This window comes from Muscardinus avellanarius (assembly GCF_963383645.1).
Source record: "Muscardinus avellanarius genome assembly, chromosome: 14".
NCBI classification, from domain to species: Eukaryota; Metazoa; Chordata; class Mammalia; order Rodentia; family Gliridae; genus Muscardinus; species Muscardinus avellanarius.
In genome coordinates, this window is record NC_137800.1 from 36423827 (window position 1) to 36491477 (window position 67651).

At 39.1% G+C, this 67651-nt stretch overlaps 1 protein-coding gene across 4 annotated transcripts; it reads right to left on the reverse strand.

Moving 5' to 3' along the window:
- Positions 1-6799: 6799 nt before the first annotated feature.
- PDLIM3 (PDZ and LIM domain 3) lies at positions 6800-42787 on the reverse strand (the record flags this gene model as incomplete). Of its 4 annotated transcripts, XM_080710130.1 has the most annotated exons (8): positions 6800-7104; positions 8773-8884; positions 11214-11344; positions 12894-13157; positions 18415-18482; positions 29699-29783; positions 32036-32187; positions 42695-42787. In XM_080710130.1, the coding sequence occupies 8 exons, from the start codon at positions 42785-42787 to the stop codon at positions 6915-6917; spliced, it is 1095 nt and encodes a 364-aa protein (XP_080566256.1). In that variant the 3' UTR covers positions 6800-6914. The 4 variants fall into 4 exon arrangements, with proteins under 4 accessions (XP_080566256.1, XP_080566258.1, XP_080566257.1 ...); XM_080710132.1 differs by lacking the exon at positions 12894-13157; XM_080710131.1 differs by lacking the exons at positions 12894-13157; positions 18415-18482 and adding an exon at positions 18844-19031.
- Between the last annotated feature and the right edge of the window lie 24864 nt (positions 42788-67651).

The window sequence follows — 67651 nt, forward strand, 5'->3', positions numbered from 1 at the left end:
TTTCACATTAGACTGGCGCTTCATCTCAAGTTGATTTTTGTAGCGTATTTGCTATCTATTTTTAAAAAATATTTGATTGGCTCCTCCATTAATTGTAAAAAACATAATTTCCCACACCAGTTACATTTTTAAAAATAAAAATTAAAAATGTGTTTTCTTTATGTGTGCATTCAATAACCACCATCTCGACTCTAAAGTTACTTACTGACAAGTTTGAGAAAAAAATAATTCAGTATTTGGCAGAAAGTGATTATTTGCTTACCCAGAATACAAATCAAAGTTAGCTAAGGTTAAAAGGGAATAGTACAGCTGGGCGTGGTGGCGCACGCTTGTAATCCCCGCGCTCGGGAGGTGGAGACAGGAGGATTGCGCAGGTTCGAAGCCAGCCTCACTGGCTTATGAGACTCTGTTTCCAAATAAAAATATATTAAAAAAATAGGTCTGGGAGTGTAACCCGGAAGTAGAAGGGTTTCTAGGAACCCCAGTACCACCACAAGAAAAAAAAAAATAAGGAATAGTACAATGAGTTTTCTTTTGGATTTCCAAAATAGGAAAACTTCATTCTTCTGGGTGACCAGGGAGAAACCTGGCCTCCTTATACTCTTCTAGGCTATTTCACTGTCTTCTATGGCACTCAGATTCTCAATACTTTGGCAACAAAAGGTCAACGGTGTCCAGAAAAGCCCAGCATACCAATCGACTCGCCCAGCCAGATCTACTTGTTGCCTTTGCTGCTTCTGTGATGACACTGAGTTGTTTGTGTACCATTTGAAATTGGTAAATAATATTAGGACAACACACTTGCTCTGGGGGATGTTAAATTTCCTTTCTTCTTAATGTAATTATTCCACCAATAGTTAATTTTGGTGCAATAATCTTGCTTATACTTTATGGTGTTGAGAATTGTGGGCTTTTATGAAAAAAGTTGTATCCTTGATTTATGTAGAAGAACATTGCAATATGGGAAGGCTGTAAGGAACTTTTTGAAAACTCTTTACGCACTGGCTAGTACTAGACTTTCTGATTCTAAAACTTTGATTTTTGCACAGATCAGCTATTTTAAAATTTCCCCCATAACAAATCAGAGCTCTATGAAGTAGGTCAGTCAGTATTTTATCTAATTTTTTCAAACATATAGAGAAATATAAATATATTTAATAATAAAACTGAAGCTTCCTTTCTTGATATGGTATCACATTTCACCTGTACTACCTTCTCCACATTGTGAGACTTTTTTTGGTTTCATTTGACCTCGTATCAAATTGACAGTAGAGATTATCTTTTCTAGTCACATATGTTGAGCACTCTATCAATTGCCCTGAAAAAGATCTTTGACCTTTTTTTTTTATTTTTGTAAAGTTCATTGCTAAAGGATGGAATTAAAATCTGTCCTATGACTTTTAAAAGTCTGTGAGTCACAATATTTCAAAATCTTCAAATTCTCCTCTTAGAGTCCTCACCTGTTGACTAACAGCTGCAGATTCAAGAACCTGGAACAAATTCGTGAGCACTCAAAAAACAAGCTAGTCAAATCTATCTTTAGTTGCTTATTACCAGACCAAAATACTTCTGGCCTTTTTAGCTCCATAAGGTCTTTATTTTTAAAACTGGAGACCACAAGGCTATCATTAATCACAGATGAAATCTACAGTAGTATGAAAAAGTGACAGAATCACACCTAAGATGTAACAAACTCAGGCATTTGTCCTGAGCGTGCGTTTTGTGACTTAGGAAGTCTTGGGTGGGTTATGGGCCTTCTTTTCTCAGCTCAAGGGCTAGATCCAAATGAATACTCCTTACATCCAGCCCTCATTAATTAATTAACTAATCAATTAAGCTCCATCTATGTGAGAGAATGAATTCTACAACTCACCAAGGATAGCCACCCACTTTGGCTCTTAAACATTTATTGCTATTTGTTTTATTTTTAATGCTAGAGGTGGAACCCACAGGCATTCTACCTGTTTTATTTTGAAACAAAGTCCTTCAGCTAAGTTGCTAAAGGACCTAAGTCCGAAGTTGCATTCTATCTCTGAGCTACAGCCCCAGCCCTATTTAATTTTTATTTTGAGACAGGGTCCTTCAGCTAAGTTGCTGAAAGATCTCACTAAGTTGCTGAGACTGTCCTCAAACCTGTAATCCTCACGTCTCAGCCTCTCAAATACTGGATTACAGGCATGCGCTACCACATCTGGATATTGCTGCTTTAAAGAGGACTTATTTAGAGGCAAGGCGGGGTTATTGAGAGAGCAGAGTTGGTCTGACCCGAGCAAGTTTGTCACACTAAAGAAAGAGACATAGAGAAATATCAAGGTATCTTGACAAGCAGCAGGTGTTAGGGAAAGATTTTTTTTTTTTAAGGTGAGTAGAGTACTTGAGCATGTTTGTAGGCTAAGAATAAGAGTCACTGACAAAGAAACACTGAGTGGAAAAAATTAGGAAGGATTCATAATCTCTTAAATATGAAGGTTTGGGCATTTGGTAGAGGAGAGACAGAGGCAACAGCAAATGCACTTTCTCTGTAAGGAGGCAGTTAAGTCAGATCAGTGTTTTAAGTTCTCAGAGGTGAATAGGTGTTTATCAGTTTGAGTATGTTTAAAGAAGTCTCTTCTAAACCCAGGAATCTTTAATTAAATTTATAGTGCCCAAGTCTCCTTTTCCCTGGTGCTGAACTCTTTTTTTTTTTCTTTTTTCTCTTTTTGGTATTGGAGATTGAACTTAGAAACATTCTATCTCTGAGCTATACCCTCAGCCCTTTTTATTTTTTATTTTGAAGCAGGGTCTCACTGAATTGCTGAGGGCCTCACTAATTTCTGAGGCTGGTTCCTCTTGTCTCAGCCTCCCAAGTACTGGGATTATAGGGTGTGCCATCACACCTAGCTCTTTTCTGTTTTTTAGACATTTATGAAACTTTCTTGCTTCAGGTCATTTTTATACACATTAATAATAATAATATGCTGCATTTGTTATACAAATGACATTAGTGTGTACTTCCAATGAAGCAAATACATTTTAAGTAACAAATCAATATTCCTTGCTTTACTTTTATTGTGAGCCATGACATGAGTCAGGGTTGGTATTTATGTTCATAGGACTGAAAGAAACTTCTAGATTGAACCGAGTGACACCCTCACTACGTGGAGTGGTCGGCCTGGTTAACCCTGACAAAGACAGGGAGCATGTACAGATCACTGAATGCATGACGTGGCTGAGGTCTTGAAGAGCATCCTGTCCCTCTCTCTGGTTCTATAGATCAGGAAGCTGAAGTCCAGTGGATGAGCTGCAATTAAAATTCAAGTGCTTGTACAGAATTGTTTCCATGACAAGTCGTTTTTATTTGCATTTAAAAATTGTTTTTGAAAGATACTGAGGAGTGGTATATCTGGATCCTATGGGGGTTCCATTCCTAGTCTTTTGAGGAACTTTCATACTGATCTCTAAAGTGGTTGTAATAATTTACAATCCCACCAACATTGTATAAGAGTTCCTATTTCCCCACATCCTTGCCAACATTTATTATTGTTTGTATTCTTTTTATTTTGTGGTATTGGGGACTGAACCCCGTGGTGTTCTGCCTCTGAGCTATGCCCTCAGTTCTATTTTATTTTTTTATTTTGAAACAGGGTTTCACTAAGTTACTGAGGGCCTTAAAAAATTGCTGAGGCTGGTCTCAAACCTGTGATCCTCTTGTCTTAGCCTCCTGAGTACTGGGATTATAGGCGTGTACCTTCACACTCAGCTTACTGTTTGTATTTTTGATGACTGCCGTTCTAATGGGAGTTAGATGGAATACCAGGGTAGTTTTGATTTGCATTTTCCTGATTGAAATATTTAAACATTTTTTCATATCCTGGATAAGTTTATGCCCACATAAATTTTTACTACCAATCTCATTAACATGTATAGGGTAGGATGAAGGGAGCAGATATTGGGAAGGAAATACGTCAAGTGTGCATGTTTGCACAGTTTGAATCTCCTATGATGTATATTTACATCGCACCAATAAAAGATACAAAAAAGCTCCTTATTAAAACTAGAATTTAAGCAGCTGTTTATGTACTCTACTACGTGTAAACTGTGTGAAATAGAATTTCAAGGAAAGTGTTATTTAGTGTCTAATATGCAGTGTACATTTACGTACAATATAATGCCTAGTGCGTACTTTGTTTATGGGTCTTTATTCTCATTCAGTTTATTCTCTTTTGAGTATGGTACACATATCACTTGCTATGCTTCCATCTTCTAGTTCAAAGATACTCTTTTTCACCTTTTCTGGATAACATGCACAGACTCATTGGGAAATGCCAGGGAGTATATGAGTGTGTGTGTGTGTGTGTGTGTGTGTGTGTGTGTGTGTGTGTGTGTACAACAAGGGTAATTATTCCTGGGGGCTAGGTGCTTTTTAAACAGCTCACGCTCAGTCCTCCTATGGTAGCCCCACGTTGTCCTCTATTCCAGAAGAACCTGGTGCTGTCAACTCTTTTTTCAGACTCTGGACAGTGAATTGGGTTGGCTTTCAGTTTTCTCCATTACTACTTTGAATTCTAACTTTCTCAGGTTTTCTAAGTCAGTTATTATTAATTTTGTTTCTAGCTCCCATGTCTTTAAGTATTCCAGAACAACATACTTAAAAATAATCTTTGGCTGAGTGTGGTGGCACATGCTTATAATCCCAGTACTTGGGAGGCTGAGACAGGAGGATTGCAGGTTCACAGCCAGCCCCAGCTACTTAAGTGAGGCCCTCTGCAACTTAGTAAAAAACTATTTCAAAATAAAGAACATAAAATAGGGCTGGGGGTATATCTCGGAGGTTGAATGCCTCTGAGTTCAATCCCCAGTATTGCAAACAGAGCAAAACAAAAAAACCACCTTTGGACAAAAGCGTAATGTAAAATACATACCTTTGAGCTCAATAGCATTCAATTAATTAATCTATTTTTGTGGTACTGTGGATTGAACCCAAGATACCTTTGAGCTATATTCCCAGCCCTGTATTTTAAAATTTATTTTATTTATTTATTTTTGCAGGATTGAAGATGGAACCCAGGGTAATTCTATCTCCAAGCTATACCCCCAGCCCTGTTCTTTATTCTTTATTTTGCAACAGGTTCTCACTGAGTTGCAAAGGGCCTCACTAAGTAGCTAAGGCTATCTGCAAACCACAATTCTCCTGTCTCAGCCTTCCATATGCTGGGATTACAAGCATGTGCCACCATGCCCGCTCTTGTTTTATTTTTTAATGTGGGGTTCCCTAAGTTAGTGAGTTCTGTCCTCAAACCTGTGATTCTCCTTTCTCAGTCTCCCAAGCACTGGGGTTACAGGCATGCACCACCATGTCTGGCTTCTCCAAATAAATAACTCTGCAAGTCATTTTCTGCCTTGGTATGGCAGGGCTTGTATCACCAATGTCCATGTGGCTAGGCAGGTGATCTGGCTCCTCTCACTAGGTCAGAACTCTGGATGAGTCAATGTCAGAAATAATTAGTTATGTTTGGGAGAATCTCATAGCAATAACACTGGTGTCCCATTTGAAACACTATACTTGCTCCAGGCCAATAGGCCAAAGCTGCAGTAGGGCAGAGATGCCTGTGTGATGAGGTGGTGAGTCAATCCCCATCTCCCCACCCTGCTAGTTCCCCATCATTTGAACTTTGAGGGAACAGTTTCAGAAGTTCCCGGGTGTCCCCAGTGAGGAACTTGGAGAACAGCTGAGAGATGAAAGTCAAGGGCATTTCTGTGGGGCCACCTTGTAGGGGAGGAAAGGGAACCCCAAGCAGAGGCTCATGGCAGACTACCTGGCCAGAGGCCAGATGGAGTTCATGCCCGGGATGCAAAGGACTCAAAACTGAAAGGCGATGCTGAGTTATGAAGGTGGTGGTACAGGTGGGTTATTGGCTGCTCCTATATAGAGAAAATTAACCCCAGCTGAAACCATGGATCACAGCAATGGATAGAAGCAGGACCCCAGGACACCAGCAGCCTTGCCATCCTTAGGGGTCCTGCAATATTCTCTTCCTAGAGTTGTCTTCTTGGGAAGGAGGAGGCAGTGTTTGTAAAACACTGAGTGCAGAGACACAGCCCTGATGAACTTTGAAAACTTCAAATTGATTGAATGTTTATCTGCAAGAGACATCTCAATGGAAAGAGACGACGTCAAAGCAAAATAAACTTTTAATTGAAAAAGGGACTGAATTGTCTTTAACTAGCAAATTTAAATGCCTCGCCAATAAGCAGAAATTTGAGGCTCGTGAGAGTGAGCAATACAAACTAAAGAAGACATACATTTTTTGAAGTATTTGAACTGTGAGTATATAAGCCAAGCTATGATTGAGGCCTCTCATTGGTACGCCGATTTTAGCTGAATTCACCGCGTGCCACATCGCTAGGCATTTTAAAAACATTTACATATTTATTAGGTTTGTTGCATCCAGTGATATAAACATGAAATTAGAGAAATCCTGGGAATTTCTCCCTGACATGCACTTCAATAATTAAAACAGATACAGACAGTGGCAGATTATGTTAGAATATATGATTGCCATTTGGATTTTACTACAATTACCAAAATCAACTTGTCAAAGAATGACAACTCAACTCCCCCAAATAAATTGATGTTTACTCTCTAGATGGTTATACTATACTATAAATATAAACCGTGGAGCATAGCATACAAAAATTATTGCTTTAAATATCATTATTGCTATCCCAAAGATAGAAAGAGTCGCATAACACAGCTTAAAAAAAATTTTTTTTTTTGGTGTCACAAAGCAGGCATTTGCCTCCCTCTTGTTTGCCTCCGTACACAATACACATCTAAAAGCCTTGGCTTTGGGTTTGGACAGTTCGCCATCCTCCTGCCCAAAGCCATTCGACCTTCCCGGGTAAATGCGCGTGTGTGCGTGTGTGAACAGGGCTTAAGCTTTGGGGTAGAGAGTGACCGTGTCGTAGCCCTCCGGGGGCCTCGTGCGGGCTCTTGCGTGAGTTTCACAGTACAGCTCCCCCTCCACGAAGAAGTAGCCCTTTTGTTTGAGGTTGAGGTGACAGTCTGCGCAGACGAAGCACTCGGGGTGCCTGTACTTGTCCCTCGCCTTCACCACCGCGCCGCTGTGGGGGAAAGAGAGTCTGGTGAAAAACCGAGCAAGAAATAGAAGAAAGAGGGGGGGGAGGGAGAGAGAGAGAGAGAGAGGGAGAGAGAGGTAGAGAGAGAGAGAGAGAGAGAGAGAGAGAGAGAGAGAGAGAGAGAGAGAGAGAGAGAGATATGCTCAAGGCACGTGTGAGCTCTCATACCCAGCAAACAGCGCCTCCCGCTGTCAAAAAGCGCAGGGCTGGCGAATATTTCAGATGATCAAACAAGTGATTTATAGAAAATAAAGGGATACGAACCCATGTTCTCTCTCCACTGTTTATTTGAAAGAGAGAGACTTGACTTACGAGGACAAATCCTGCAAAGCAGTTGGACTTTCCCAACAGGATGTGCCTCTGAGGGCTTTCTATCCTGGTGGTCCAGCCTGTGTTCTGCGGAGCAGAGACAGAATTCCCAGGGAGTGGGTGGATGGAAACAGTTTATTCCAGTTTAGGAGCAGTGATTGCCTTTGGGGACATCATGAACCTTTGTGGATTATTTAATTTTATTTTTATGTCCTCTTTTTTTTTGTGGTACTGGGGGTGGAACCCAGAGGCTTTCTACCTCTGGGCTATATTCCCAGACCTTTTTAATATTTTATTTAGAAACAGGGTCTCACTAAGTTGCTGAAAGCTTCACTAAGTAGCTGAGGCTGGCTTCGAACCCGTGCGATCCTCCTGTCTCAGCCTCCCAAACGCGGGGATTACAAGTGTGTGCCACCACGCCCGGCTTATTTTTATGTCCTCTTTGCTCCCCAAACCCCACCCTGTTTACGGTTCTCCAGATGCATCCTGACCAATGGGGGCAGATGTCCCCACAGTGCCAGATGAAGGCTGGGGAAGAAAGAAGGATGGAGAAGTGGCCACAAGAAATACGTGCAGGGAAGAGATTAAAATGATCTGGTTCATGTGTAGACTTGAAATAGCGAAGTGTGGCTGTTTAATCATGATGCCCCTTGAAATGGACACTGATTATATTGAAAAAGATTATATGTTAATCTTTGTGTAATTGAAGACAGTAAACAAAGATAATGTGTTTTAATTAGTAACCTGATAATCCCTGAATTTGTTTTCCTGGGTTTATACAGGAAAGGAAGTATTAAAATATTATACATTGACAAAGGGAGGGCTTTTTAAAGTGAAATCACAATTCTTGGAAATTATATTTAGATACATATTTGGGACAATTTTGTTTCTCACAAGAACATTTCTTTCTTTTTTTTTGTGGTACTGGGGATTGAATCCAGAGGCTTTTTTGCCTCCATGCTATACCCCCAGCCCTTTTTATTTTTAATTTTTAAACAGGGTCTTGCTAGGTTGTTGAGAGTCTAACTATGTTGCTGAGGCTGTCCTCCAACCTTGGTATTAGCCTCCTGCCTCAGCCTCCCAAGTGCTGGGATTATAGGGATGTGCATCACACCTGGCTCACAAGGCACTTCTGTAAGTAAAGTCGAGATTGCTAATCTCTTTATATGCCAATTTGGGGTGCAGCTAAAGAATACTGTTTATAATGTGCTCGCTATTTCAGGCCCATGAGCAGAAATTTTAAGTTTCTCACAACTGCCTTTTCTATGTAAAGTCTTAGAGTAGGAGAAAAGAGAATGGCCACCTCGCCTGATAGTGAGTTCTGGGCTTAGAGATGGGACGTACACGATGCCATTCCCACACTTATCACAGAGCGGCATCTTCTGCGCACCGCCCGCACCACTGTGGGCTTTCGTGACAGGAGCTCTCACACTTCGAGTTCCAGCAGGACGGTCATCTGAAAAACAAAGTGTTTCCATTTATGGCAAGGAACAGCTGGCTCCAGTTTTTGCTTCTATTTTAAAGTGTGCCCTTTAACCTAAGGAATTCTTAAGTTGCATCTGCACTATTATTTCAAAAGGAGCAGGTCCCATTGAAACAGAAGAGGCTTGGTTCTGAAATAGGAACTTTTAAAATGTAACTTAACTAATTTTTGTTATTGGAGAGAGCTGTCACCAAATGTTCAATGGAGCAGAGGGTATCTGTCTGTTTTTTTCACTGTGGAAAAGATGCATAATATAAAATTTACCATTTTAACCACTTTTAGATATGCAATCCCATGTCATTAAGTGCATTCACGATGTTGTTCAAGCATCAAACATACCCATTTTCCATACATTTTCATCATCCCAGACAGAACCATTATCCATTAAGCAATAACTCCCCAGCTGGGTGTGTTGCGCACGCTTGTAATCCCAGAGCCTGGGAGGCTGAGACAGGAGGATTGCACAGGTTCAAAGCCAGCCTCAGCTACTGAGTGAGGCTCTCAGAAACTTAGTTGTTTCCAAATAAAGTATAAAATAGGTCTGGGAGTATAGCCTGGAGTTAGAAAAGCCCCTGGTTCTACCCCCTAGTAACACACACACACACACACACACACACACACACACACACACACTAAGTAAATAGAGAATAAAAATAGGGCAGGAGGTGTAGCTCGGAGGTAGAATGCTCCTGGGTTCCATCTCCAGAACCCCCCCCCCCACATATATACACACATACATGAAACAAAACAAAACAAAACAAAACCCTCTCCATTTCCCTTCTCATAGCCCCTGGTAACTTATATTCTACTTTCTGTCATTATGAATTTTTCTGTTCTAGCTTTCTCATATAAGTAGAATCACATAATATTTGCCCTTTTCTGTCTGGTTTCTTTCACTGAGCAAAATGTTTTCAAGGCTCATCCATATTGCAGCATGAATCAGAATTTCATTCTTTAAGGCTAAACAATATTTCATTATATGCATATACTACATTTTGCTTATTTGTTCATTTTTCACTGGACATTGGAATTTTTTGTACCTTTTGGTGCTTGTAAATAATGTTAACATTGATGTACATGTATCAGCTTAGGTTTCTGCTTTTGGGGATATACCTAGGAGTGGAATTGCTGGTTAATTTTGTAACTACATGCTTAAATTTTTGAAGAACTACCATTACTTGTTCTATAGTGGCTGCCTCATGTTATATTTTCATCAGCATTGCACAAATATTTCCATTATCTTCATACACTTACCAACACATATTTTCATTTTTTTGGTTAGTACTCACCCTAATGGGACATTTTGTATTTTTGTGTGACTTTTAAAGGACAAACATAGTGTGTGTGAGTGAGTGAGTGAGTGAGTGAGTGTGTGTGTGTGTGTGTGTGTGTGTGTGTGTGTGAGGTATATGTGTGTGTATCTTTTGGGGTAGAATTATATATATATATGATATATGTAGTGTCCACCCAAAAGAATGAATATATATAATGAATATATAAAGAAATGAATATATACCCCCAAATTATATATAATATATAAAAGATAATATTAAAAGGTATAGGCATAAAAGATGTATATGCATAAACGATGTATATATAAAAGATATACATCACATATATATACATATATATAAGATGTATGTGTGTGTGTATATATATATATATATATATATATATATAATCTTTTGACGTGGAAAAGCATGGATACCTAGAAGATAGCAGGAGTGGACTACAGACCCAGTTCTGTGACCTCATACAGCCCACATGCTCTTATATTTCAGTGTCTCATTTGTTAAATAGAGCAAATAATAGCTCCTACCTCACTAAGTTTTATGGAGATTAAATGATAATGTATGCAAAGTACTTTGCATAGAATTCAGAACACAGTGATTGTTCATTATAGTTTTTTTTTTTTTTTTACTTTAGTGTTGATGGTACCCATCAACATTAAAGTAAAAAATTAAAAGTAAAAAAGTAAAAAAGTGTGGGGGTAGACTGAGAAATTTTATAGTATCTATACAAAGCTGAATCTTATGATTCATAAGTTGTGCTGCTCCTTGACTACTAGGGATGGAATTTGTCTTTGGTGCTTTTTATGACTGGTTTTATTTTGTGGCTACTTGGGCATGTCCTGAAAGTTCTTAAACGTGGATCTCCCAAATCCTTTTGAGCAAGATCATTTTGATTATTGATTAAAAACACCTTCAGATTTCCATTCCCTGTGTGTTCTCCTTACTCCTCTTGCCCCATCCTTCCAACGGCCTCTAGCCATAACATCTCAGGATATGTCAGTGCTACTCACCCGGCCCGTCGTTCACTAGTTCCTGGAGCACTCTGAAGGAGCCTGACTGACGGGGCTGAGAGGGTTCATCCCGATTGTCATGCAGCATCCGGTACACATCCGACTGGGGTGGTACTGATGCTGCAGGTTCACTGAAACACAGCATGGCAGGTGAAGCACCAGCAGACAGAATCAGACACCCATAAGCTGTCATCACTATATTTACAACAGCTGCTGAACAGGGCTTTACTTTTGAGTGACTATTATAATTAAAAATATAAAGTGAATTCACATGGGTTGCCTTAAGAATGTCATTTAGCAATAAACCTGGTCATGTTAGCACTTCCCCATTTGGCAAAGTACTTTGGAGGGAAGCTAAAGGTGGCAATTGTTAGGAAATGGCAATTTTAAAAACGATGTGTCTAGCGTATATATAATTATAGATGTACACAAAATTCATCTTTCTCAGAAAAAGTCAACATATGCATGGTAGTACAGAAGTAAATGCAATCTGATTATTTACCATCATAACATTTTAATAATATTCAGATTAATTTCTGATACTAAACTAAGAGTAAATTGCTCAGTTTTGCTTTTAAGGTTAATTTATTTCATTAACTCCTTAAATAACAAAGGTATCATTTAATTTGTAAGTTAATGAAATTCAACTAGTCAGCATTTAGAAACACATAATCTAGAAGCTCTTATCTATCTGTTAAATTGATTATCCCATATTCTTAAAATAGCCACATTAAATTCATTTGCAATAATGATAGCATCTTCATTTTAATATGCTTTCTACAAATAGTTCATGATAGACAATAAAAAGGCCACCAAAATACTACTTTTCAGGCACAAAATACTTCATCACATTATGTGATTTAACTGCATCATCTAGAAAAGACAGTATTCTGCACTATTTTAACCATCTATGTAATATTTGAAAACAATCACTTTATATATATGCAATTCTTTGAAAAATGTCTTTAAGATATATTACTACTAATTTAATGCATTCATCCTGATATATCTTAAGCATTACAACACTCTAGTTTATAAAAAGTGATCCATCAAAAACGAAAGAAACAGAAAGATCTTATCTCATAATAAATCCTTTTAATTGAAAAAACTTGGTGGCAAAAGAACTTGGAACAAATATTCATAATAAGTAACAAATTAGTCAAAATAAAGACCAGTGGGAATCAAATATCTATATTAATAAACAGAGGTATTAACTTATAAAACTTTATACAAGGCAACCACTTTAAATGAAAAACAATTACTTTTTCACACATTGCCATTAGAAGAGAGAACTATCATCTCTTTAAAAATCCTGTGACTCTCCCACCCTCTTTCTAATTGTTGATCCTCAAAGGACAGACATAGGGTAATCTTGGTTTTAAATCAATTTTGAGGAGTGCTAATTCAGACATATTTGTAAAGTGCCTTGCAGCTTTCAAAAGACACAAGATTTGGTCCTTACATAATTTCATTTTATTGCTTTCTGTTACATTAGCAACTTAGATAATTCCTCAAATCAGTTTTCTCAATAGGCCCAGATATTTGCAATAAATCCTCAGTATTTAAAAAAAAATCTTCACAGTTTTTTCTCTATTAAGGCAATGTTAAAAGACACCATTAGCGTTGACATTGACCATGTGTTTAGTTAATATGCTCATGGTTCAAAAAGACTCATATTACCTCATTGAAGGTGTTTCCCCTAGAGCTGTTGAAACCTGACCCTGAAGTGTTTCCATGATATTGTCATCTGAGTACAACTGCATAGGTGTATTAAATTGAGCGTGTACAATCTTCACACCCGGAAGTTCCATTTCCAAAGGAATGTTAGGGGCCATCTTAGCAGCAACTTTCAAGTCACCTGGGCAAATAGTACTAAGAGTACTGACAGAAGAAGGGGTGCTACGTCCACTGCCACCATCAATACCGGAGGGAGTACTGCATCCACTGTGTTAATGACCACGTCACACAGAGACGACAGGGACCAGAACACAGAGAACAAGGACAGACAGGTTAAAAGGAATCAAAGACAGAAAGTGAGAGGTGAATTGTACCAAGCTAGACACTAGCTAAAACTTGTTTTGAAAACAGAAGTTGTTTAAAATTTCACAATTAAAGAAGTTTAATAAAATTAAAAGATGCAGGTGACATGGCATTTGTTGGTTCTTTTCTGCTAGGCACCTTTTTTTTTTAAAAAAAAAATTGAAGACTACATATAGAAAGAATGGTCTATGATGTAAGTAGAAAAGATGCAGTTATACTAAATTTTTTATTTTTATTTTTTATTTTTTGAGGTACTGGGTATGAAACCCAGGGGAATTCTGCCTAAAAACTACACCCCAGCTCTATTTTCCATTCTTTAATTTGAAACAGGGTCTCACTGAGTTGCAAAGGGCCTCACCAAGTAGCTGAGGCTGTCCTTGAACCTCCATCCTCCTGTCTCAACCTCCCAAATGCTGGGATTACAAGCGTGCACCACCATGCCTGGCATAGTTATGCTGAATTAAAAAACAAAACAGGCTAAATAGTTTTATACTTGCTGACATCATAGGCAAATGATGGAGAGAAATTACATTGGCTGGCCATCTGTTTACATTTCAAGTACAATATTTTAACTTAAAATATTACTGAATGATCCAACACAAATAGTAACTGAATATCCAGCATGAAGATCCAATCAAAGATTATGTTTCATAATGAAGCAGAGCTTTAATTGACTGGCAATTGGCAAATCATGTGTTTTAAGGTAAAGGTTATGGGTTAAGGATAGTTTTGATTTGTTATTGTTTCAATGTTTTCTATTTTTATTCTTTAATTTTTAGAAACCATTGTGTAGCTTAATATAGTATTTTGAAACAGCCAAAAAATGCTTGTCACCTTGCAATGAAAAATTAGAGGACAACGAAAGTATTCTCAGACTATTGGGGTGCTACCCTTGGGCTAAGATAAATTTTTTATGCATAGCTATTTCATGAAAATTTTTGAAAGCCCATATATATTCCCATGCATATTTCTCATTCTCTTTAAAAAGCACATTAGAGGTACTTGTTATTAGAATGTTGGAAAGGCCAGTCATGCAAATGTAAGAATTAGAAAGATTTCATATTTGCCATGAAAATAAATAGGAGGCCAGTCACAACTGAACATTTTCTACATGCATTTGAGGTACAGCCTGAGGGATGCATTTTAGGAGAAAATAAGATATTAAAATACACAGTCAGTTAAAGCAAATATTAGTATTACTATAAACCTCTCTGATGCCTGTCAGTTGGTATTGCTATAAACTTAACATGGAAAATTAATTTATATGATATGTTTACCTCAAAGTCACTATTTTCTCAGGTCTCAGATATGGCCCCACTTCTGCATTTACTTGCGAGGGCTACTAAGCTTATCCTCAGTTCCATATATACAGCAAAACCACAAAGATTATTCAATGATGATTTTCTTGCAGTCTGATTAATCCAGACAATCCTCAATAGTAAATGGATTTAATTGTTTGTGTGCTTTACCCACACAGCCAAAGCCAGGCAGCTAAATATGGTCTTCCCTTTTTACTTCCTATCTGCTTAGAACCTGTTTAAAACCCAACTTGTACTCTGGTTAGATCATATACCAAAATGTCAGGTGACACTGCTCACCATTTGTGTAGGCTCAACTCTATCTTGGTTCCTAAAATTGACTGTAGTTGGTACAAGAAGAGAAGTAAATTTTCAGTTGTAGTGTAGTTTAGTCAGGACCACAGTAGCTTGATGTAAATGGAATCCAGTTTTGGAAACAGTACTTTAGGGATTTGAAACCCTAAGTTAAATCTTGAGAGACTTAGGGCTCAAGATAGCAAAACAGGCATGGGTACCGGAAACATTATAATCAGTATGGAACTCAGAGATGTGACTTATTTTGTAATTAGTATTTTTTTTGTTATTAGTGTTCTTCCATGTCAGCATGTTTGTGTGTATAATTTTAGTGATGCAAGGTTTGTGTTTTTTTTTTTTTTTTGTACTGGAGATGGAATCCAGGGGCCATTCTACCTCTGAGCTACACCCCAGACCTATTTTTTATTTTAAAACAGGGTCTTACTGAGTTGCGGAGAGCCTTACTAAGTAGCTGAGGCTGTCCACGAACCAAGTCTCAGCCTCCCAAATGCTGGGATTACAAGGGGGTGCCACCACGCCTGGCTAAGGATGTGCCTTCTATTTCCTGGTTCCTTTATCATTTCATGAAGGGGCCCATGTCTATTACATGGATGAGAAATAAACCCTAAGCTAATAATAATGAATGTTTATAAGCTTGTGGAATAATTTAAAAAGATCTCTTGAACTGATGCTTTAAACAAAATAGTTTTCGTCGTAATTGAGGCTCTCACTGTGGGTTACCTGACCCATTCCCAGAGCTCTCCTGAGGCTGACAAGGACTTGACAAGACCACCCTCAAGGTCAATGATGGACTCAATTATTCCACACTCCGGTCATTTGACAGGCAATAAATTTCTCTGGGGTGTGTAGACTTTCTGGGAGTATTACAGGCTTCTAGGTATACCTTGTCCGAAAGTCATTCCTGAGAATGGTATTTTTACATTTGGAGCTATAAAATACATTGCTTATATTTTTGGTTATAGCTTTGGCTTTAGAATTTACACATAAAATACTGGTGTTTTAAAATGCTTCAATGATATTGAAATAATTAAAGAAGCAGAGCTAGTAGTAAAACCCCAGGGAGATTAGCATACTGCAAATTTAGCATGACCAATTTATTTCTGATTGAACAAATTGTTCCTTAACAGTGCAGTAGTGGCTTGGTTTGTAGCCTCTCATGATTCTACCTTGAAGAAGAATTATCTGGAGAGAACAAAAAGTTTAGAAGCTAGAAAAAAGAGTGAGAGGGCACAAGAAGAGGGATGAAAGTGGCACTTTTTTATGATTCTTGAAGACTGGCTCTCCAGCACTTGAATTTTTCAGCAAATTCTCTCATTCCTGTACCTCTCCTCCTCTCTTCTAAATAGAGCTATATTAAAATAAACTTTAGAACAACAAACAATATGTTTAAACTAAAACAAAAATATAAAAGGAAAGGATTATATATGCCTGGATACCACCAAATTTCTATAAAATTAAATGTGTTATAGATCTTTTGCAAAGGCAGCATATGCGTTACTCTCATGGGTCATTTTATTTAAAGCCTCCTGAAGTCCGGTGGCTGGAGTTAGTGGACTGACAGTCAGGCTCACCACAAAAGAAGGCAAGTCTATTAATCTTATTTTACTTCTTTGAGAAGTTGTACCTATATAAACATTTACATTTATTCAAAAGTAAGGTAGCATTTTGACTTTTAATTCAGTGTTGTTATGTTACTGAAGTGGGATGGTATACAGAAGCTACCAAAAGAAAAACAGGGAAAAGATGCAGAGGGAAATGGAATGGAAAAAAGGGAATAAACAAAGAAAAGTAAAAGAGGAAGGTGCAGACTTGCGAGGACAAGGGAGGGATACCAGCTCCAGATTCTTTTCGCCGCGCACTCAGGGTACTTTTAGAGTTTTATTCCTTGAGTCAATGCACATTTATTGAGAAATTTAAATTTGGTGCCAGCATGATTTCTGAGTGCTGGAATATACTGGGGAGCCAATTAGACAAGGACCCTACAGATACTGAGTTTACATTCTGCAGTGTGGGGGGATATATTTTTTGTCATCACTTTCTTAGCCTCTTTCTCCTGCTCTTTCACTCCCGCGCTCCTCTCTGGGTCTGATATTGTAAACATTTTCTTGCTTATTTTGGAACAATTTTATGACCCTGCCTCTAGATTATTGAAAGGTCTGCACTTAACTGGGCACACCTGTAGTCCCAGTACTTAGGAGGCTGAGACAGGAGGATGCAGGCTCTAGGCCTCAGTAACCTGAGAAGTCCCTCAGTAACTTAGACTCTATCTCAGCATAAAAAGTAAAAATGGCTGGTGTGTAGCTCAGAGGTAGAATGCCCCTGGGTTCAATCCCCAGGAACACGAAAAATAAAATAAAGAAAAAAAAAAGATTTGCACTTGGAAATAATATATTATGAGATGACTGTCCAGTCACAGCAAGAGTCATAAGCTCAGGTTGGAGTGCTTATGACTTTCACACATACGTGAAAATGGACCAGGTAGCACACACTTGAGAGTGAGGGGAATTTTGACGAGCTGGAAAACAGATGTCCCATCTAAAGCCACCTACTATGTGTGTGTGTGTGTGTGTTCAAAATATGCATTTGAAATGAATCTATCTATGAGCCACTAGTTTGGGGCACTTGATGTAAATCATAATCCAATATTCCCAACCTGGTGGGTTCAATCCAGTCTAACCCCAAACTTCCTTCCTCTGATCTATCTTAGTTGAAGTCAGAGTGATACGGTTTGAAGTTTCCTGAAGTCACTTTTTCCCAGTGTGGCAATACAGGTCACTAGTTTCTTTGTCCTTAGATCAATTTTCAATTTCTAGAGAAGATATGTGAAAAGGGTCATCTGGGAAGCATCAGTTTCTCTGCTTAAGAGACAAGAATTACACCAAGTTCAGTATTATTTTGGTTTATGCAGTGTTTTCCATAAAGGTAACCATTACATTCCCCTCCTGGCCAACTCCTCTTTCTACTTATTTCCACCTAGGAGAAAAAGTTCCTTTTCAAGGCTCTCTCTTCCTTTGCAAGGACCCGTAAAGAATGCTAACTTAGTTTTATGTAAGGGCTAGAATTAGTGGGACTTGTAGGGGTAATAAGAAGTAGACACTGAGCTGGGATGAAGAGTCTGTGGAACATATAAAGTGACTCCAGTTTTCTCATGTACTCTGTCTGTTTCCTTATTCCTGACCTGGGACTGGTTTCCATTTTTATCCCTGCTGGCTGGGCTTTCCCGACCTGGGACAGAGTAGGTCTGTCTGACTCAAAGGTCACCATGATCTGGACGGGATTCCCAGAGCAGCAGGGGTACTAGTTATAAATATACATGGCGACTGCATAAAATTTCACAGCTCTGTGATCTTGGCAATATTTCCTCTCAGAAATGGCCTCTGTTTGGCCTCTGTTCTTAGCTTAGTGAGTTTGTTTCTTTTTGCTTTTGAAATAAGCTTCACAGTGAGAAAAGTCACTTCACACATCTTAAGAGTTACTTTCCTTGGCGATTAGTAAGAAATGATTAAAGGAGCATGCACTTCAAAGTTCACAATCTCAGAGTTTATGACCTGCTTCGGCCTGGGATTATGAAAGGTTTGGGCCGAATATTGTGCTTGTGTTCAAAGTAGTTCACATCCTGTAAAAACAAAGGGTTAAAAAAGTTCCTCAGTGGAAGATTAATATTTTTTGATAAAACCTAAGGAACAAAAATCGGAAAGAGAGGATTATTTACCACCAAACATTGACATGACTAAGAAGGTACGATGAAGCCACAAAGATTTCTTCTTTTTAACCATGCATCCTCTAAATGTTCAGGAGCTGGATAGGTCTGCTCCAGAACAATTAGAACCATGTTCCAGATGCTTATCTTTACAAATCTGATAGTGCCTTCAGGAAAGTAAAATGAAAAACGGCAAGAGCTGGACTTTTGAAAGGAAAAGAAACCATACGAGCACTGTCAAGAACATCGTGACCAGAACCAAGAGTCCAATACTTACTTTTGAGGCGAACTAGGAATGAGACCCCGTAGCTGTCCGTGAAGTGCATCTTGGATATTGCTAGTTGAATAGAGCCCAATGGGCGAGTTATAGGAAGCGCTCACTACCTGTCTTTTGTCATCAATGTTTGCTGCTGCAACAAAAGGCTGGGCCCTTCTGTTGTGCGCGGTACCAATGGGTTTGAATTCCTGTACAATGGCAGACAAAATACACAAGGCCACAGAGTGCACGACAAGCCGTTAATGAGCAAAACTAACAGCATTGCGATGGTTAATAAAGGCATCTTTACCTGCCACAAAATTAACACGAAGGTTAGGCAAGAGTTAGGGATACAGCTTTCTATCATTTTCTCTGAGATTGACATGTACTATCTTTATCTGTCAAATGTTATGATGCAAAGGAATTATATTATGCAAAGGACCTTATAGTATGAAACAGTTCAAACATTGCACCTCTTGGCTGCCCCCTACTGACTTCATTTATGTTTTGAAGAAATTCTAAAGGCTCATTTGGCTACTGAAAATTTGTGTCCAAAATGAGATTTTTGGCATAGAAAGAATTTTTATTATTAACATTTTCTCACATTATTATTGTTAACATTTATCTTGTATTACTATCTTAATAAGCTTTCCCCAATTCCTTAAAACAGAAGGGGAGTGAGCATTTATGATGGCTATACTAAATTATTTTAACTAATCTAGGTAAAACTGTTTTTACAAAGTACCTATGACAGCCAGGTATGATGGTACATGCTTATAGTCCTAACATTCAGGAGGCTGAAACAGGAGAATCTTGGTTCGAGGACAGCCTCAGCTACTACTTAATGAGGCCCTTTGCAACTCAGTGAGACCCTGTTTCAAAATAAAGAATTAAAAAATAGGGCTGGGGGTGTAGTTTGGAGGTAGAATGCTCCTTGGTTTCATTTCTACTACTGCAAAAAAAGTACCTATGGCAAAATATTTTGAATTTGGATTAGGCTTTAATGTTGACGTTTTAAGAAATGATAAGAATTAAAGCTGGGCGTGGTGGCGCATGCTTGTAATCCCAGCATTTGGGAGGCCATCGCGGTTCATAGCCTCAGGTACTACTTAGTGAGGCCCTTTGCATTTAGTGAGACCCTGTTCCAAAAACAAAGAATAAAAAATTAGGGCTAGGGGTATAGATCGGAGGTAGAATGCCCCTGGGTTCAACCTCCAGTACCGCAAATAAATAAATAAATAAATAAAAATAAAAACACTTTATGAAATTATTTAGAACATATATAGATAACCCTCCTTTATTATAATGATTTCACATTGCATATTTTAAAAAAGCTTGTTTGTGCTAGTTTCAGCAAGAGTAAAGTAGGTAAATTAGAGACAAACTATGTATATAATTCTCAAAATGGTCTTCACTTTATTTCTGGGAGAAGAGGACCTCGGATCATTGTCCTAAACCTTGAGTTTAGAACACGTCCAAGTGATCTGAGACCTTAATACATTTTAAATGTTGTCCAGTTATGAATACTATAATTTTGTGTTTTTTTCTCTTCTAAGAAACCAAATACCCATGAGCAAATTCTCTTCCCAAACTTTTCTAGTTAGCAAAAGTTGTATGAATAATATTTGTAACAGTACTTTTACTCACAAATTCACTTCATTTACTTTAATGAAGGTGTCTCCAGTGTTATACACAAATTTGAAATTGTATGAACATGTATAATTCTGTGAAATGTTACTGGAAAGAGGTAATTTTCATTAAAAGTTAATTATCATTGACATCATCTTTCCCTTGTCATTGGAAATGAGTAAGTTGCAAGTTGGAGCTTTTCTGGGAGAAAAGAGGAGAAAGAAAAGGAGGAGGAAGGAGGAGGGGAAGAGGAAGAAGAGGGAGAGAAGGGAGAGAAAAAAGGAAGAACAAGAAGGAGGAGGAGGAGAAAAGAAAGAGGAGGAGAAAGAAATAATTAAGAGACAAATAAGAAGAAAAGACCGTCTCATTCTGAATTGGAGTTTTTCATAGAGTTTCTGTGCCTGAGAATGAGCAACTTCCTGAATGGCAACCTGCAAAATGCTTTCTTTCGGTTATCCTGGGTAATCTCTATACACACTCCCTTTTTTCCCATGTAGACCTTTTTGAAAATTCCATTTAAAAATGGTTATGACAAGGCAGCGTCGGGCGTGGTGGCACACGCTTGTAATCCCAGCATTCGAGAGGCTGAGACCGGAGGATTGAGGTTCGCGGACAGCCTCAGCTACTTAGTGAGGCCCTTCGCAACTTAGTGAGACCCGGCTTCAAAATAAAGAATAAAAAAATAGGGCAGAGGGTGTAGCTCGGAGGTCGAATGCCCCTGGGTTCCACCCCCAGACCCGCAAAAAAAAAAAAAAAAAAAAAAAAAGTTATGACAAGGCAAATAAGATGTACCTTCAAATTTTAGCCTATTGAATCTTTTGTCTACCTATCTCAAGTTGCATAATAGCTGAGAACCTGTAGAGTGAAGAACTGTTTTTGTTTCCTTGGCCTGGGACAGCTCAGGTTAATAGTCCCATGAAGCTGAAAAAGAAGGCTTGAGCTGGTCGTGGTGGTGCACGCCTGTAATCCCAGCGTTTGGGAGGCTGAGACCAGAGTTATTCTGGTTCGCGGACAGCCTCAGCTATTTAGTGAGGCCCTTCGCAACTCAGTGAGACTCTGTTTCAAAAATAAAAAAGACTAGCTGGGCGTGGTGGCTCACACTTGTAATCCCCGCGCTTGGGAGGCGGAGACAGGAGGATCGCGCTGGTTCAAAGCCAGCCTCTCTAGCTTAAGAGACCCTATTTCCACATAAAGAAGTTAAAAAATAGGTCTGGGAGTGTAGCCCGTGGGAGTGTATCCCGGAGGTAGAAGGGCTTCCAGGAACCCCAGTACCACACACACACAAAAATAAATAAATAAAAATAAATAAATAAATAAAAAAGACTAAAAAAATAGGGCTGGGGGTGTTGCTCGGAAGTATAATGCCCCCGTGTTCCATCCCCACTACCACACACACACACACACACACACACACACACACACACACAGGCTTGAAGTGAATGCAGTTTAGCTATAATTCTTTGGTATAATTAAATTGATATCTTGTTCATTGAAAAATTTTCCTCTGTAATAATGGCTCATTGCCAAGAAGTTGGCTGGGTGACATCACTGTTGCTGCTATTAGGTAGCAGAATGACTTTCTGTAGCTTCAGAGATGTCCCAGCTTTGAATTCTAGAAAATGTGAAAATGTGTGTAGTCAGACATTTACATAGTGGTACAATCTGATTGTTTGAGCTGATGTAATAATGAACTTGGATTGGCTGTGTTTAATGATTAACCATTATGATTGGACATTATTATGGCATGAAAAAGTGAACTAGAAATAATTGTAAGTAGTGGCAAAGGTCATGATCTAAGCCTTCATGACAGTTTTTTTTTAATAGAAAAGATGACAGAAGGCTAATTACCTAATTCAGTTTTTGGTAATCATAAATTTTCAGGCTAATTAAAGAGTAAATCAGGCAGGACTGAACGACTCAAGCTTTGTGGAACTTTTTTTTAAACAAAGTATAGAGTGTCTTACAAATCTCAGTAACTAGAATTATATTTATAATGGTTAACATAATATGATAGCTTTATGGAGAATATCTCTTTCCTTATTTTTCTTAGCCTTAAAATGATGAATTTTAAACATGGGTAGTGATTGTACCATGAGGCAACTTCTCTGCAAATATTTGTACAAATCCCTCGTAGCACTTCTAAACAGCAGCACATAAGTTAATTAGCTTCAAGCTTTCTCTTTGGCATATTTAGATATATTTATATCAACGGTCACAAATATGTATACTTTGTTAAAAATAAATCCATTTTCTGTTCAGATCATAAAAGGAACTATTTATAATACAGGCTTCAAACATTTTTGTTTAGGCTTTGCAAAACATTGGTTTATTGGCTTCTAGAGTCATTCCCCAAAGCATATTAAAATGTATACAACAAAGGTAAACAAGAAATTTAAGTATGGCATTGAGAGGCAACATTCTGTCCAAGTCTTACATCATTGTTGATGGTCAAACAGAATCAAAAGACAAAAGCAATTAGAAGTTTGCTGTCCCACTTTGATTCCTTGTTTCTTGGAGAATAATGAGTATTAGAAAGTACTAGTAAAAAATTTATACAGCAGTTAATATACTCCAGCTCTTGTGTTTATTCCACCCAAATAAAACAATCAAATAGATTCATCTCTCTTAGGAATTTAATAAGTCATCATTAAAACCAATTACCAATTTTAAATCATACTTTAATGTTATGGCATATATAAAGGAGTAATATTTTGAATGAATGGCATGCTAGAGCTGCTAGTGAAGTCATGTGATACAGCTCCGCTGGTAACAGGAGAATGCTCCTCTTGACAGCAGTCACCCAAGTCCTTGAAATGACCTCCACAATGACAGCACTCATAGGGCAAGTTTCCTTCAATTTCTCTCTTGGAGAAATTGCCCTCAGATCAAGACTCAGGACATAACCATCTCCATCAGAAATAGTGTGTGTGATTCACATAATTTTTTTCCCTACTCTATATAACTTTTTTTCTATAAACACAGCGAGGAAATAAGAGAAACAAATTGTAGGAAGTGAGTGTATATTTGACCAAGCCGTGATGAGGAAATGATTACATCTCATCATGTTTGAAATTTATGAACAATTACTCCCTCCTCATGTTTATCCCACAAATGAAAAATAAAGTCACCCTTCAAATTATTTTTCTTCCAGTGATTGGTTTTAAGTGTTTCCCATATCTTACTGGGGAAGAATTTATGGGAAATGGTAATTATGAAAGCTTTTGTGGGTCAGCTGTTCTCAATTATGAGAACATTATAGACTAAAGTTAATAAAGAAAATAAACTGCATCTTTATTATCAAATATTTGGTGGCAGGGAATGCAGTATTTTATATGTAAATAGAGATAGCTTTCTTGTTTGAAAAAATATTATTCCAGAAAAGCATTTTTCTATTATCATATGTACATTATAATTTTGAAGTGATTAATATAAAGCAAAAATAAGGGTAAATCTTTATTTTAGAATGCAAGCTTTGAAGAAGGACTAACTGCATACTTTTAATCTAAGTAATGCTTTGTATAGAAAAATATATATGCCTGCTTATAGACTGTTCAAGATCACATAGAAGAGATTTATCTAATTCCTGGGGGTTGATTTAAATAACTTTGAATGTCTCTTTAAGCCTAACATTCAAGTTAAATTTACTTATTTATTTTTTATTTTTGTGGCACCGAGGATTGAACTCAGGGACATTCTACCTCTGAGCTACACTCCCAGACCCATTTGATTTAATAAATAAATAAATAAATAAATAAATACATTTTTTTGGGTGATACCGGGGTTCCTGGAAGCCCTTCTACCTCCGGGCTACACTCCCAGACCTCTTTTATACTTTTTATTTAGAAACAGGGTCTCTTAAGCCAGTGCGGCTGGCTTCGAACCTGCGTGATCCTCCTGTCTCTGCCTCCCAAGCGTGGGGATTACAAGCGTGCGCCACCATGCCTGGCCCCATTTTATTTTTTATTTTGAAACAGAGTCTCATTAAGCTGTGGAGGGCCTCACTAAGTTGCGGAGGCTGGTCGTGAACCGAACCTGGGATCCTTCCATTTCAGCCTCCCAAGTTACATAGGTTACAAGCATGTGCCACCACTCTTGGCTTCAAGTTTAAATTTTACATATATTTAAAAAAACTGTTTAGTGATAGCATGGAAAAATAAAAAAATTTAGATATTAAAAATTTAAAGCCAGGCGTAGTGGTACATGCTTGTAATTCCAGTACTTGGGAGGCTGAGAGGATAGGGTCACAGATTTGAAGCCAGCCTCAGCACTTGTGAGTCTCTCTGCAACTTAGTGAGACCCTGTTTCAAAATAAAGAATAAAATAGGTCTGGGGGTATGTATACCTCAGAGGTAGAATGCCCTTGGGTTTAATCTCCATTACAATACAAAATATCATGTCAATTTTTACTATAAATGTATAGGAAAAAGGTCTTCTAAGCCTAAACCTCTGCATAGAGAAAAAAAATCAGAAATATGTTCATCTTTTATTATTTGTGACTGAGTTTAGAAGATAGGATATAATGTTTTCTTTCTTTCTTTCTTTTTTTTTTTTTTTTTTTTTTTGCAGTACTGGGGATGGAACCCAGGGGCATTCTACCTCCGAGCTACACCCCCGGCCCTATTTTTTATTCTTTATTTTGAAACAGGGTCTCAATGAATTGCAGAGGGCCTCACTAAGTAGTAGCTGATGCTGTCCTTGCAATCCTCCCATCTCAGCCTCCCAAATGCTGGGATTACAAGCATGTGACACCATGCCCGGCTAATATTTTATTTTCCAATGAATGGATATTACTTTTAAAAATGAAAACCATTCTAAAGCAAAAGTTACGATACTTAACATAAAAGTTTGGCTTGGGTTGGGAAACTAACTCAAATACTATATCGCTCCCTGGCATTTCACTATCCATCTACGAGGTCATTTTAAAGCAGGATCACATTTCTTTCTCAAACTGATGTGCCTCTGTTGCCCAGAAGATTGCTCTATTTGCAGAGTTCTTATTATGATTAAAAAAAGATATTTTTGCAATACTTAAAAATAACTATAGATAAGTTTTTCTCTCATCTCAGTCCAGAAGTTAAATTTACTGTTTGATCTTTATCACCACATTTTCCCCCTAGTTTATATCATGGGATTTTCAGATAGGAGGGGATACATTGATATTTAGCTATTTCGTGTAGGGTAGATCTATGCTGAAGTACTGAGTTATGTGAACTGGCCATGTGGAAATCTCGTGTCTTATGAAGAGTAGAAATCATTTGGCCCATTAAGAGAAGAACTGAAGTTGTTCTTATCTCTGAGCCCTTTAAACACTGGCCTCAAGAAGAGGTTGCCGGTAAGAATTAGTCATGACTCAAACTAATGGAATTTTTAAAGGCCCATCTGACCGGCTCCTCTAGCCCTTTACCTAATCATCACCTTTTTTATTTTTTAATGTAATTTCTTTTTCCCAATTTGTCATATCATAAATATTCATATTTTCTAAACTCCAAATGCAGGCCAAATGGACTAATACAGCATTGACAAGAGGCCAGATTATATAAAATTGGGATTTTCCCTTAAAACTCAGTTCTTAACATCACAGTCATAAATCAATGCTCACAGATTTGCGAAGGAGGCCTTTTCTAGAGTTCCACCTCAGGAATTATGTTTTGCCTCCAATTCTGGAGACACACTAGCAAAAATACAGGCTTTCAGCTGGTTTAAACTGAAATGGGTTAAGCTCATTTTTGCTTAATAAATACTTGCTGAATTACCTATGTGCCAGGGTAGGAAGGCAATGATGAAACATTGGGGATTTGAATTTTGATCAAATCTGTCTAGTTAGCTCCATACCTTACTTCTTATATAAATGAAATAGGGTTTAAAAAATCAGGAGAAATTTCAAATGGAAAAAGAGTTTGCAAAAGAGTGCAGTACAATTTTGGATGTGTGCTGTATATGAACAAGGGTATGTAGAAGTCCATCTAGCTTATCCTGGAGATAGCAAGATCTCTGGTAATTATAAATGCATTCATAAGGGCCACAAATTTCCTTTTTTATTTCATTTTATTTTTATTTTTCATTTTTTGGTACCTCTGAGCTACACCCCTGGCCCTATTTTTTTATTCTTTATTTTTTTGAAACAGGGTTGCAAAGGCCCTCACTAAGTAGTAGCTGAAGCTGTCTGTAAACCGCGATCCTCCTGTCTCAGCCTCCCGAATGCTGGGATTGCAAGTGTGCGGCACCACACCCAGCCAAATTTCCTTTTTAAAAAAGCACCAGATAGATTTTTGTTCTCTTGTGCTGCCTCTAAGTGAGGACTTGATGAGGTTGGGAGGATTATCTATGAGTGATGGCTTTGCCTGAGAACTGTATTTTTCTTCTTCCAGTAGTTTGTTCTAAAGAGAATGTTGATTTACCAAGCCAGCTAGCATGCCAGGGTGAGCCACCATCAACTTGTATTTTACAAGTTGAACATCCCTTAGACAAAAATCTGGAATTCAAAATGCTCCAAAATGGATTTTCTTTTTTTTTTTTTTGCGCTGCTGTCACAAGTAGGAAATTCTACTCCTGACCTCATGTAATTGGTTGCAGTCAAAATACAGGCACACTAAACAGTGCATAAAATTATCTTCAGGCTATGTGTACAAATAAATGTATAACAAAAATACATTTCATTTTTAGGCTTGGGTCCCATTTGCAAAATACATCATGTGTAAATATTTTCTTTTTTTGGGTGGTACTGGGTTCCTGGAAGCCCTTCTACCTCTGGGCTATACTCCCAGACCTATTTTATTTTTGGAAACAGGGTCTCTTACGCCAGCATGGCTGGCTTCGAACCTGCGCGATCCTCCTGTCTCTGCCTCCCAAGCGTGGGGATTACAAATGTGCACCACCACGCCCAGCTATATATTTTCAAAAAACAACCTGGAGGTCTAAAACATCACCAGCTTCAAGCATTTTGAATAAAGGATACTCAACCTGTATTGCCTGTCCCACTTGTTTTATCATTTGGTCTCTTACCCTAAAGAGTAAAAGTCTTACCTGACCTAAACATCCCCACTCAACTTTCATTATCACTTTTACAAGGCGACAGCTGGAGGTGGTGGTAGAACAGTTCTGAGAAATGGTTCTCAGGACTGGTCCTGGCCAGTGTTAGAAAATGTAGTTTATCTTTAGGCCCTCCAGTTCCTTTCATTCACTGGTCACTAATGTCTTGAGTGTCTGTTGTGGTCTATAACTGGGAAAATCAGAGTGAAGAGATAGAGAGATGGCCCCTGCCTTCATGAATATTCCATATCTTGCTCCTTTGCTTGCAACCTCTTTTCCCCTCTTTCTCTCCATTTTTTAAGGCTCAGATTCTACTTTATCTTCAGTCAAAAGCTAGCACAAGAACTTTATAACTCTAAGGATTCCCTGATGCACGGTATTCCTTCTCCTGGGTGTTAAGGTCTATATGTTTATAGCAAATAAAGCTTTGATCCAGTATAATTGATAATGGTCCAAGTAATTGTTTTATGTGGTATTGGGGATTGAACTCAGGGGCATTCCACCTCTGAGCTACATTCCCAGCCCTATTTTATCTTCTCTTCTGAAACAGAGTCTTGCTAAGCCACTGACAGCCTCACCAAGTTGCTGAGGCTGGCCTCAATGAACCTACACTCTTCCTGTCTCAGCCTCCTAAGTTCTGGATCACAGGCATGTGCCACCACACGTGGCTCCATGTAATATTAATGAGGAAAGAAACCTCTACTACAATATAACAGTAATGAGAAAATAAGCCTTCATTATACCAGAATAAATAGCAATGCGGATAGGAAGCCCAGTCACATCGGAAGCCTCATGTCCCTTAAGAAAGGTCAGGAGGCTTCCTGATCACAGCCTGGGAGTAGAGGGCACCTCACTAGCAGCAAGATCTTCCACTTATGTGAGTATCTCTATGAACAATACCATGTGCCAAGTTCTTTGTATTATTTCATTTAAATACTTGAGAAGCTCTGTGAGATACTTGTACTTGTTATTCTATATTTATTTCACCCAGAAGAAAATAAGCTTATGGAGACAGGTGAAGAATGTGAACAAGGGCAAATAGGGGAGTTGTCCCTGAAAGAGGGACGCCTCTGAAGCATAGGTTAAAAATACACTCTCAGTTCATTTTCTCTAAGATATATAGAAAAACTACTCACTTGGGAATATCTAATCAGTTTTGCAGGAAAATTTGTTTCAAAAGGGATATTAAATTCTTATCTCTGAGGTCTAATCAGTTTTGTAGGAAAACTTATTTTAAAAGGGATATTAAATTCATATCTAGGAATATCTAATCAGTTTGTAGGAAAACTTATTTAAAAGGGATATTAAATTCATATCTCTATATCTATAAGCTGAGGGAGCCTCTGAGTAGAGGTTCTAAAATACTGCTCTTAATTAAATTTTTTAGTATGTCACAGTTGAGGTTTGATTTAATTTCAGTTTTTTTGGACTTTTTGAAAGTAGATAAGTATCAATCAGATTATTAGATTAATTTAGCTCATGAGATAGAGTAACCTCAAGGGAAAATTCTTTATCTTTGTAATTCAGCTGCATGAACAGAATATCTCCATGATAACATAATGCAAAACTTCTTTTGTAAGGCAAATTTGATTATAGAATGCTGGGATTGAGAATTAAAGAAGGGTGCTAAATGAGATCTGAGTGCTATTGTGATCTTGCAGGATTGAAGTTCACGATAACTATTATATTAGAGACACCTGTTTCAAGCGTTAAGCCCTACTTTTGTTTTGCTTTGTTTTAAATAACTTAAACTTCTGAGATGACCTCATACTCATTTTGCAGAAGTTTATTATAGGAAATTTAAAAAGTGGACTCTGTAGATTTAGAAATTTTTTCCCTGATCAGAACTTACATGTCTTTTAACAAGATGCTTGCCTACGTGTAAGACAAGACATTGCTTCGTGACTTATTCCAGCTTTTAATTTGGAATTTTAAATTTTTATTTATTTATTTTTGGTACTGTGAATTAAACCCAGGGGCATTCTACCTTTGACCTACACCCCAGTGCTTTAACTTTTGTTTTGTTCTGAAACAGGGTCTTGCTAAGTTGCGGAGGCTGGATTCGAGACTGTGATCCTCCTGTCTCGGCTTTTTAAGTACTGGCCTCCCAAGTACATGCCCAGTTCAATTTTTATATTTGCTACCTTTTCCTCTTGGTAGCATTCCTGTTCATGAAAAGGAATTATAATGCAAATATCATTTAATCTAATATTCATACCTGTGGTTCTGACTCTAAGTTGATTTTGAAAGGATGAGCTTTTCCATCTTCAGATACCTGTGGAGACCATAAGCGAGTTTCTGCCCTGTAAATAAAAAAGTTTTAGCATTCTTTAATTTTCTTCTTTCTTTCTTTCTTTCTTTCTTTCTTTCTTTCTTTCTTTCTTTCTTTCTTTTGCAGTACTGGGGATTTTTTTTTTTTGCAGTACTGGGGATTGAACTCTGAGCTACATCCCCAGCCCTATTTTTTATTCTTTACTTTGAAAAAGATCTTACTAAGTTGTGGAGGGCTTCACTAATTAGCTGGGGCCGATGTGAACTTGTAGTCCTCCTGTCTCAGCCTCCCAAGTACTAGAATTACAAGCGTGCACCAGCACACCTGGCTCTAGTATTCTTTAATTTCTTATTACTTTTGTGAAAATACTTGCAATCCTCACTACTGTAAGGAAAAGAAATATATTTTTTTTACTTATTCTGTTTTTTTCATTCAAATTAGACTTATGATTTTAGTGTCTTTGGGGAAATCTAGAGCCAGTCATGACTGTTTGGAGTACACTGTGCAGCTTCATGAAAAAAGTAGTGTCCAGTATGTGTGAGAAACTGTATGGGAGAAGGAGGTTCTGGAAGCACAGCACAGAGACCAGGGGCAAACTCCCCAGGTCTCCCCTTCTTCCCTCCTGTCCTACCCAGACCTCTACAGGAGACACAGGGACTGGCCAGATGGATTTGCTACTGGCACCATGGAACTGTGTGTTGTTCTACGCCTCTCACGAATCTCTCTGGGACCCTATTGCTCCTAAGGGACTATGTGCTTGACAGAAACACAGGTTATACACAGATAGGAAAAGAATCTATTTTACCCCTGAAGCTGGCACATTGGCCAATTTACTGCTTCTTTGGTACCAACAGAGACAATAGTGAATACAACAGCAACAGGATAAACAAACACTATAACCAATCATTATTTTCATTTCAGATCAGGACTTTGATGACAAGTGATGGAACATTTCTTTTCTTTCTTTCTTTCTTTCTTTCTTTCTTTCTTTCTTTCATTCTTTATTTCATCAGAAATATCTCCATTTCTAACACAACCACATGCACATGCATTCTCACATCTTATAATATTCTGGCTGAATTCTGTACAAAAAAGCCAACGGCATATATATATATATATATACGTTTATATATATGCTATATATAGCTATATATGCTAAATATATATGCTAAATATATATGCTAAATATATATAAACAACCACTTATTTTTTATTTTTTGTTGGTACTGGGGTTCCTGGAAACCCTTCTACCTCCAGGCTACACTCCCAGACCTATTTTTATATATTTTTATTTGGAAACAGGGTCTCTTAAGCCAGTGAGGCTGGCTTCAAACTGTGTGATCATCCTGTCTCTGCCTCCCAAGCGCGGGGATTACAAGCGTGCGCCACCATGCCCAGCTAACAACCACTTTTAACATGATCACATTTTGGCAAGCCAAGAGATTCTTTTAGAAGCATTTCCACATTGCATTCCATTCTTGACCACATTGAGAGCAGCAGGACAACTAGTCCTACTTACTGTCAACTGTTCATATGACCAGTGACTATTTCCACAGTCAATTGACTACATTAGTATTGGAAGAAAAAAAAATTATATGGCCACTTTTATTGTTTTAACATGCTAGAGAATTCTTTGAAATATTGTGTCAAGAGCTACTAGCTGGGTGTGGTGGCCCACACTTGTAATCCCAGCATTTGGGAGGCTGAGACAGGAGGATCGAGGTTCGCAGACAGCCTCAGCTACTTAGTGAGGCCCTTTGCAACTCAGTGAAACCCTGTTTCAAAATAAAGAATAAAAATAAAAATAGGGCTGGGGGCCATGCGTGGTGGCGCACGCTTGTAATCCCCGCGCTTGGGAGGCAGAGACAGGAGGATCGCGCAGGTTCGAAGCCAGCTGCGCGCGCTGGTTTAGGAGACCCTGTTTCCAAATAAAAATGTAAAAATAGGTCTGGGAGTGTAGCTCGGAGGTAGAAGGGCTTCCAGGATCCCCAGTACCACCAAGAAAAAAATAGGGCTGGGGATGTAGTTTGGAAGTAGAATGCCCCTGGGTTCCATTCCCAGTACTGCAAAAAAAAAAAAAAAAAAAAAAAAAAAAAAAAAATTGCTACTGGATTGAATGACTTCAGTGCAGAATGAAATGGCAAATTCACAAGAAAAGCCAGCCAGACTTCTAAGCCCTATGACCCTCCTTCTTGCTAGGAGGGTGAAACCATTTATATATAGTTCTGGTTCAAGTTCTTCTGAAAAACAGATTGAATTTTAACACCATCAATTAAGGAGCACCTGTCAATCTTGAGACACAGCTGGTGAGCTGCGGCTTTAATCCTGTCCTGTGCATCAGCATGAGTCATGGACTCTGTACCAAAGCCATCGATGGCCAGGATGACATCTCCGGGACACAGGTTGGCAGCTGCCGCCTTGCTTCCTGGAGTAATCTAGAAGAAATCATAGCACCATTTAAAAACCAACGCACTTGCAGCAGTGTCTTGAGTTTTGTGCTTGCTATTTGTATTATAGCCTGATTTTTAGTGTCTCAGCTCCAAATCTTAAACCTGTTAAAATAATTTCCAGTTCCTTTTTAGTTCCTCAACATTGTACCCCCTTTAGGGTTTTATAGGCACTGTTATTTCGGCCTGAAATGCTTCCTCTACGATTCATCTGGTTGCTCTCTAGCCTTTAGGTCTGGCCTCAAATGCTGCATTTTCAGAGAGGTTTCCCTGTACATTTGAAGTAGTTCCTCTAAGCCCCACTATTCTTTACCTTTATAAACCCTGCTTATTTTCTTCCTGAAAATTATTGGTAACTTAAAAATATGTGTAAATAGTTTTTATACCTTTATTGGTGCATTGTAATTATACATTATAGTGAGGTTCAAAGTGATACATACATGGCACACATCACTGGTAATTTTTTTTTTTCCAGTACTAGGGATGGAACCCAGGGGCATTCTATTTCCAAGGCACACTCCCAGCCCGATTTTTTATTCTTTATTTTGAAACAGGGTTTCACTGAGTTGCAAAGGGCCTCACTAAGTAGCCGAGGCTGGCGGAGAACTGCAATCCTCCTGTTTCAGCCTCCCAGATGCTGGGATTACAAGCATGGGCTACCACACCCGACTAATCACTGGTAATTTTATGTTTGTTTATTTACTTGTGTATTGTTAGTCTTCCAGCCAGACGGGAATCTCTTAGGGATACACATATTATGTGTACAAATAGTTCCTGGATTTTGATGGTTCAACTTGTGATTTTTTTAAAACTTTACCATATTGCAAAATAGATACACATTTAGGTAGAAACCATAACTTGGATTTTGAATTTTGATCTTTTCTTGGGCTGTCTATATGTGGTAGGATACTCTCTCCTTATGCTGGATGGTAGCAGTGAGCCCACAGCTCCCAGTCAGCCGTGCCATCTGGAGGATACTCTTCAGTGTACTGTGTTGGTAAGATATGATGTTCAGTATGCTGGGTGTATTAAATACATTTTCAACTTATGATGGGTCTATTGAAATGTAGCCCTGTAGTAAGTTTAGGTGCACCTGTATTTCTTTTTTTTTCTTTCTTTTCTTTTTTTTTTTTTTTTGTGGTACTGGGGTTCCTGGAAACCCTTCTGCTTCCGGAATACATTCCCAGACCTATTTTTTAAATATTTTTATTTGGAAACAGGGTCTCTTAAGCCAGTGTGGCTGGCTTCGAACTTTGCGATCCTCCTGTCTCTGCCTCCTAAGCGCAGGGATTACAAGCTGCACCACCAGGCCCGGCGGAGCACCTGTATTTCTAATGCTTTACACTGTATAGCCCAGCATTTAGAATTAAGAAATGATAAGTTAAGACTGGATGAAGAGGCCATTTAAATCAGAGGTTACAAAACAAAAAGAACTAGTCCATTCACATGTGAAGATCATGGTTATTGACATCAACCTACATTGTTATACTTGGCCATTCCCGCTAGAGAAGAATTATACATAAGACTTGACTTTAATCTCAAACTTTTTTTTACATATAAATTGGATTATTCTGAATGCTTTACTTGAAAATTATCCATTAATTCATTTTTCTCTATTTGCTTATTCTAGCTATTATATTAAATATTGTGGCTCTAAGGGAAACTCGAGTTCATCTAAATAAATAAGATTTCTAAAATAATACATTCTCATGTATTATAGATATTTGGGCTAATCACTAAAATATTTATTACACTCACTTTAATTCTTTGATTATTTCATGTAGTGATCATGATGTTTTTTTAATAGGAACATCTGATAGAAGCTGGGTGAAGACTGGGGATATGGCATTTTAGCTTTTTCTTTTCTTTCTTTTCTTTTTTTTTTTGCAGGTCTGGGGATGGAACCCAGGGGCATTCGACCTCCGAGCTACACCTCCTGCCCTATTTTTTATTCTTTATTTTGAAACCGCGTCTCACTGAGTTGTAGAGGAACTCACTAAGTAGCTGAGGCTGTCCCCGAACCGCGATCCTCTGGTCTCAGCCTCCCGAATGCTGTGGTTACAAGCGTGCGCCATCACGCTCGGCTATGGCATTTTAGCTTTTAGAACATATTTCATAGCTCTTTGTTATTTAGTAATTCTCTCAGACTCATAACTATTCGAAGACCAAGTTTCCAACCCCAACATGATTTGTAGTGATAAAAATACTTTAAACTTTTATTTTGAAATAGTATGTCAAAACCAGTACCTTCTACTTTTAAATTTCTAAGATTAAGATGAATTTCTCTGAGTTAAAACACAAGAAAGCATGGCTTCATCTGTTTGCTTTTAAAATCTCTTAAATTTTCTTGTACACCTAAATGAATTTAAGTTATATAACACTAAATCCTAACTTTGAAAAGCTTAACATGTTTTTTTAGCTTTGGTTAAGATGAATGGAAAATAGGATAGTGTGTATATGTGTCTCTATACTTTTTAAATAGAGGCACCAAAACTTAGATATTAAAAATCTAAGTAATATATATATGTGTTCAATCTACATACTGAATAGATATTAAATATTTAAGTTGATTTTCTTAAATATTGAATATTACTAAAATTTACTAACAGTATTAATACTAAACAATACCATTTCATATTTATACAAAATTTTACATTTACAAAGCTTGTTCTCATACCTTTGACTCTGTTTCAACAACTCTCTAAGAAAAGAAGACTCTCTTTCTGAGAAGGAGGAGTTTCTAAGTGGCCTGTTACCTCCTGGGAGATGAGAGCAGCTATATAGACATGACACCTGGGGTCTTAAAAGCCAACTAGGAAAGGTGGTTGATAGTGATGGCCAGCATCCATTTCTAACTTTGTAGTCAATCTGGTAATTGCTATCTTTGAGTCACTTCGGAGGTGGTATAGAAAGTAAAATATATATAGAGAGAGGTGAGAAAGAAGGAGAAATATGGTGCCTTTACCTCTTACTGGTTGTCAAGTTCATCCAAACTGATGATCGGAAAATGATTACTAAATTGGCTTGGTTTCACTAAGTTAAATAATTTATTTAAACATAAAAATCTATTATTTCCCCAAATCGCTTTTACTCTTATTATATTATGATATTATCTTGTATTATCATATTTTTATTTTATGTTATTTCTCACAGTTTATTATTACTGTTTTCCCAGATTGGGAGAAGAAAGCTAAAAATGAAGCATAGTTTTTAAATAAATTATTTGTTATTCAGACTCATTAGGGTTTAAATATTGAAAATACTAGAGAGATAACTAGATGTGGTACAGCAATCAATCATTCAACACCATGTCTTCAAAGTTGTCTGATTACAAGAATCACCTAGAGTTCTTGTTGACTATAAAGATTCCACTCTCCTCCAGATGTCTGGAATCAGGAACCAGAATCACTAGGAGTGGAGCCAGGGAATTTGTGTTAACAGATGCCTCAGATGATTTCTATTATTCATATTAACCTATTACTTGGGCCTGTTTGGGGAAGAAACTAATTTAAAACACAAAACATGTATAACATATTATTTGCTATAGAAGATACAAAGGAAGTCCAAGATATGCCTCTAATATGATACTGATGTTATGAACAAAAATGGAGCCAGGTGTGGTGGTACACGCCTGTAGTTCCAGCTACTTGGGAGGCTGAGGTAGGAGAATTGCTTGAGCTCAGGAATTCAGGACCAGGTTGGGCAGCATAGTGAAACATTATCTTCCAGAAAAAAATACAAAAATGATTGAAGTAATGGAGTAACACAAGTATATACTAAAGGGCTGCAATTGGGTAAAGGGTCCAAAATCTCTAGAAACCCCACTATTTCATCATTCTCCATTCCCCACCCAATAAACTTCACAGGCTTTCTCTGGCATCTAATGACCTCTAGCACCTGAATGCAATAGGTGTTTCTAGAGCCACACTTCCTGTCAGTTATATCACGATGTCTGCATGCACCTGGGCATGAATATTTTCAAAAGTTATCTCGGTGACTCTTAATGTGCAGCCAGGGCTGAGAACTATTATCTTGTTACTACTGAGAACTTTCATCTCACCTAATTCTTAAGATAATCTTAAAAAAAAAAACACCCAGGTTCCTCTGTTTTTAGATAAAAGAAGAACAATGCTCAGAAAGCATAAGGAACTTGTCATACATTAAGTGAAAATTCAAAATTCCTACCTGGGTCTGTCACATTTTGTAGCTCAGGCTCGTACACTACCCTGCAGCGCCTTTCCTGCAGGCAATCACCACTCCTGCCTTCCCTATCTCTTTGATCATCATTTTCTTGTAAAATCCTAGACAGGTTGTATCATGGTAGCCTGTGTGCATGTCTCTTGTCTTCTACTGATATGAGTTTCTCAGGGGGTAGAAATCCATCCAAATCATAACTGTACCCAACATGCCCTTCACACACAAGCCATTCTGCACCTAGTAGATATTTATGGGATGTGTGAATGTTATGTACATATAAGCCACTGCTCTCATATAGACATCATTTTGCTAGCACAAAATTATATAGGTTTTTATTCACGTCAACCTTCCTAAATACATTTGTTTTAGACTGGAAAAGGACTGAATTTAAACATCAACACTCCTTTTAAAAAGTTTATATTTTTACTAAAGAAGTATATTTTTCTATGTTAAAGCCCACAAAGATTAGGAATACACTAACACTTTCTACATTGGCATCCAAATCCATAGAGCATTACCAGTTACAAGAATCTTCATCTTTGGTGTGCTACAAATAGAAAGGATGGAGGAGTAAAGGGGCAAAGGGAGAGGAATTGAATAAAAAAAAGAGACATACTGGGACCAGATGTATGTAGTTATTTTATGTCACACATATAATAGAAACTTGTAGTGTATTCCACATAGGCATTTTGTGAAAGCAACTGTCTAACTTGTCTGTGAGAGTAGATTCCTGTTCTAGATGATTAAAAAATCTTAGAGACTCCTTAGAGTCTTCTTGAAAGAAAATAAAAAGCTCACTTAGAGATGTGAACTTTAACCATTATTCTGTGATATATTTAGAAAAAATTATATATGGTATTTGAATTAAGCACTCCTTTCCTTAAACTGAACATTCAAAACTTAAGTTCTATCTTGCACAAAGCATAGCAAATATATCACCTAGAAACTGCTGGTGTTTGGTTTTGACTTACCTTATGGTGTGTGTGTTAATGATACAAAGATTCACACCACTAGATAATTAGTTTGTGAATGGTTATGAGAAAGTGACCTTTTTTCTTACTTTTGTGAATTGCAATTTCAATTCCTGGAGAGAGTGACACTCGTTACTCTCCCACAAACTCTGGCTGGAGCTCTATTATCTAGGAACCTTGCAGTATAAATGTTTCTGTACTTTATGAAGTTGAAAAAAATCCAAAGTTGAAAATACACTTAGTGTATCTAACCTGCTGACGTCATAGTTTATAACAACACAGGACACTCTGGATGGAGCAAAGAGTATTAACTCTTGTGATCGCATGGCTGGCTGGAAGATGTGCCCAGCATCAACACAGAGTAGCATACCTCATATTGCTAACCCAGGGAAAGATTAAAATTTATAATTCCAGGTGTGGCTTGTACCCAATTTGTGTTACTTCCACATCATTGTAAAATAGTACCATTATTAGTAAGGGATCCTCCGTATTCTGCTTCTATAAACTGTGAAGCAGGACAGAGGGTGTAGCTACAGGAGAACAAAAACTGATTTAACTTGACCAAATGTATCTCATTTATTGAACTTTTGTGACACTAAGTAGACATGGTATTCTATTTTTTGTCTTTTTAAGAACTTATCTAAAAGAGACAAGTAACTTACAAAATGATTCCCAATTATCTTTACTGTGGAATATTTTTTTAGGAACACCAATCTATACCTATTTATGACAAAGTTAAGTAAAAATGAGCAATTTAGTCAGTTATTCATACTGCACATGTATTATTTATTCTTCAATATAGATGATGTACTAGAGACTGTGGTAGGCATTGAGTTGTCCCCAAAGTAGAAAGTTCCTGTGCTCAGGGATCAGGCAACCTAGTAAGACGTAGATGTACTCAAACATCTGTGGTACAAAGCATGATAATAAGGGGAGGAGGTAGGCCCAAAGCTTTGGCAATCAAGCAGATAAAATGATTATTACTAGAAGGCAGACTGGGTAACAGTATTTGTTTTGTTTTGCTTTTGGTATTGGGAATTGAGTCCGGGGAATTCTACTTCCGAGTTATACCCTCAGCCCTTTTTACTTTTTATTTTGAAATGAGGTCTCACTGAGTTCGTTGAGGCTATTCTTGAACCTGCATTCCTCCCGTTTCACCCTCATGAGTACTGGGATTATGAACACGCCCCACTGCACAGTGCGTGCAGTATTTGAATGGGTTTCCAAACACATAAGGGACAGTAGGGGGATGGGGAAAATAATTGGGATATATATCACATGCAAAGACAGCTAGGGAAATCTTAAGCAGCACAGAGTGATGACACCACTGTCTAGATATGGAGAGAGAGAGATAGAGGGGGGAGAGAGAGAGACAGAGTGGGAGAGAGAGACAGAGGGGGAGAGAGAGACAGAGGGGGAGAGAGAGATAAAGGGGGAGAGAGAGAGACAGAGGGGGAGAGAGAGACAGAGGGGGAGAGAGAGAGACAGAGTGGGAGAGAGAGACAGAGGGGGAGAGAGAGACAGAGGGGGGGAGAGAGATAAAGGGGGAGAGAGAGAGACAGAGGGGGAGAGAGAGACAGAGGGGGAGAGAGAGAGAGAAAGAGATGGGGGGACAGAGAAGACATAAAGTTGGAAAGTCAACTTGGGATAAATGGTGAAAGCCATGAACGCCATAATGAGGATCACAAATTTTATTCTCTACAAGCTAGTGATGCCTTTGAAGAACTTTAAAGAATGGGAGAGACAGGACCAACCCTATATTTTTCAAAATGGCTGCTAAGAAGATGCAAGGTGGGTTGGAAAGGGGAGATAAATGTCTAGGTATCAAGTTAGGGGAACTTTAATAAAGGCAGTAGTTGAAAAGCTGGAAAGCAGTTGATTTTGAAGATATAAAACTGATAAGACCTGTGACTCATGGAATGGCACACACACACACACAAAAACCTATTTAGAAATATCTGACTGGAGGGCCGGGCGTGGTGGCGCACGCTTGGAATCCCCGCGCTTGGGAGGCAGAGACAGGAGGATGGCGCAGGTTCGAAGCTAGCTGCGCGCGCTGGCTTAGGAGACCCTGTTTCCAAATAAAAATGTAAAAATAGGTCTGGGAGTGTAGCCCGGAGGTAGAAGGGCTTCCAGGAACCCCAGTACCACCAAAAAAAAAAAAAAAAAGAAAAAAGAAATATCTGACTGGAGCCGGTGTGGTGGCCCATGCTTGTAATCCCAGCATTTGGGAGGCTGAAACAGGAGGATCGCAGTTCACAGACAGCCTCAGCTACTTAGTGAGGCCCTTTGCAACTCAGTGAGACCCTGTTTTAAAATAAAGAATAAGAAATAGAGTTAGGGGTATAGCTCAGAAGTAGAATGCCCCTGGGCTTCATCTCCAGTACCACAAAACAAACAAACAAACAATCAAACACACAGACACACACAAAAGAAATATCTGAATGGTAAGTGGGATTTTTCACATGTGTGGATTTCAAAATGCAGCTTGGGAGGCAGGTTGACCATGCGCCAAGTCCTGTCCCACTGCTTAAGATGACTGACAGTTAAGTGAATCTCAGAGTCTCATTCTCATCTGCACAAGGAGCTCTTACTACTACCTCTGTCACTAGGCTATTAGGGTTGTTATGAGACTTAAGTCAGAAAATATAAAGGGCTTAGAAGAATGCATGGCAAGCAAGACTATATGAACACATTTACAAATTTTTCTACTTTAAAATATTGAAGTATAAAATCGAATAAAAACAAGGCTGATTTTTGTCATATTTTTAATCTTTTTTTTCCAGATGATTTTCACTATTATAATTTCAGTGATATTTTATTTTAGTGGTGACAGTACTGGGAAATGAACCCAGATGATTCTATCTTCAAGTTATATCTCCAGCCGGGCGTGGTGGCGCACGCTTGTAATCCTAGCATTTGGGAGGCTGACACCGGAGGATTGCGGTTCGCGAACAGCCTCAGCTACTTAGTGAGGCCCTCTGCAACTCAGTGAGACCCGGTTTCAAAATAAAGAATAAAAAGTAGGGCAGGGGGTGTAGCTCGGAGGTTGAATGCCCCTGGGTTCCAATCCCAGACCCGCAAAAAAAAAAAAAAAAAAAGAAAGAAAGAAAAACAAGTTATATCTCCAGCCCTTTTTTTGAAACAGGGTCTTGGTAGGTTGCGGAGGCTAGTCTTTACCAGGCAATCCTCCTGTCTCAGCCGCCTAAGCATGGAATTACTGGCATGCACCACCACACCTGGTGGAAATATTCTTTAAAAATATTTTTGTTAGTACATGGTAATTGTATATGATAGATTCAAAGTGATACATTCATATATACACACAACATTACTTGGTCTGTTTCCTTCTCCACACCTCCCTTAAGTGGAAGCATTTTTTAGTAGGTTTTCCCTAAGGCATAAAAGTTCATGTGAATAGACATTCATTCATTCATTGAGAATTTATGATATACATGGTTTTAGGGACACTTGAGATACAAAACAGTTCTATTTTCACCTGCTCTCCTAGAGTTACGACAACTGAAAAGGCATAATAAAGTGAAAAAATCATATCTAGTTATGCACTGTTATTTAATAATCAAATTAGATATGAGTTAGAAATTCAAGATAGAATTGGTTTTATGAATAATAATTGTCATATCAAATACACTTATCAGTATAGCTCCTATAGTCCAACTGCAGGTGTAAGTATTGTTTCAAAATAAACATTGCTTATAATGTCAATAATTTTAATTTCAGACATATGATTGTACTGGAATATTACATAGTAATACCAAAATATTTATTTTATAAATTCCTTAAAGGATTTTGTGACAAAATTATTTTTAATGATTTAATATAAATAAGACATATTACTTGTTAGAATTAAAAAGCTTATTTTATTTAATATAAACACATGAAAACTATACTCCATAAATTAAAAATATTTCCTAGTAGAGATAATGGAAAGTGTTTTCTTTGGTAAATCTATAAAAGGAATTGCTTGGCTCAGATCACAGAAGCATTTTCTGCTTTCTTACTTAGGGACATTTTTGGGAGTATGTTAGGTTTTTATGTCTCATATAAAAACACATGTCAGATGTGTTTATATGTTTTTGAAAAATGTAAACCAACCTTGAAATGATCCATTATATGCATTTGTGTGATACATGCTTTGAATCATTTTAAAAAAGGGCTTTTGTTCTCAAATCTCATGGACATATATAAATAGAACAGAATTTAAAAGGTATAACCTTGTTCAAAATCTGTGAGTAATCAGATCATAGAGTAGACATCTATAAAATGCAGTATACGCACTAAGAAAAAAGGTATAACATTTGGAAAGTAAAAGCATAATATTCTGAAAGTTTATGCCTTTAAATTAGGATTAAATGTAGCTTTATATGTGGTAACTGAAATAATTGTTTTCCATTAAGAGAAATACTTGTATTAGAAAAATAACGTACCCCCCCCAAAAAAAAAAAAAAAAAAAACAAGCCAACCAAATAGTGCATTGAATTAATTCTAGAAATTTACTAACAGGGGCAAAACCCTGAGGTTTCATTTTTACTTTCTCTTTTTTCCTAATCAGACATATCTAAAGTACATAAAGTAAAGGAAAGTTTGGCTCTGATATTAAAGTATTATTTTCTGAGTTATTAGTCTGAGTGTTTAATTCCCACCAGGTAAACGGAATCTGACAAGTTTCTTTTGTAGTTTGAGTTATAGGTGATGATTCCTAGGCCAAGTTCTCTGCTTTGGAAAATATTTATTCAAAATGCCTGGAAACCCAGGAGTACATATTAGTAATTTTTTCCTTGCCTGGGCTGATAGGAGTGGTTCCCTCTTGGCCAACCCAGGTTGTGCCCTGGGAACAGCGCCCTGCTGAAGTTTTCATCCAGATAAGAAAAACTCTGATGCGTTTTCGTTTCCAAAAAAATAGCCGCGATATGTGTCGGCTATTGATCTCTTCTGCCCCTGAACACCATCTGTTTGTTACGGAAGGGAGGTGCAGAGAGCAAGAAGGTACCCCAGTCCTCGCAGCCGCGCCTGCTCTGAGCCCAGAGAAATCGCGCTGTCCATTGACCTCTCCTCCGAGGGACCAGGAGGATGCAGAGGGCTTTTGAGCTATCAAATCTCTAACCTGTTCTGCATTCTCCAAATCTCAACTAGTCAAGTTGCTGCCCCCAGACCTCGTAGCCAGAAGCCCAAGACCCACTAGTGCACCGTCCTGTCCACTTCCCCGCGCTGGTTCCCCGGCCACTCTTCACTCTGGGACACCCGCTGCGCCTCCAGGGACACAGTCCCCGACTCATCCTTCTAAAGCAAGAAAGGAAAACACCTACCCTGGTGATGATCAAAGGCTGGTTGAAGTCTATGCCCCCCGAAAGCCTGAAGCCCCAGGGCGCGGGGCCCGGGAGGACCACGTTCTGGGGCATGGTGCCACTTGGCGAGACCTTCCTGGACAGAGGCGCGTTGGCTGCCTGGGAGTGGGGCGCGGAGAGGGGGCTCTGCACCCTACAAGTGTCCAGGAGCCAAACAATCCACTCTGCTCTCTCGGGGGCAGAGTCCTGGCAGAGAGTGGGGCCAGGGAGCTTTATCCCTGCTCCGGAGTGACGTCACTGGTCTCCCCTCCTCCCCACCCCCTCCCACCAAGGAGAGCTCCAACTTTGGAAGTCAGAGCGCCTGACCCGCGGGAGTTCACCGAAGCGCAGCAAGCTGGCTGGGTGCAGCCGCCGGGACTCCTGCGGGGAGGGCGGCGCTGGCTGGAGGAGCTTTGGGTTACAGCTTCCATCATCCGCTTGAAGTAACACCTGTCTTCCTGCTTATCATCTACTTGGAGCTCAGCAGAGCACTTGACTGGAAGTTAAAAGCAGTCAAAATGCAGCCTCCACGCAATGCGAGTAGTTATGTACTAGTCTTGAGCGTGTTAATATTTCCTTGTTAGCTCTGTGACTTTGGCCAAGTTCTAAAGCATTAGCTTCCTCAGCTGTAAAATAGGGGCGATAATTGTACTTATTTTTTTTAATTATTGTGAGGATTAAACGAGTTACCTCTGTATATATAGTGCTTGGCACAGCATAAGTGCTCCACACATATGAAGTGTTTCTACAATTAAAAAGATATGTATGCATTAATGCATACTAATGTTTATCTGTAATATCCATTAACATGTTTTTAACCAGTATATTCAAACTTTACTTCTTCAAAAGGAAGGAGTCTAAAAGTGAAAATGTTAGCCAAACATTTATTCAACCTAATGAACCAGAAGTACATATGAATGACTAATCAATATACCTAAAATGTAAATTATTCCGAGTAGGGGTTTTGTCACCACCCTCAAATGCAGTCCCTGGACATCTGTTTTTGACGATGAGAGGTGAAAGTAAATACCCTAGGAGTTGGGGCAGCCCTGTGTAGACACTAAGACCAGAGTGAGGGCTCCCAGGACAGTGAGTAAGAGAGACCAGGAGGACCCCAAACTGGTGAAACTGCAGAGGCAGAGGGAGGGGACATGTGTTCCATGAGCACCTTTGTGGAGAGGTCCCAGCTGCTACAGTGATGTTCACACATGTGATGGTAGTTCACCTGCATGGCCCAGGAGACTGCTATTATTAGGCTCATTTTCCCCTCAAGTAAGGAAATAATTTTGTGGAAGCTGAGTCACTTGGAGAGGGGGAAGGATGAGGGAAGAGAAATACGAAAGGCTTTAAAAACTCAAGAATGAGTATCTTGGACTGAATGCCCAAAATGATAGGGCCATGTCAGTTCAGGAGGGAAGAGCATACTTTCAAAAGAGTAGTCTGAGCAGGGTGTGGTGGTGCACCCTTGTAACCCCAGTACTTGGGAGGCTGAGACAGGAGGATTACAGGTTCTCGACCAGATTTAGTTACTTAGTGAGGCCCTCTGCAACTCAGTGGTATCCTGTTTCAAAATAAAAAATAATGAAATAGGGCTGGGGGTGTAGCTCAGGGGAAGAATGCCCCTGGGTTTCATCCCTAGTACTGCAAAAAGAAGAAAAAAAAAAAGAGTAGTCTGTTTGGGTGCAGTTTTAAGACTGATGATTCAGGAAGCTGTAAGCAAAGCAGGCCAGTTTGGGAAAGTGTAAATCGCAAGACCAGGTTGGCCAACCCTTTGCCCAAAGTGGTAGATTTGTCAAAGTGTCAGGGCATGGATATTTGTTTAGTTCCAAACACTTTCCAGCACCCTGCCTGTGTTGGATTATTAGGGAGATAAGAATAATATTCTTGTTGATTTTACCTATGTGGGTTGGCCACATGATTGCAGAATACATTTCCTCTGTCTGCCACTGGCTGTATCTACATGTATGCCCCCCTACCCAAAACACAGACACACACACAGACACACACACACACACACACACACACACACACACACACACACGCCAGTCCAGGGAGGGGAAAAAGCCAATTTATTCTGAGTAATTGTCATAATCAATTTATGTGTTTTTTTTTTTTTTTTTGGTGGTACTGGGGTTCCTGGAAGCCCTTCTACCTCCGGGCTACACTCCCAGACCTATTTTATATTTTTATTTAGAAACAGGGTCTCCTAAGCCAGCGCACGCGGCTGGCTTCGAACCTGCGCGATCCTCCTGTCTCCGCCTCCCAAGCGCGGGGATTACAAGCGTGCGCCACCACGCCCGGCGCTGTCATAATCAATTTAGTATACCTTACTTCATGGGCTGGCTTATACAGCTAGTTGGTTGTTATGATATTTTTTTCTTTGGTTTTATTAGGCAACATCTACACAACATCAATATAATACTTGATGAGTTCTTAAGGCTTTCCAGAGAGCATGGAAATTTTCTTACATTCGGTGTTCACTGAGATCAAGAGAAAAGTGTGCAAAGGTGACTGTCAAGGTAGAACGGAGAAGAGCTGTGAGGGAGAACGCTGGGGCAGAAGTGCTGGACCAAGCTCAGTTCCTCTTGGAGATCCCTGCTCTTGATGTGGGGATTGTTCTAAGAAGAAGCACTTTATGCATGATACTTTCATTTATTCCCCTTTTCTTTTTCCCTTTTTGAAGGAAACAGTGGGGCAGTGTTTCATAAAGTGACAGAAAAGGGTGATATGACTCTCTTTGGGAAAAGTGTCAAGGGAAACTCTGGGAGGTAGGGATGTTAGAGCTGGATCTCCAAAGGTCAGAAAGAATCTGTCAGGTAGCTGGAACCTAAGGTAGAAACACTGCACTGGGTGTGTATAGCGAGGTAAGAAACAGATGGCAAGTTAGGAGGAAGCAAGTAATTTGGTGTGGATAGAAGTGAAAAGTGGGTAGAGAGGTAGTGAGGGGCATGTCAGAGGGATTCGTATGGCACACTAACATTTTGAGTTTATTCTGTCAGGAGCCTTTGAAGAGTGCTAAGCGACAGGTGTAATAATCAAATTTGCATTTACAAGCACCATTCTTGGAGTTGGGAAGATGAATCACAATTACACGAGACAATAGGGAGTCCAATGAGAACTTCATGCAGCCTCAGGAAAAAAGTTAACTAGGGCAATGGAAATGTTAAGAGTGGGCAGATATGGGAATTATTAAGAGATTTGTTGATACAATCTGAAGACAACTCTCTCATCAGGGATTAGAGAGAGGTTAGGAGACTTAGCTAACTTTCAGACTTCTCTGTTGAGCTTTACATGAGTGGTGGAATTATTAACAAAGAGCAAATGTGTAAGAAGTACAGTGAGTTTTTTTTTGTTTTAATCAGAGAATGGATTAAAGCACTGTTTTGGTTATACTGATTTTGAAATGTCTGTAGAATATCTGTGCCAGACAGGACCCTGGTTAAAAAACTTAAGATTTGGAGCCAGACTGCCTGGATCATAGAGCTTCACTGTACTTTCTGGGTGATCTTAATGTATGTTAAACAACATAGGTTAAGATGGTGATGATAGGCACAGAAAGAAAATCATGACATGTTCTAACTTATATGTGGAAACTAAATAGGTTGGTATCATAGGACTACAGAAGAGACTAGTGCTTCCCAGATGTTGGGAAGGTGTGGAAGATAGATGTTGGTGAATGTGCACAAAAATAGGGGAATATATCCTAGTGTTCTATGGAACAGTAAAGATGAATACAATTAATAACAATTTATGGCATATTGGAAAATAGCTAGATGAAAAAATTTTGAATATTCCCAACAAAAAGAAATGATAAATGTTTGAGATGACAGATGTGTTAATTACCCTGATTTGATCATTATACATTTTACAGGTATTAAAACATCACACTCCGCCCTATAAATATGCATTATGATTATTAGGTATCTATTAAAATAATTTAAAAATATTTAAAATGATAATAACTTTATTAATCTACCTACTAGAGTTATTGTGAAGTTTATTTATTTATTTATTTATTTATTTATTTATTTATTTAGTGGTGCTGGGGATTGAACCCAGGGGCATTTTACATTTGAGCTACACCTCCAGCCCTATTTTCTAATTCTTTTTATATTGAAACAGGTTCTCACTAAGTTGCAGAGGGCCTCACGAAATAGCTGAGGCTGGCTGTGAACCTGGATCCTCCTGTCTCAGCCTCCCAAGTACTGGAATTCCAAGTGTATGCCACCACACCTGGCTTATTGTGAAATTTTTACAAGTTAACCTGTATCAGATACTTAGAGCTGGGCATGGTGGCGCACGCTTGTAATCCTCACGCTTTGGAGGCTGAGACAGGAGGATCGCACAGGTTCAAAGCCAGCCTCAGCTACTTAGTGAGGCTCTCAGCAACTTAGTGAGACCCTGTTTCCAAATAAAATATAAAAATATATAAAATAAAAATATCAAAATAGGTCTGGGAGTATAGCCCAGAGGTAAAAAGCCTCTGGTTTCTACCCCCAGTACCACACACACACAAAAAAACCCAAAAAACAAAAAAAACAGATACTTAGAATTGTGTCTGGCACAGGCTAAGTACCTAGAATTACTTGCTATTATTATTACAATTGGTTATATACATCTAGAGATCTGGGCTTGAGATAAACATTTTGAAGTTATAGTAGAACCTGTGGGTTATAGATGTTAGAAGATTTTTTAAAAAGTGCTTTCAAATTTGTTGACATTTCTCATTTCAAGAGGTAGAGGGTATGTCCTCTCCCTCTGAACTTGCACAGAAGTGCAACTCTTATGTTACTAATGAAATGAGGTGAAGGTGATTCTGTGCCACTTTCAAGGCTAAGTCAGAAAAGATAATGGGGCTAACTGGACTATAGCACTCACACTTGAAATCCCAGATTGCCATGTAAAATCTCTGAGGCGCCATGCTGTGGGGAAGCCCAGGCTGAAACTGCTATTGGTAACTGGACCAGGCACCAGACATGAGTGCAGATTTCTCTTTGCAGTTGTCTTAGTCCAATCAGATTGCCATGACACAATACCATACATTGGATGGCTTGAGCAAAAGACTTATTTTTTACACTTCTGGAACCTGAGAGAGATCCAAGACCAAGGTGTTAGTAGTTTCGGTGCCTGGAGAGGGGGTCCTCTTCCTGGTATGTGAATGGCAAGCTTGGGGGTTGACCTAAGAAGTGAGCAGGTAGACAGACCTGCTCTTCTCTTTTGAGAATGGTCGGAGTTCCCATAAATTGAAAGGTATTAGCAGTACAGTAATAGATGGCCTACTTTTCTAGTTCATTTTACATTCTACCTGCCTATTTTAGACCTTCAGGGACTTCCATCTCTTCATGGGGTCCAGTGTTCTGAAAAGGATTCCCTGACCAAATTCTCCATTGTATCCTCCTCACAGAATACTTGCCAGGTTGAAATCGTGTCACTGTTTGGGTCAGGAGCCTACATTAGTATTCACTGTATCTAGAGTAGAGCAAATCTCTGCTGATGCAGGGCTCGGAGGGTGTTCATCCTCTGACATGTGCATGGATGCTGTTCAGACTTTGTCTCCGCATCCCATAGCAGCCACTATAGAGACTAGTGTGTGATCACTGACTGATTTTCCAAAGTTGTTTTTTATACAGCATTTAAACAAATTTCTTCCTTTCCTTTCCTTTCCTTTCCTTTCCTTTCCCCTCCTTTTCTTTCTTCCTATCATTTTTATGAACAGAGATATAAACACTTTATTTCATTAAAATTTTTATTTAAAATTTTATTATTGTACATAATAACTATGTACAATAGTGGGTTTCATTGCTGCCAATTTATACATGCACATAATGTAATTTGGTCAGTTTAATTCCCTAGGATGTCCCCTTGCTCTCCCTTCCTCCCTCTCCCTGAAGTTTTCCTCTACCTTTTTGTTTTCATGAGCTGCCTTTTTATTTCCTTTTCTCTCTCTCTAGCTTCTACATATGATAAAAACCATAGGAATCTTGACTTTCTGAGTTCAGCTTATTTCACATAACATGATGCTTACCAGTTCCATCCATTTTCCTGAAAATGATATAATTTTGTTTCTATTTATGGCTGAGTAAAACTCCATTGTGTATCCATTTTCTTTCTTTCTTCACCTGTTGATGGACACTTAGGCTAGTGTCATAAGCAGGCCATTGTGGACAGTGTTGCTATAAACATGTATGAATATGAATGTATCTTTATAGTGTGGTGACTTTAATTTTTTTTGATAAGTACCATCTTTCCTCCTATTTTAAGGGAAGAGTTTGTATTTGTGTAGGTTTCACTTTCCCTCAGCCAGCTCAATTTTTATGTGCATTAAAGAGCTTAGATGCTTATTAGAAATGCAAATTTCTGGGTTCCACACTAGAGAGATTTGAAATCAGTTGCTGGGGCCAAAATCCATTGTGGGTGGTCTGTGGACCACACATTAAGAAACAATAATTCAAATTAATGCATAGGATTATAAATTCTTATACTATGCCCTGTGCTGTTCCTTCTTTATAGAATTCTTCTCCTATCCTTCCTACTTCATACAAGGATGACTTTTCCAGAATGATAATTTTGTATTTCCATTTAGATATTAGTCCATATTTCAGGGAAGGGGTTGTATTTCTTTGGAATCTATCACCACTGCCATCCTGATGATGGACAAAGTTGATGGTCAGTAATTAGGTGGAAATGGTTTTGTTTCTGAGTTTCTTTTCTTTTCTTTTTGGCTGGGAAGTCGATTTGTCCTTTTCAATTGTCCTTTCAACAATATTCCTACCAAAAAGCACCTTCCTTGATAGTTGCTGTATCCCCATTGTTCACAGCATTGTCCTCCTTCCCCCCTTCACCCTGCCGTGGCTGTATATGCATGTACTTACTGGTCTGGCCGTGCAAACCAACGTATCCAAGGGCCTGGGCATGCAGCCAGCGCTCCCAGCCCTTCCGAGCATTGTGTCTGACTTCCTCCTTGGTTAGAGCCCATGTGCTTTTCATGCTTTGGAGGATTTGGGCCCTTGTGAAATCTCTTCTGGGGAATCAGCCACACTGAATTCCATGCTTTGTGTCTGCCCTCAGTGCTGGCAGGAGTCTATATTGTTTCATTCCCATGTCGTCACACTCCTTGGGACGATGTGATGGTTCAGCTCAAGTTCATTTGGTATTCCCCTCTGAAATGTCACTGAGTTTTCCCACTGTTTGTTCTGAATTAACTAATAACAATCAAGGGACTCATTAGTATGCCGGGAAACATGAACGGAGCATTGTGGTGTGAGCAGCAGATAGGGACCTCTTCTGGGCACCAGATCTGCTTACTGTTGTGGCTGCTATTTTGCTACTCATGCTTTTGCTAGTCACAGAGTTGGGAAGAAAGAGGGCACCCCTGTGTGCATGCATGCATGTGTGTGTAGTGGTCAGATTAGGTGAGATTTTTAACACATTTTTTCCTGCATAAGCAGCTTAGCTGGGGCTCTTCAATCTCTACTGGATTTGTCTTCTGGTTCGATTTCAAGTGGAATGAAGACATGTTGCTTCTCGCCTCTGGCTGGTGAGGGACGATGCATCTTCCTTTGTGGACTAATCTGTTTCTGCTTCTGTGAAAGTGATCTTGATCCAAAGAGCTACTATAAAGTGTCAGGCAGTGTGCTGAGCATTTAGCGTGTCGATTGCTTTCAATTCTAAAACATTTCTGCAAAATAGATGTTACTTCCTAGGATACAGAAACTGTGAGAAGATAAGGGATTCTTGGCAAGTGGCAGAGCTGGATCCAAACCTAATATGGCTTTCTACCATGTTCCGATTCTTTGACTTCTCCATGTTGCTTCTTAAGAATCTGTATTTGCTAAGGTTCATCGACCCTAAAGCTCTTCTAACAGTTCTCTTGGTTAGTACAATGGTTTAACTCATGAAAAGCCAACCGCTTTATTCAAAACAAAGTTTCATTCTTCCCAGAGACTAAGGTAGGGTCACAAAACACTGTGGAGAAGGACTTGTCTGAAAGTTGGACTTGATCCTACTCAGTGCGGCCTGTTAATGCTGTTGTCAGGAGCCTTGAAATTCCTGCCTAAACACGTTTCAGAGAAATCAGAAATGCCTCGTCTTCCACTGAATGGCATTTTGCTTGCTAGGGTTAATTGGCCTTAGATTCTCTCTTGATATACATTCTCTTGTTTTTAACCATCACTTTAGAGTAATCAGAAGAGAAAGGGTGTATATTTATAATAGAAACACATCTGAACCTATTCTTCAGTAACAGAGACCATGTGTTTCAGGACGTTTCTATCTGGAGTCAGTTTATCATCACTATAAAAACATTTCAAATGAGAACGGAGTGGACAGAGCCCTGGGGACTTGTACAGGGAGCTCTTGGTTTGGATGGCTGAATGCCTGGTCTTCCTTTAGTCACTCAGAAGGTTTGAAGTGACGCATGCACGCTAGCCCTTAATCTATCACAGAGGTCTTGGCCTCCTTCCTGAGCACTTCCACCTGTTTTACCACTGGGAGCCATGGCTGGTCTCTTAACAAATAAAATGTGTGTGTTCTGTGCTAGATGTGTCAGTAAAATTGAAAGAAAACTGGATTCCATATATGTTATCTTAGTGGTGTCTGGTTTTCTCTTTTTAAAAAATGTTCTTTAAAAATGAAAAATGGAAAAGGAGTCATTAGACAACTAATGAGTACTTTGTGAAGCCCACTTTTATATGGAAAGTGTTATTCTAGAATAAGTCTCTGAGACTCTTCTTAAAAGGGAAGTGTATTCTGTCATGATTTCCCCAGTTTTATGTTAACATTGGGCAGGAAATGAGCATTTTAGGTTTTAAGTCCCGGTCAGGTGGTTGTGGTTGGGTACAAAGTCTCTTTTTCTATAGGAAAGCCATCTACAAGGCAAATACACTTGTTGAAATTCCCCCAGAATAATAAAACCACTGAGCCTGAGACATAGACTGATTTTTATGATATAATTCAAGTCAAACTCAGTGAAGGCACTGGTCTTGTTATGCTGTTAAAATGATCCATCTCTTAGATCCTGGCACACTAGGATCTTCTAGATTTTATCTAACATATATTAGTAGATGCTTCTTCTCAGTTCCTTGAAAAGGTCCCTTCTATAATTGCCTCTTAAATGTCAACTGTTTACAGATTCATACCATGTTTTAGAATCTCCTTGGGTAGTTTTACCAACAACCATGACTTTTTTTTTAACTTAAAAATAAAGCCTGCCTTCTCTGACCAAATCTATGCCTCTTCTTTTCTCATCTCTTTCCTTTCTTTTCTTCTTCTCTCCTTCTTCCCCTCTCTCTTACCTCTCTCTCTTTTCCCTTTGGCTGGATGTGAGATCCATGTATTGATGTATCCTTTCAGTTTTTTCTCTTAGGGAAACCCTCGCCATCTTGACTGTCAGTGGAGGCTCAGACCCAGCTCTCTACTCCTCTTCTTTAGCATTCTAAATATAAAATGGGTCACCAAGACTCAGGGGCCACCTCGGTCCATTACTGGCTCTTGTACAAAACTCTTTTCTCCCTGTCTACTCCTTTAGTCCAAACCTTCACAGGCTTTCCCTGGGAAGACTAGAAAGTTCTTTCTACCTCTGTCCTTGTCGTTGGCTTCATTGCTTCATATACCTTGCACATATCCATTACAGCGATCTCTCTAAAGTGTAATCACATGCCTAACATGTTTAAAGTTACCCAGGGTCTTGTTCAGAGTCAAGATCAAACTCCTCAGCGTAGCCCAGGAGGCCTTCAAAGCTCGGCCTCAATTTATCTTCTATTTCTAGTTTTCTCTGAGCAGACACCCTTGCACTAACTATCTAAAACCTTGTGGCTGAGCATGGGGGCACATGCCTGTAATCTCAGTACTCGGGAGGCTGACACAGGAGGACCATATGTTCAAGGCCAGCTTCAGCAATGTAGAGAGGATCTCAGCAACCTAGTAAGACCCTGTACCAAAAACAAACAAACAAACAAACAAACAAACAAACAAACAAACAAATCAGGTGTAGCCTGGGGGTAGAACACCCTGAGTTCAGTCTCTAGTATCATTATCATGATCAACAGAACAAAAACAACAAAAAATTCCTGTGGTTTATAGAATCGACTGAATTGCTTAGTATTTATGTACTTGACCATGATGCTTCTTTGATATGAAATTCGTTCATTTGTTCATTCATTCACTCATTCATTCATTTCTTTAACAAATGTTTGTGGACGCCGTTCTTATGACTGGGGATACAGCAATGAACATGAGCATAATAGAGGTCCTGCTCTTATGAAATTCACATAGTAGTAGATGAAGACAGCAGACAAACAGTCATGAATTTTAGATAGCACTGAAAGTCATGAGGACACTGGACTTGGGTGATGAGAGAGCAAGTACTAAAATGTGCGTGTGGCCGGGCATGGTGGCGCATGCTTGTAATCCCAGCATTTGGGAGGCTGAGACAGGAGGATGGCGGTTCGCAGACAGCCTCAGCTACTACTTAGGGAGGCCCTTTGCAATTCAGTGAGACCCTGTTTCAAAATAAAAGAATAAGAAATAGGTGTGGGGCGTAGCTCGGAGGTAGAATGTCCCTGGGTTCCATCCCCAGTATGAAAAAAAAATGTTCATGTGTATTTCAGGGACTTTAGACACAGTGTTCTCTGGAAGATTGTCCTAAGCAGGGGGATCTTAACACAGAGTTTAAGTCCTCATGGCTGCAGTTCAGAGATTAAAAGAGGGGGTGGCAGGAATGAGGATGAAGAGGTAAGCCAGTCAAAGAGTGTTAGACTTCACAGGCATGGCATAGGCCCTAGTTTTTAATTAGTTAGTTAATTAATTTTTATTTACTTATTTGCAGTATTGGAGATGGATCCCAGGGGCATTCTACCTCTGAGCTACACCTCCAGCCCTATTTTTATTTTTTTATTTTATTTTGAAAGAGGGTCTCACTATGTAGCCGAGGCTGGCCACAAACCTGCCATCCTCCTGTCTCAGCCTCCCATGTACTGGGATTATATGCAATACCACACCCGGTTCTAGTTTTTAATTTAAATGAGGCAGTGATGTGACCAGATTTGTATTTTAATAAGATTGTTCTAAAATAATAAGTGTTGCCAGGATATGGAGAAATTAGAACACACATATACTGCTGGTGGGAATGTAAAATGGTGCAGTGATCGTGGAACACATTTTGGCATCTCATCAGTAAGTTACCTCACAGAGCTACCATAAAATCCAGGAGTTCACTTTTAGGTATAAACCTCATATAATTGAAGACAGGTGTCCAAATAAAAACTTGTACATCAACGTTCCTAGCAGGACTATTTAAAAGAGCCAAAATGTGGAAAATATCCAAATATCCACCAACCAAAGAATCGAATAAACAAAATGCAATAGAAATAAATAGTGGAATAGCATTAAGTCACACAAAGGAATGAAATATTTATACACGTGACAGCTTAGATGCTTCCTGAAAATGTGATGCTGAGTAAAAGAAGACAGACACAAAACATCATCTATTGCTAGATTCCATTTATGCTACGATCCAGAACAGGCAAAATGCACAGGAATAGAAAGCACATTAGGAGTTGCTAGGGCTGGAAGGTGTGGGAAACGCAGGGTGACTGCTGAACGGCTGCAGGGTTTCCTGCCCTGGCGATGAAAAGATTCTGGAATTGGGTCGTGATGATGGCTGAGCAAATTGTGAATATACTTAATGCCACAGATTCACCGAATTGTATATTGTAAAATGGTTGAAGTAGTTTTTTGTTTGTTTTTCTGGCAGTATTGGGTATTGAAACTAGGGCCTTGCACTTGCTAGACAAATGCTCTTTGTACTAAAGCAATGTATTTTTTGTGATGTGCCTTAGACATCTCAGGCTGCCATTACAAAATATCATGAAGCAGTAGGCTTAAAGGACAGAAATCAATTTTTTTTTTTTTTTTTTTTTTTTTTTACAGTTCCGGGGCCTGGGAAGTGAAAAATCCAGGCGCCTGCGGGGCTGATGTCGGGGGAAGGCTCTCCTCCGTGGTTTGGACAGCTGTCTTTCTCTGCCTCACTCACCTGGCATTTCCTCAGCGTGTGCACAGGGACAGAAAGGGAGAGAGAGAGAGGACAAGTTCTCTGATGTCTCCTCTTATAAGGATGTTAGTCCTCTTGAACCAGAGACCCACCTTTCTGACTTTATTGAATCTTAATGACTTCCTTTCTCAAAATTCAGTCCTACTGAAGGTTAAAGCTTCAACACGTACGTTTTAGGGGCCAACAATTCAGTCTATAGTATTATGTGTATTTGACTACTTAAAAAAGTGCTTATCCAGGCATGGTGGTGCATGTTTGTGCATGTTTGTAATCCCAGTACTTGGGAGGCTGAGACAGGAGGATCGCAGGTTTGAGGACAGCTTCAGCAAGTAGTGAGACTCATCAACCAAGTGACACCCTGTTTCATAATAAGAAATAAAAAAATCACCGGGTGTGGTGGCGCACACATGTAATCCCAGCATTTGGGAGGCTGAGACAGGAAGATCAAAGTTTGCAGGTAGCCTCAGCTACTTAGTGAGGCCCTTTGCAGCTCAGTGAGACCCTGTTTCAAAATAAAGAATAAAAAATAGGCTTGCGGGTGTAGCTTAGAGGTAGAATGCCCTGGATTCCATCTCAGGATTAAAAAAAAAAAAAAAAAAAAAAAAAAAAAAAGAGGGCTGGGATGTAGCTCAGTGGCAAAGCACTTGCCTAGCAAGTGCAGCGCCCTGGGTTTGATCCCCAGTCCAAAAAGACAAAAAAAACAAACAAAACACAAACAAAAAACACATAAAAAAAAACAAAAAAAGAAAGAAAGAAAGAAAGAAAGAAAGAAAGAAAGAAAGAAAGAAAGAAAGAAAGTTGCCTGGAGTGGGTATAGCTTGAAGGTAGAATGACTCTGAATTCAATCTCCATCACACGACACACACACACACACACACACACACACACACACACACACAATGCTTATTTGGGCTACTGTTTATAGCATGACCACAGTGAGAGTAGGAAGACTAGTTAAGAAACTGGTATCATAGTCATTCAAATAAGAGATGATGGTGATTTGAACTAGGGTGGTATTACAGGGGAACACTTGGTCTTTAGTCTTTATTTCTCTTGAAGAAACTTCTCTGATATATAACATTTTGGGGTTCTTACCCATCCCTGACTCACTTTTTTTTGGTGGTGGTACTGGGGTTCCTGGAAGCCCTTCTACCTCCGGGCTACACTCCCAGACCTATTTTTACATTTTATATTTGGAAACAGGGTCTCCTAAGCCAGCGGGCGCAGCTGGCTTCGAACCTGCGCGATCCTCCTGTCTCTGCCTCCCAAGCGCAGGGATTACAAGCGTGCGCCACCACGCCCGGCTGACTCACTATTTGTTGTCTGATTGGTATGCAAAAACATTGGTCCCCATTTCTAACTGTGGGAAGCTACTCTAGTAATAAAGTCTTGGGGATTCTGTGTCTTTTATTCCCTCTGCTCTCGGGCCCAGAGTGAGATAGCAATCCTGTTCTGCAGACCCAAACTTTCTCCCTGGAACACTGTCAATGCCTAGACTGGGGTGGGCTGGGGCCCTGGGGCCAGGGAGGGTCAGCAAGCTCAGCCCACTGCATCCTAAATCTCTTTCTATAACCAGCTTCATCAAAATGAGTGTGCCATTTTGATGTCCATCCTCAGGGCTCACTTAGTCTCTTCCACAGAACCTTTGTTTGTTTGTTGTTGTTGTTTTGGTGGTACTGGGGTTCCTGGAAACCCTTCTACCTCCGGGCTACACTCCCAGACCTCCTATTTTATATTTTTATTTGGAAACAGGGTCTTTTAAGCCAGCACGACTGGTTTTGAACCTGCGCGATCCTCCTGTCTCCACCTCCTAAGCGCGGGGATTATAAGCGTGCGCCACTACGCCCGGCTCCACAGAACCTTTGAATCTCAGCTCCAGTGTTACTTTCTCTGAGCAGCACTCTCTGACTATCCCCATTCTCCAGTGTAGTTTATGTTCCTCTCCTCTGTTTTTTTATGGGGCTGTGTGCATTTCCCTAGCTTAGCACATGCCAAACAATACTGGAATTGCTTCTTTTTTTTATGCGCTTTTATTGTAGCGTTTCAGAATGATAGTGGCATACATGCACACAGAACTTTTTCTTTCTTTCTTTTTTTTCTTAGTACTGAGGATTCTATCACTGAGTAATAATACCTCCAGGTCTTTTTAATTTTTGAATTTTGAAACAGGGTCTCATTAAGTTATTGAGAGCCTCGCTAAATTGCTGAGGCTGGCCTTGAACCTGTGACCCTTCTGTCTCAGTCTCCCAAAAATTACAGGTATGCATCACTACACTGGGTCTTCTTAAGTATATTCTCTGATAGAGATCAAACTATGCATTCCCATGCAAATCATGTTCTGCATGGTTGCAATGTAGGGCTATAAAGACATTAAGCTTCTTAAGGGTAAGAAAAGTATTAATGACTTCCCATTTCATGTACCTGATACATAGTAGGTAACCAATAAAGGATGAACACACAGCTCCCATAAGAATGTCAATGTTCCTGCTCTCCTTTTTTATTTTTCTCCTTTCTGCCTTCTTTCTTTTTCCTCGGTACTAGGGGTTGAACCCAGGGTCTTTCTACTTTTGAGCTATATCTCTATCCCATTTTATTTTGAAACAGGGTCTCACTCAGTTGCTGAGGCTGGCCTTGAACCTGCGATCCTCTAATCTCAGCTTCCCAAGCATTGGAATTACAGGTGTGTACCACCTCATTGAGATCCTTACCTTTCTTTATACAAGTCAGAGGACATAAGGAAGCCTCCAAATATTCCCACCGTACTGTCAAAAGTTAGCTTGGATTATGAAAGAGACTGGATCTATAAATCACAGTTAGCTATTCAACTTACAGAAGATGTCGAGCAAGGCAACTGAAGTTCTTTCATATTTTTGATAAACTCACAACTATGATATTCGACTGGAGTTTGCAATCTTCTTTGAAGGTTTTCTGCCTTCCCATAATCATGGAGTGATATCTTCTTGGGACTGATTTCCTGGAAGTCAATGGGGACATCAAATTGGCACTTGTAATTGGTACTTGTAATTCTTGGCATAACAATGTCTTTGGAATCATTTATATTCTCAGAAATTGGAAAAGACAAATGTAAATTATACATTCCTTTAGGTAAAAAACTGACTATTAGTTAAACCAGTGGTTTATTGAATTAACCAATGATTATTGATTTTTTTCTGTCTGTATGCACATTCTCCTCTAGTTTCCTGTAATTAGAAACCTGCATGCATTCCATAGTTATCTGGGCTGATGGTTATGATCTGAGGATGTGAAATGAGTTGGAGCCAACATCTTAATACAGCATTTGAATCCTTTGATGTGTGTGTGTGTGTGTGTGTGTGTGTGTGTGTGTGAGTGTGTGTTTAATTTCACTTCTCTGGTACAGAAACTAACTTGTCACAGATGACAACTTCCTAAGAATTAAACTTTCAAATGATTTAAAAGCTATTTCGAGATGTGTCAAACATCTTGAAAAATGTTAGTTGATTATGTATTTCTTAAGATAATGTGCTGCCTAAAGAGATAAGTAAAATAGTTTAAATGTTATGCTAGTCTACAAGTGAAATATAAATAGTGAATTGTACATTTCCCTGGCAGCATGACCTTTAAAAGAAGCCAAGATCCAAAAGAGAAATTAATATACATGTGTGTCATGGAGAAGTCATTAAATGAATTTCTGCCGTTCATGTGGTACATGGTGATCTATTTGGTGGCAATGTGCTCCTTTGTTCTAGGGGAGTAGTATATTATCTCTTTCATGGATTAAATTTAGCCCTCTTACATGCACATAATAATAGAGGCTGTCATTGAAATAAAGATGTCTTTTAGCTAAATATTTTTTTGTGAAATGGTGATTGACTTGAGAGGTTGCTAGGAAGCTTATCAGGCATTCCTAGAATTGCAGGCATGCCCAATTTAATTTTACAAATAAGTTTAAAGTAGATGACTCAGAATTAGTCTACCTAGAGTCTTTAAAATTTCTTGTTCATCCATCTGTGATTGGGAGGCCAGAGCAGCGGCAACCAGGGTATTTAGAGTTCTTAGAATAATGACTTCTACTCACTGCTCTTCCATGGGCGCTCTCAAATTAGAAGAGATAGCACTACTGAAAAACTGCTTAAGCCATTTCTGAGATCCTTAGTCCGCTATGAAATTCAAATTTCATCGATTACTGTAGTTTTAAATCAATTGTTGGGACTTGGAACTTATTTTTATTGGATTTTTATTGTTTTTTTAACATCATCCATTTGATGGGTTCTTTGGAGATTATCAGCACACATATTTAATTTATTTAAAGATCATAGTGATACTTCTGGGGACCCAAACAAAGAACACAAGGAAAACCAAAATAACCAATAGGTCAAAATTGAGCTGATTGCCTATGCTTTTTGCAGCTCAAGTTTTGAACTTATGAATTTCTCTTCCACTTTATTTAAATAAAGGCAAGATCATTAATCACTGTCTTCTTTACATGTGTTCTCTTTGAAGTGAATACACTAAATGAAATACAATACATATTTTTAACAGGTGTGCTCTGGAATTTACTATTACCTGGGTATGCGTGGAGGATTTGTGAGTTCACCTGGTATTGAGTATTTAAACAAAGAATACTTATATGAGTCACAGTGATGCCAGAAACTAGTGAATTCAGAAGGCAACTTCCTTAACCAACAGCACCCACAAAATGTCATAAAGAGCTTTTGGCATTAATGGTCTTGGAACATAGCAGGTAAACATTATCAGTAATATCACTGTGTCTGGATGACATATCATGGACATGGCTTCGCCTTGTTGCCCATTCTCCTAGGAACTACCCTCAGGGTCAGTGGTTTTAGTGGTCATTAGTAAGAGTGGTGACAGCTCTGGGCATTTGTGGCTTTTTCTTTGTGATGGCTAATTTTATATGTCAACTTGATTGGGTCCTAGGATGCCCAAATAGCTGATCAAACCTTATCTCTGGGTGTATCTGTGAGGGTGATTGTGGAGGAAATTAGCATTTGAACTGGTAGGCCTAGTAAAGTAGAAGGCCTCCTCCTCCCTGATGTGGGTAAGCAGCTTCGATCCACTGTAGGTCCTGAATAGAATAAAAAGTTGAAGGAAGGTTAAATGTACTCTGCCTTACTGCCTGAGCTGGGATACTCATCTTCTCTTGTTTTTGTATTCCTGACTCTCAGGGCTTTAGAAGTGGTCTGGAATCTATGGTACTGGCCCTTTAGCTCTCAGGCCTCTGAGCTATGCCACCAACTCTCCTGGGATTCCAGCTTGCAGATGGAAGATCATGGGACGTCTCAGCCTCCACAGTTGTATGAATCAATACTTTATAATAAAACTCCTTTATCTCTCTAGCCACTCAGATGTAGTCATAAACACACATTCATAGATGTAGGATGTGAACATTCTGTTGGTTCTGTTGCTCTCTAGAGAACTTTGAGTGATATAGATTAAATCTAGATTCATTGCTCTCAACTGCCGTTGCTAGTATAAACCTTTTAAGGGCTGGCCCATGCAAAAAGTGACTGTAGAGCACACATGAGATTCACCTTGGAAGATGAAAAAGAATTGGGGGTGAATTCAAAGACAGCTGGAGTTCTTACAGAGTTGAGGAGGCACAGCCAGTGTTGTAACATCTGCCCTTAACTGCGGCCCTCTTTTTATTCCAGCTTAGAAGAACCTGAGAGTGAGATTTGATGATGTGGCCCAGAAAACTTGAATCGTGACGTTTTGAGGTTTTAGGTGTTTAGAGGAAATCAATGAATCATGAAAAAAGAATCATAGCCGGGCATAGTGGCGCATGCTTGTAATCCCAGCATTTGGGTGGCTGAGACAGGAAGATCATGGACAGCCTTAGCTACTACTTAGGCCCTTTGCAACTCAGTAAGGCCCTGTTTAAAAATAAATAATAAAAAATAGCTCAGAGGTAGAATGCTGGGTTCCATCCCTAGTACCGGGCTGGGGGCGGGGGGAGAATTATAATGCACTCCTTTCCTTTCTGTTTTCATTCAAACTTCCTTTTATTAATTGTAAAAATGCTTAAAATTTCCTTAATTTCAAGGTATCCAGCTTAATTTAGTATCAAAAGAAGATTTTATGAAAGTAAATATCTCATTAATATTCATTCTACAAATGTCAAAAGAATGTAAACGAGGATAAGTTTTATTGATGCCCTGCTGGCCACAGCCAACTAGATAGGTCCTTTTAAAATCTGTTAGAGCTGTTATTCTGGAAAAGGGGCACCACTACTTTCCATTCTGTCATTTAATCCTCACTGGCTTAGCTCCATGTTGAACCTTAGCCTCAAAAATCACCTCTGAGTTTGGCAAATAGCTTCCCTATTTGGTTTAGGGCTAAGTAAGGCCTATCCTGGCAAAGAAGTTGGAGCTGCTTGTTCCAGAAGAGTTGGTTTGGACTGAAACAGTGTGGATGTCTGCCAGAGAAGCAGGGATCGGAATGAAGGCCGGCACTGCATGTACCCTGTGAGCTGGTCCCCCCGGCGTGTAGGTAAACTGGGGAGGCTGTGTGCTATAGGAGCTGATGTCTCAAGGCAGAAAAACCCAATCATTGGGACAACTGCATGGTCTTGGATCTTTATGTTACATCATAGCGCCTGGAAACGTACACAATGTAAAGGTCACGTATAGCTTGGTTCCTCACAAAACTCCCTGTCACCATATTGTATGTATCGCTGGTAGTAAGAGAAATAAGTCATTACTACCAGAAATGCTATAGATAATATGGTATCCAGTGAATCATTAGGATGCACTGTGAAACCACTGGCTTCTTGTTTATTTGATTGTCTAATAAACTTCTATGTGTTTTGGCTTTGTACACTGACAGATAAAAATGAAACAAATAATGATATTCCCTGCCTTTGAGAAGCCATTGATACGTTCTTTATAAAATAACTGGGAGGCAATATAAAGATGAATTGGATTTTAGACAAAAAAAGTTAAAGAGAATTCTGGGGAAAATATAGGGGTGAGAATAGTCAGGAAAGGTACTTGAATATTCTTCCATATCATGAAGAAATATTTGATTTTAGTTGGAAGATAAGACAGGATTTGGAAAAACTACATAAGGAAAAAAGTAATCCACCTGATAGAGATTTAAGGGAGAAGCTCAGGAGCCTGGACAAAGACTGCAAGGGTAGAAGGAGTGTGTGTAACGAGAGGGCTTCTCTAAGATTTCTTGTTAGGGCTATGGGACAGGTTGGGAGGATCCATCTGACGGAAGCTCTTAAATTTCTGGTAAGGACTTTTGGGCTATCATTTACTTATTCACTTAGGTATCAAATGTTTATGTATTAAGCATAATACATAAACTAGACATTGGAGGGTGATGGTAAAGCCCAGTGCTAACTCATTAGGGGAGAGAGGCGCATGAATAGTCCATTACAATGTGGTACTATCTCTAAAAGATGTCTGTAGAAAGTAGCCTGCTCACAAAGATTAACTTTTAAATTTAAGCAGAAAGATTCATTTTGCCTGGAATGGGAGCAGGGCTAAAACTTCTTAGAGAAATATATATGTTCTTAAGCAGGTGGCAGTAATGAAACAGGCTTGTAGAAGTTATTGTGGAACAATGTAGACAATGAGAGCAGAGTAAATGCTGTAACACGTTCTAGCAGGTGCCAGAGAGCAAGAGGGACAGCGGAAGAACCCGGAGGGCGCAGCAAGCCTAGGTGCGCAGAACACCTAAGATTGGTTGATTGGAATAAGTGACCACAGAGAGCTCAGGGCTCGCAGTTAGACATGGCTGGCATTGTAAGGAAAGATGGGCCCCTGGCATCATTGCAAGAGAGCAACATACTTGTTGTCAAAGGACCAAGTGGTCTGTCAGCCTGGTTCTCATTCACATAAGCTGCATTTTTTTGTCTTTTTGTCTTCTTTTTTTCTGGTCTCCCATGACTCTGGTGTTTTTTATTTTTATTTTTTGTGGTTAAATTTTTTTAATATTTATGCCTCTGAACCTGAACCTTACTTTCCTTCTCTTCCAATCCTATCTTCTTTCATTTTTTATTTTTATTTGTTGTGGTGCTAGGAATTGAATCTGTGGATGTTCTCTCTGAGCTATACCTTCAGCCCTTTTTATTATTGTTTTGAATCAGGCCCTTGTTAGGTTGCTGAGAGCCTTGCTGTGCTGCTGAGGCTGGTCTCAAATCTGAGATCTTCCTGTCTCAGCCACCCAAGTACTGGAATTACAAGAGTAAACCACCATGCCTGGATTTGCCCCTTATTTTCGGAGAGAAATTTTCTTTATCCTTCAAATGTAACTTCTTCAATGTTAGGAATCCCTCAATACTCTAGATAACTATTGATTTCTACTTAGTATATAGCTTTACTCTGGCATTTATGTACCTTATTATCTTTAATGCTAGTAATTTAAGTGAAGACTATTCACCCTAAACCGCTCACTATTCAAGGAGTAGTCACTGTTCTTGTAGAAAATGCAGCGATTGAGCTTTCTTTTGACTTTGAATCCTTGCTTTTTCACCTAATTGCTCTGAGACATGAAGAATCATGGTTAATAGCTTAATACCTTATATTCTTTGTTTATAAAACAGAGCAAGTAATATCCACCTAATAAGGTTAGTAACTGAAAACTAATTAAGATGTAAGTAAACCAACTGCCATAAGGATGGGTTCATGGAAACCAATAAGCATCAATTGTTTTTTCTTTCTTGCCTTTTATATTTGCAGTGCCCAGCACAGTGACTGATGTATAGTAGAAGCTTAATAAACTTTGGTGAATCTCACAAATGTTAATGTTTATTGAGTGCTTGTCACATTCCAGTTATGCCCATTTAGTACTCTCCATAATACCACGAAGAAAGTGCCATTAATGTTCTTACTTCATTTATAAGGAAATGAAGACACAATATAGGTAAGTACTTCCTTAGAGAAGCACAGTGAATGAGAAGCAGAGAAAGGATTTTAATCCAGTTAAATATAACTTTGAAGCACTGTAACCATTATTCTATATAGATTGTTTCTTTGTAGTTTTCCGATGACATTGAATCTTCTAGAAATTTCCTGCCAGTGGTGATCTGGCTCATTCAGAGATCTCTAAAAGTAGGGTTGCTATATGCCTGTGAAAACTCATTCCTAGGAAGCTACTCTAAGGACTTCTGAATTGCTCTGAAATCCTTGTGAGGAATTATTTAGCATTAGAGAAAAGAGCCAAATCTGTCTTTGAAACTCCTTCACCATTATAGAAATCCATTCATATTTGTATATGAATTGACTAAGTAACACATCCATCTTACCCTTACTCAGAATTTGCTTGGAAGTTTAAGACACGGCAGCTGCCCTTGGTTTCATCAGTATCACCATCAACACCACCACCAGCCTGTCACTGCCACCAGCTACTATTTACTGAGATTCTTTTTTTTTTTTTTTGGTGGTTCTGGGGGTGAAATCAAGGGGCTTTCTACCTCCAGGCTATACTCCCAGGCCTATTTTATACTTTATTTGTAAAAAGGGTCTCACTAAGTTGCTGAGAGCCTCACTAAGTAGCTGAGGCCGGCTTCGAACCTGTATGATCCTCCTGTCTCAGCCTCCCAAGCACTGGGATTACAAGTGTGCGCCACCACGCCCAGCTCTTATTGAGATTCTATATGCATCCTATGGAATGAATACTGCTGTAGGTCTCTTCTACATCTTAGAGACCTGAGCTTATAGAAGTAACTAATTTGCATGTGGTTACACAGTCAATGATTGTTTACAGTCACGACCATATGACTCAGATCCTACCCCGGGGAAATAAGAACCATATAATTAGAAAAACTGATGATGGTTCACTGGTGGATTATTCTTGACTTACTTTGAGAGAAAAGATGTCATCGGTACACTTCAGAGAAGGATTCACTAATTATATGTATAGTCTCCTTATATCCTCTATCTAGGAAAATAAAACAGAAGAAAAACTTTCTTCTGGTCTGAGAAAAGAGCATTTCTAGTGAAAAGCATATACTACAGAAAATTTCATTTAATTATTTATAATTTATATATTAGTATTGAATTTTGGTTTGAGAAAAGAATGATTACATGGCCTGAAACTATAGTTACCTGAAAGTCAGTTGTTTTCTCTTCAGAAAAGTTTCAAAATTAATTTTCTCTTTAGATGAAAGGATATTTTTCTATAGTAAATTTTATTTTAAAATTAAGCCAGGGGAGTACAATAGTTTCCTTTTTTACCAAGCTCACCCTGTAATTTTTCAATTTGTAAGGCAGTCAGAAGATGAATTTCTTTGCAGGAAGTAGCATGTTATATAAATATTTTCTCAGAAGGGGCATGCACAGGCAATATTAATTACAAGTGATGAAATGGTATAACCTTATGACATCTAAGTTTGGTTATGTTTTAGTGTACTGATGGATGGAATTCAATTTCCTTTTCACTTTATTTAAATCCATCCTGTGGTTCCTAAGCAAAGATCTTAGAACTGAGCAAACATGATAAGTAAGAGTAACATATACAACGTACACATTCCTTTCCAAAGTGGAAGCACGTATATCCCCCCCCCCACCACTCTTTGGCTAGCAAGACACAGATTATACTTGTGACTACTCCAAGAATCATATGCTTTAAGTATGCAATGCTGAAAATTGTTATATTTGAGTGCTCACTTAGAAAAGATTCCCAGGGCAGTCAGTACTAACGCTGAACACAGAGATGACTGTGTGTCTCTCCCTGTTGTTGTCTTTTTTGCTCCCTTTCATTCCTGTTGGCATTAACATTCTGTTGCAGTCAGCTGGATAGAGAAATAAATCTCCATGCCCGGGTAACGGGGAGATCGTGGGGCAACAAAGCTCTCACTTTCTATTGTTTTCGCAGAGGGTCATCGTCAGGCATGGATTCTCATCACAATAGTACTGATCCGTCTTTTCCATTTCTCAGTCTCTTTGTTTCAGCTCAAAGGCAGCCCAGACACAAGCGCCCAGGGCACACCTGTTTCTAATTCACTAGTGTTTGTGCTGGTACATGGATAATGGCATTAGCACAACAGATAGGTTCTCAGTGTCCCCGGGAAGAGGAAACCTCTCAAACGATGTGAAAACTTAATGACTCCGTGAGGCAGGATGGGGCATCAATAGGTCTCCCAGGTCACAAGTATCTGCCTCTCTCTGATGGCTGAGGCAGCAGAATGGACTCCTGGAGGGACCTCATGCTCACATTCAGCCACAAGCTCTCACATGAAACCTCCCCGAGCTTCAAGCCTTGGGGACACATCTCTTTTGACACATCCTTTCTGTTCCCATGTGGAGCCATCATCCCTGTATTGTGTATACTGAGACAGAGTGTCTCAGGGAAGAGGGTATCTGCATCAGCTTGAACAGGTGCCGTAGGACTGGCAATTCCTGCATTGCCCTGGCTCTGTGGTGGTGTCCTGGCCCATCCTCCAAAAGCCCTTCCCCCATGGTGAAGATTGATTGACCTATTGTCTTTTTTGTGTCCTGGATGTCACCTGGGATTATGCTAGCTCAAAGCATATTTTGATATCTTTGGCTCTCCAACTGAAAGTGGCAGTCTCCTAATCCCATTTTTTTTTTTTCTGGGTCATCTGCCTCTTTGTAGAATTAAGGCTGAAAAGCAGTATGTGGGGGAAGGGCAGCACAGAATGGCTTCAGTGGCTGGAAAGCAGATACCTGTGTTGATGGAGAGTGGCATCTATCTCTGCCACCAATAATGTCTGGGACTCAAAATCTTGCCAAATCCTATTTGATGAGAGGATAGCGAAGGAATTTGAATTAGATGCATGCAGTGATGTCGGAATGCCATGTATGGTGCTGTTTACTTGTAGGTCACTATTTCTACTCTCAAGAGCTCTCTAACTAGAGTCTATTGTTTTCTTTTTCTGCATTGAAAACTTCTGGTGTTGCCATGAGACTTTGTTTATCTAGTGAAGTGGAGTGATGCTAAAGGGATCTCTCTAAAATATTAGCCTTATAGTTGGGCTCGATCTTTCTTCCAACTCCAGGGTGAAGTGATATTTATAACTGGAACATTCATTCCCTGCCTCATTAGATATGGACCTATCATTCTGAGGGTCAAATAATTTAGGTTTGTAGAGTGTGTGTGTACGTGTGTGTGTGTGTGTGTGTGTGTGTGTGTGTGTGTGTGTGTATGTGTGTGTGTGTATTACTGAGGACTGAACCCAGTGACATTCTACCTCTGATCTACACCCCCAGCCCTGTTTTACTGTATTTATTTTATTTTGAAACACGGTCTTGCTAAGTTTGAGGGCCCAGAACCTGTGATCCTCCTGTCTCAGCCTCCCAAGTACTGGGATTACAGTGCATGCCACCATGACTGGCTGAGATTTGAGCATCTTAAAAACATCTTGTTCAGTGTTGCTGTCCTGTGTTTCTAAGGTAGATCCCTCTGGTTCTGAGTTTTCATAGGTAACCACATTTCCAGATGGCAATGGGAAGAAGCATTGGCCAGTGTCTGCTGCTCCTCAGGATTGGAGACAGGCTGCTGGAAAAATAGAATCATTCTACAGCCAGAGAGGAGCTGACTCAGGAAGTTGCTACACCATATAAGGAAGGAAAACAAAACGTAGCCAGGATAGAATAGTGTTAGCCCATCAGCACCTTTGAGAGTAAAGCATAGCTTTCTAAAGCCGTAAGTACTTCTTGGTGAGGTTTGCTAGGTACTTAAAGAAGAGCATTTTAAGCCAGAATGAAGGCTAGTTATTGATGAGTACAGAGATGAGGAGGTTGCTGATAGAAATATAGCATTTAGTGCTCTGTGAATTCTCAAAACATATGGTAATAGAGGGCTAATTTTGGGGCTGTTATTTATTTAAAAAATTTTTTTAGGTACTGGGGATGGAACCTAGGGGCATTCTACCTCCGAGTGACACCTCCAGCCCTATTTTTTTATTCTTTATTTTG